Below are 60,948 nucleotides of genomic sequence, written 5' to 3' on the forward strand. Positions count from 1 at the left end.
CGGTAGATGACATTCTTTTCAACTTTACAGGATGAAAATGTGTTCTTAATATTTGTCAACTCTACTTTTTTTTCTGGGATTAAGTATGTTTTTAGTCCTTGAACTTTGAGTGAAAATTGAAATTTGTCCCTATCTGAAACTTCGATACATTTTGGTCCTTAAACTTTAAAAATAAATTAATATAGTTCTTTTAACCCAATTATATTAACTTTTTTTTACAAGTCGAATGCATTTTCCAAAAAATATTGAACCGGGAATGTGTCAAACGATGTAAACAACTCCGATGCTAACATGAAATGCGTTCGACATGTAAAAAAAATAATGTAATTGGGTTAAAAGGACTATATTTATTCATTTTTAAAGTTTAGGGATCAAAATGTATTGAAGTTTCGGACATACGAATTTCAATTTTGAGTCAAAGTTGAAAGACTAAAAATATACTTAATCTTTTTTTCTGAGTGATGATAATAGGAAAAAGTACATTGTAGTCCATTTAGTTTGTGATAGAATAATCATGTACTTTCAATAACTTTTTTTAGGCCTTCACCCTTTCATTTAATTAGGGGCGGATCTTCTGAGGATAGGGAAGGGCCATGGCCCCTCCAAAATTTTGAAAATTTTTAATTATATATATAAATATATTTGAAATTTTTTAAATTGTAGGTATTATATTTTAGAAATTGATGAAAATTAAATTGTGTATCTATTTATTTCTTTTATAAAGCATAACAATTAATAATAGATAACAAAACATAAAATCAAATATAATAAAAAATAAAAATATTTAGGTTTAATTTATCTTTTGGTCCCTGTTTTTGTCCAAAAGCTAACCCTAGGATTATGTTAATTACACCAACAAAACAAATTATTCATACTAAGAGTTTTAATTTTAATGAAAAAGTTATTGATCTGTTTGGAGAAATTTAACAAAATTTATGGTAAAAGACCAAATTGCATCTGTTTCTCAAAAATCGGGACCAAATTAAGACAAATAACTGAAGGACCAACTTAATATTTTTAAACGAAAATATGAATCAAAAGAGTAATTAAACCAAATATTTATTAAGATAATTTTTATTTTTCTTCTCATTGTCTTTTTAGTTTTTCACAAATTATAATCATTTCTCACACTCATATCTTTTCTTGTTTTTGAAGACACAAATTCATTATTTTTGCTCTTGTTTCTCATTTATCTTATTCCTTTTTCTCATTTATCTCATGAGTTTTTTGTATATTCATTTTTAATGAATATAGAAAAAATAAATAATGTATTATGTGTTTTTTCATAATCGATTTTTAATTGTGACTTGACTATAATATTTTTTTTTATAATTACGTGTCTCAATTTTTTATTAGATTATGATAAATTATTTTTTAATATTATTTACAAAGAAGGTATATTGATAAAGAATAAAAGAATAAATTCATTTTTTAAAAGTGATAAAAAAGAAAGTATTGATGAAAACAAGATAAACCCTACTTCTTCACATATTTTGAAACCTTATACTAAAGGTCAAATTGTTAAGTTAGAGAAGCTATTTTTTGAAGCATTATACTAATAATTGAATCTAATAATCTCAAAATTATATTTCAAAATTATATTACTTTGGTCCCTCTAATACTTTTGGTCAAGATCTGCCATTGCATTTAATGGATCAACTATATTGTCTGATTGGAATGTATAACTCTAGAATGCAAGTCTAGGGAATTTATGTCTGTCCTTTTGCTCTATCTTAGCAACCATATTGAACAAATTAATCCTGTCAATAATTCAATTTAGTTATTTAGTTCAATCATTTTTTTCCCACTTGAAACAGTTAGTTGAAAGTATGAGCCTATGTGTTAGGAACAAAATCCATAAATCCTGACTTGAAAACTCTTTCACTGTTTTAACTTTTATGCGATTGCTCCAATTTGTTATAAAACCCAATAGGGTTCATAAAATATCTGGTTGCTAGTTTAGATGGAGTCCACCTATTGTAGTCCGCCTTTTGAGGTCATAGCCATGGTAGTCCGCCTATGAGACCTAATCTTCAAATATACTCAATCCCGTGCTTTTATGAGTGCTATGATATCTTACTGTGCTTATTAGCATAAGCATAATGTGTCATCTGATGTGCTCAATCCAAAGGAAATTTTAATTGCTTTAGAGATTCATCATAATCCATTAAATATTGAGCCACAACATCTACCGAAGTTTCTCCTGGTGCAAACTTAGCCGAAGAAATGCAACATGTACAAAATGAGAACAATGTCACACCCTTGGTGAGCAAGCAACTGGCCTAGGGTTCCTTGTGGCCCAAGCTAGCCCAATGGAAACCCTAATTAGGTCACACACACAAGAAGCCTAACTTCTAAGTCCAAATCTACACTATTGGGCCCAAAGTCCAAAACAAGGCCCAAACATTCTACACTATTTGGCCAAATACAAGGCTCGAAATAATAAACTTATTCTAACTATTTACATTACAATTGGTCCATGAAAATAAAAACTTGGGCCCAAAAAGCTCACATGAGGCTCAATTTTCATGTTTGTGCCTGCCATTGTTTTTGTGATTGGTCCATTGACTAGGAGTTTACCATCAACCTTAGAGACAAAAAACAACAAAAAATGGAAATCCTTACTCGAAAACTCTTTCACTGCTACAGAACAGTGTCATTGAGATGAACTTGTATTTCTTCACACACCTTCAGCAGTCACAACAGGGTAAACAATATTACCCCAAAAGGAGCACTCGCCAAATGGTTTAGTAGATTCACCAAAGTTGGAAAACATAAAGCTAAAGAAACCCCAATTTCATTTGAGGAACTATTTATTAGGTCTTTACTCTCAAACCACATAATCACTACCTGGATATAACTAATTACAATTCACCTTTCTGGAAATGTAAAAGTCATTCCTCTTCTCCGTCTTGTCCCCATTCCTAACAATGTGCATGTGTGGCACTATAAGATAATGCCAAAGCTTTCTTTCGATGCTTGAATATTCAAAGTGGAAAAATCTTTGGTAGAAATATCAGTTCATTCTTAGATTAAACTAGGATTGCAACATTTTATTTTCAGTAAATTACACATATTTATCCTGGGTTTCATTAAGTTTTCTCTGGTACTCCTCTTTTCACGCCTGCGCAACCCGTTTGTTTGAAATATATATGCTTACACACCATGTCTTCCAAGAAACACGTTATACTGTCGATACTGAATTATGAGCTCTGTTAAGAAACTTCATTGGATATTCACTGAATCACTGTAATTTTTTGCTATTTTATTTTTTTAATTTTTTGGCTATTAATGTAAGACCACAGTTACTCATGATTCATGAAATGGACCTCCTAACGAACCAAAATATGTATATGTTTTATATGAAATTGTTTTCATTTGTTTACTGTATAATGTTTTTCAGGTTCTTAAAACTACTGGCTATGTAGATGTGGAGCAAAACGAAGCTTATGGGGATATTGGAATCACTAAACTTCCAAAATTAGACCAAACTTTTTGATTCGATGATCTATTAACATATAGATATCAAAGGAGCTACAGAAATAGAAAATTGATAGGATTCTGGTGGATTTATATGTTGTAGTTTTTTTTGTAATTTATATCATTGTGTTTAATTGTACAGCTTTACTTGCCATTTTATTTTAGTCACTTTTCGAAATGGATTTCTGTCACTAGTTACACTGTACAGTGATGTCAAAGCTAGAAACTTCAATATGGCAGTGATAAGCCCGAACTTTGAATTTATCACATTTAGGCAAATGTTACTGATTATTTAAAGAAATATGATCTGTTGACACCACTTTTTAATTCACTTTTGACACCAACTGAGATGGATTTAGGGAAAACAATTTATAAGTTGTTTTAATTGGAAGATGCGTATACACAAATTTGACACGCTCCGGAATTCGGAATTGGAAGATGTGTAGTTGCATTTTGTCACTCTTGTTCTCTTTTTTCCATTCCTCACAATCATCCTTTATGTTTTCTTCTGCCATTTTTCATTTCTCTCATTTTTGTTCCTCTCACCATCATCTTTTACTTTCATACACACATAAACGCAAGGCAGAGCAGGGGATCTATTCTTAGCGCCCTATGTTGGTTTGTTATGAGTGAGTTTGTTTCCTTCATTTTTCTTTCGCATGAAACGATGCCGCTTGAAGTAGTTGGTGTTTTGCAAATCAAAATAATCCTCCAAAATGTTGTGAAGGAAGAACTCCAAAAACGGTATCAATTCAGGGATTGGTCCATTTGTGCTTTTTTCCAAAATGGTGTTTTTCTCTGCCCTTTTTGAATAGTTGCAAGAACCCACCTCAGATCTAGAATCTGGAGAAAAAAAAAAGGTTATGAGTAGCTTTCTTTCCCCTCTAATCTACCAAAATGTGATTTTTATTATTTGGTTGTTGTTGTGGTGTAATTCATAGCGTTGAATTTGCTTTTGGGGCTCACTAGTATCCATCAACGAGGATATTTGAGGAGAACTAAGGAGGTGTGGAGGTTTAACTCTTAAAAAACAACCCTTGTTGCTTGCATTATGTAACATTCTAGGTGCATATTACTTAATAAATATAATTTATTGAAATCCAATATAGTAAATAAAAGCGGGAAAGTTTAAATCTTATATCGTTGCAGTTTTATTATGTTGTGACATCTTTTCTACAAGCTCATAGTAGAGAAAAGTCTCATAAAGTTTATAACAAAATGTCTGAAATTGAAACATAGAATAAATCATTCCATAGTCTGCCCCGCTCAGTCCCTACGCATCAGCATGCTCACCTGGATTCACTTATGCTCCCACATGACAAGTCACACGATCATCGCCAAACACAAACAGAAAGGGTGAGCTGAGAAAGATAATATAATATACTTAATGAATAATAACAATCACCCCTCTCCTAATCTATCTTAGCCAATTTTTTAATTTATTGACTTCTCTATATTTGTTCCCATCACAATCTCAACCTATACGAGAAAGATCCATATACAACCATGGTCTTCAAGGATTATCATGCTCCCACGAACCTACCCACTCGTGGTCCAACCCTATGGACCTCCCCGCCCATAGTCCAACTCTACGAACTTGCCCGCTTGTAGTCCAACATGCGTGAACACCTATTATGAACCTCTCCGCTCATAGAACCCCCAAGTGTGAGCACGAAACATAAGAACCTCCCCGCTCGTATAGTACAAAAGATACGGACCTCCCTGCCCGCATCAATCACGCATCTCACATCTTCGTTACGAACCTCCCCGCTCGTAACTAATCCAACATATCCCTTACCATGCCATCAAGATCATCCATGCAAATCCATCTGCAATAGACCCTTGCCCCTGCACTATCGTCTGGTGCTGCCTAAGCGCCGCTAGGCGAAAACATGCTCTAGACCGCCTTGCAGTAACTCCCTGCCACCAAGCGCCACGCACCCAGGGACCCCTCTGATTGTGGCTTATCGCATGGCAGAGCAATCCTTACCGCTAGGTGCCACACCAGTAAGTCAAATTTCTACTGGTTTAAACAATTCAACAGGTTTCCAAGCACATCCAAATAATTGCAGTCATACACCCAGAACACCATTTCCAAATAATTACAATTCTCAAGTCACAAAATTCATCATAATAGTTTCCTAAACATCAATCATAGTAAGCACTCGTGCCTTTGAACTTGGAGGTAAATCATCCTTTAAAGTAGTCAAGTACATACTTGCAACATGTGACCCTAACAACTAGTGTTTCAATAATAAGTCCGAACATACCAACATCACAAATCATAATTATATTTTCACCATAAAGTACCACATACCAATTTAAATCTTCTTTCAACCTTGTTACAACTAATTTGTACCCAAGTGCATCATATCTACTCATGCATCAATAATACTAGTCGAACCTCTATGACTTACACATTTCATGAAAGACCTCGAATCAAACCATATTCAAAAATCCCTAACTTTCATTTTCCCACTGAGCCAACCACAAAATAGTGAGCTGGCCAACCTTCATCACCTGGCGGCATGCCAACGTTGCCAGAGGTGCATCGGGATACTGAAAATTTTCTAGAATTCCTTGAACCTGTAGAAAAACCCAAAATCCAAAAAAAAAAACTACAATTTGACTTCCCAATGCTTATGACTTGTGCACATCCCTACTAGATATTACTTATTTAAAATAAATAATTAAGAGAAAAAAAAAACATCAAACTTTTATTATTCCCAAACGCGGGAAAATTCATAAATTATTTGAGCGCTAAAACATCAATTATGGCTATATAAAAGAAATAGTCTTATTACAATTTCCAAAATTAAATAAAAATAACAGAAATCACAAATAGATTCCTAGCTCGAATCCTAAGCTAGCCCCTCTATCCATCCAAGTGTTACCAGCATTACCTGTATTATCAACTGCTCCCGTGTAAAGAATTACACGATCATCGCCAAACACAAACAGAAAAGGTGAGCTTAACAATAAAAGAATACACATCAATTAAATAATATATAAACACCCAATAATATTATTATAGTTAGACCTTGGCTAAGACCTTTAACCCCAAGGCCTTTCAACCTTCCCACACACAACATAATTAGCCATGGACTCAAGATTCATGATGCTCACACGAACCTGTCCGCTCGTGATCTTGCCTCTACAAACCTCCCCGCTCGTAGTCCTACTCTACGGACCTACCCGTCCAACCCATGTGATCCACCAGCCACGTACCTCCCCGCACGCAGCATCTCTCAAATATGAGCACTGAACATACGAACCTACCTCGCTCGTATACTCACATGAGAGTAACTAGGTATGAACCTCCCCGCTCATACCATCACATGTTAACCACCATCCATGAACCTACCCGCTCATGGCACAACATCTCCTGGTCCACGTTCGCATCAATGCATACAAACAACACACACAATCTACACTAAACTCGCTTGGGCTAGAAGCCTTAGCTTAAGCGACCAGGCCTGTCTCGCTTTGGCTAAGCTTTCTCGCCTGAGTGAGTGTGCTACCATGGCTTACTTGTGAAGTCTCACTTAGGCGAGCTCATCTCGTTTGGGCGAGATCTCCCTTAGCTCAACAGAAACATCTTTAGCCTAGGAGGCGAGACAACAAAACACACACTCATTAGTCGCGATTCCTCGCTTAGGCGAGTATCTCTCGCATGAGCGAGGTACTCTGTCGCTCAAACCATGGGCCATTCGCCTGAGCGAGTCCCTCGAGCCCAACCTCCAAACTTATCGATTTCTCGCCTAGGCAAGATACTCTCGCCTGAGTGAGCTACTCGAACAAAACCAGATTTTGAGTCTCTGCTATTTTCGCCTAGGCGACCCTCACTCGCCTGAGCGAGAATATCAGACGTCTCCTCTGTTTATGCAAAAAAACACCAGAAAACCATACCCAAACCACAATCAATCATTACCAAACAACCCAAAACAATGCACAATTCATATGGACCTTATTTAGACTCAATTTGACCACAAATTTTGAGATTGAACATAACATATTCATAAACCCAAATAATACCTCTATCATATTCATCCAGGGTATAAGGTATTGTTCAATAAACATCCAAATAACAATATTTCCAATTCATAACACATAGGCACGAGAATTCATGGCAAGCAAGCATAAAATTTTGAGAATAGAACTCCTAATCATCTACATAACCTAATACACGAAAATAACTCCCCTTACCTGGAAATCCTTGCTTCAAATGGTTGTCTAACCTTGGCTTTGTGATATCTAAGAATCTTCATTTGCTTTCCTAATCGAACTACAACTTTTCTCTCAATCCCAAATTCACCTTTCCACTCAGAATTCGTGCTCCCTTCCCACTCTAGGTTTCAAACTTCAAAAACCCTCCTAATTGCCTAAATCTCCCCTTTTATATGGCTCCTAATTGTGGTAAAAAGAAATAAAACGAAAAATGGCCTTTTTACTGTCTATTATTACCTTTCAGGCCATTATGGGCTGTTTTTCCCATCTCCCTTGGTTGCCCGCCTCTAGGGTTTTCCCACCCTTTCACATTCAGGCCACAATTATATTAGCAAAAAAATAAAGAATTCAATTTCATTTTCAACAAGGTTTGAACACACAACCATGAAATCACAAATCAACTGCACAACCAACTCAACCAATCATGTTTTATGATAATTCCTATAATTCTATAATTATGTCCTCACTAAACATAATCATTCATATTATAAAAATTAATAATAAATCAAACAACACATAAATGGCATACATAGGACTCGAACCTAAGTCCTCTCACAAAAACTAAGTACTTTCAACCAATTGAGCTAGTACTTTTCCACGTCACAACAATTAACATTAAATGTCATAAAGGCTTCTACTACCCACATTTATTAAATAATTATTTATTTAATTATTTAATTTTCTCGGGTCTTACAACTTGCATCCAAGCACATATCCCCCAAACACTTATATTCAGTCAATGCATATAAACCATTCATACTCAATTTCCATAGTAACATATTCCTATCTCACATTCATTTCACAAACCCTAAAAGACTCATGATCATCTCAAAATTCCAAGTCATAAAATTAGATACAAGGTAGTTATTATCAACCAATCGCAGAGTCTCCAGAATTTAAGAATCCAAACACATAATGAAAAATACTAGACAACGAATGCAACTGCATCATTGCAGTGCCTATTGTCTGGCAGAAGTCTATCCATCGCCAAGCGGTTCATCACCGAACCCAAAAAACCATGAGAAATGGTTGTGTCGCCTGGCAGGACCTTCTTAGCCGTCAGGCGGTTTCTGGGTAAAATTCTAGGATTACGAAAAACCACGCAAATTGGAAAAAGAATCAAACATTCAAACCAATTATCATCCAGAACAAAATTAAAGGAAGATAAAACACGTAAGGACAATTTTTAAAATGACACACATGCCACACTCTTCCCTAACTTAATAAAACCAATTTTTAAATAAAAAATAAAATGACACGTAAGCTATGTCAAAATTGAGTTTAAAAAATATGTTCAAATATCATTTTCGTTCTTTTATTTTTTTAGGGGCTACGTTTTCTTTCTATCTTTCTCCCTTTAATTTTTCTATTTTTGCTTTCTCCTTCTTTCTCGTTGCTGCCACACATAAAACAGGAAACAAGAGTTTTTATTTTATGAATCTTAGTAACAAAAAAAAAAGGAGGGATATATTCTAGTTTGAAGGCTAGGGTTAGGAGAGGAGTGTGTGATGGCTGGTTAGGGAATACACTCTAAGTTATTTAGCGTTTTGAGAGTATACAAAGGAAGGAAAGAAAGTGGCGATGCAAGGAACCGTGAGAAGCCATAGAGAAGTGAAGTGAGGCAATGAAGGAGACACTTTGGGAACGACCACTAAACCAGGTAGGGGAAGCTTGACCTTGTGTATTTAATTTTTTTTTTTTTGTAAACAATGGATGTTTTGAACTGCGATATTTAATAATCAAAATATATACTTTTACTTAAGTATGGTTTCAACGATAATATTTTTTGCTAAATGTGTATGTTTTATAACTTTCCATGACATCCCAAATTAGGGTGTTACACCACCCCTAAAATGCCCAACTGTTTTAAGACAATGACTTCACTATCATAGTAATATTCAACACTTGATACCCACGCCTAGTGGTTCCTAGGTAGTGAGTTCATGATCTCAGTAACGATTTCATGTCAAGGCTTAATGGTCACGAGTATCACAAAAATTAAAACACCACGTAATTTGCATACCAAAACTTTGATCAAGATAGTTTTTCTCAAATTAGATCCAAAACTAAATAAAAATATATTTATATCATCCATCTCCATGTTTTATACCAATTTATGTGCAATTTTATGAGATTAAATTCCTAATTGTACTCCTTAACCTAAAACATATAAAACTTCGTCTAATTCCTCAATTAAAAAAAAATCAACTAAAAAATCACATACTAAACATATTTTCATTTGACCTCATAAATTCATTTCATCTCTTCATGACAAAAATCCATCAATATCATCTAAAAACAAATATCTAAAATTAAATTCTTTTTAAAAAAGTTCTAACAATTTTTATATTTGTACTACACACATTCAATCATTCAAGCTATGCAATCCTCAATTATATATCATTCAACGAATCATCATAAATCTTTAAAAACATATTTTTGCCTTACAACATTATAACAACCTCATAATATACATAGCTTTCATTTTAGCTCCTTTAGTCCAACATTAGCAACCCAATACAATTATTGTTTAACAAAAAATGTACTTCTCACCAATTTCATCATGGTTTTATCTTTCAAAACTTAATATAGTGATGGCTTCTTCTTGTCTCCATTGAAGCTTGCATAAAGAATGGAGGCTCCATGGATGGTGTTGGATGCGGAGCATGAAGGAAAGAAGCTTAAGGTGTTTGGTTTGGTGTAGGTGAAAGGATTCTTAAGAGAGGTGAGGCCAACTCCTAAGGAAGAAGACTAGAGTAAACTAGAGAAGAGTTTACTCTAAGGTGAGCTCAAAAGAGATTTGTGCACAAATTTGGGCAGCAATTCATTACTCAATTTCAAGCTGAAAAATACATCTCCTAAGCCTTCTATTTTTAGGCTAAAATGAGACCAAGGAGTCTCCAAAAAGTGGAGGGAAAAAAGAGTCTAGAAAGTTGAATTTTGTTGCCAAAAAGGAGCACGTGGGAGGTGTGACTAGCCACCTAAGCAAGTCACACTTGTCTTGCCATGGAAAGCTAACTCTCATCCTTGGAGAGCAAGTTTGAGAAGCTTCTAGGCTTTTCTAGAGTAGACACACTACTTTTGGCCCATTTGGCCCAATTCCCCTTTTTGGTCCAAAATTACTTCTAAAGTCCAATTTCCTCTAAGGCCCAATACATGGCCCAAAGAAAACCCTATTCTACTGAGCCCAAAATACAAAGCCCAAAATAAAATCCTAATCTAGTATTTACAAGCAAAATGTCCTAGGCTAGGTCTTCACATCTTCCTTGGCCCAAGTGAAGTTCATCTTGGGCCTTGCATGCGCATTTAAGGCCCATTCCTCTTGTATTCTCCTAGCCATGGCTCTTGTTGTAGGTCTCTTGGCTCGAGGCATTTCATCATCCCCTCCCTCTTGAGAAGGATTTGTCCTCAAATCTGTAGTCTCTGCCTCATCATTTGTACCACCTGCAAAAGGTATTAAGTCAGCAACATTAAATGTGGCATGCACATCATAGCCTTCAGGCAACTCTAGCCTATACGCATTATCATTTACTCTTTTCAGCACTTTAAAGGGACCATTTCCTCGAGGGCTAAGTTTAGACTTCCTTTGCTTAGGAAATCTATCTTTTCTAAGGTGTAGCCACACTCAATCCCCTTCTTCAAAAATCATTTCCCTCTTCCCCTTATTGTTGTACTTAGCATACCTCTCTATTTGTTGTTGGATTTGGCTTTTAATCTTTTCATGCATTTTCTTAACAAAATCAGATTTTGCCACCCCTTCTTTATGAATAAAATCAAAAGATGTAGGAAATGGTAGCAAGTCCATAGGAGTGAGAGGATTAAAGCCATAAACAACTTCAAATGGAGAGATTTTAGTAGTCCTATGAACTACTCTATTGTAGGCAAACTCAATATGGGGAAGGCATTCATCCCAAGATTTGTGGTTCCCTTTCAAAATTGCCCTTAACATAGTAGACAAAGACCTATTAACAACTTCAGTTTGCCCATCAGTTTGTGGGTGACATGAAGTAGGGAAATTAAGCTTAGTTTCTAACCTTGACCAAAGTGTTTTCCAAAAGTGGCTAAGGAACTTGGTGTCTCTATCAGAAACTATGGTGCGGGGTATACCATGAAGCTTGACCACATCTCCAAAGAAAAGCCTAGCAATTTTGCTAGCATCGTCCACTTTGTGCAGGGTATAAAGTGTGTCATTTTGCTAAAACGATCTACCACCACAAAAATAAAATCAAAACCCCTTTGTGTTCTTGAGAGTCCTAAGACAAAATCCATACTTATATCTTCCCAAGGGGCTGAAGCAACAAGCAAGGGGGTGTATAATCCATGAGGCATTGTTCTAGACTTAGATTGTAAGCATGAAATACATTTATTACAATGCCTTTGGACATCCTTCCTCATATGGGGCCAAAAGAATTTCTCTTTTAAAAGACCTAGGGTTTTTTCTACCCCAAAATGACCCATTAATCCCTCTTCATGTGTTTCTTGAACAAGGAGTTTTCTTTGTGAACCTTGGGGAATACAAATTTTTCCTTCTTTAAACAAATACCCCTCATTCACATAGAAACCTCCTTGAGGTCTTTCCATACATTCAGCATAAGTAGAGGAAAACTCATAATCTTGATTATACATTTTTGGAATGTGATCAAATCCAAGAATTTGGGCTCCCAATTTTGAAAACAAGGTGTGCCTTCTAGACAAGGCATCAACCACCACATTACTTTTGCCCTTCTTGTACTTTATCACATAAGGAAATTGTTCCAAGAATTCCATCCACTTAGCATGTCTCTTATTCAGCTTGTGTTGGCCCTTCAAATATTTTAGCGACTCATGGTCACTATGAATGACAAACTCTTTGGACACAAGGTAGTGTTCCCAAGTTTGAAGGGCCCTAAGTAAGGCATACAATTCCTTATCATAGGTGGGATAGTTGAGGGAGGCACCATGAAGTTTTTCACTGAAATAAGCAATTAGGTGCCCTCCTTGCAACAACACAGCACCTATTCCTACACCGGATGCATCACACTCTAGCTCAAAGGTTTTTGAAAAGTTTGGTAAAGCTAGAATGGGTGCATTGGTGAGCTTTTCCTTGAGTTGCTGAAAAGCAGACTCTTGTTTTTCACCCTAATTAAAAGATACATCTTTCTTGACAAGTTCATTGAGGGGTGAAGCCAAAGTAGAGAAGTTAGGAACAAACCTCCTATAAAAGCTTGTCAAACCATGGAAGCTCCTAACCTCTCCAACATTTTTAGGAGTAGGCCATTCTTGGATGGCCTTTATTTTTGTAGGGTCAACATGGACCCCATTTTTATTTACTATAAAACCTAAGAAAATAACACTATCTACACAAAAAGTGCATTTCTCTTTATTTGCAAACAAACTATTTACCCTAAGGATGGTAAGGACAAACCTCAGATGGTCTATGTGCTCATGCAAGCTCTAGCTATAGATCAAAATGTCATCAAAGTAGACAACCACAAACTTTCCTATGCACTCTCTATGAACGTGATTCATTAGCCTCATGATTGTGCTAGGTGCATTAGTAAGCCCAAAGGGCATCACCAACCACTCATATAGTCCAAATTTGGTCTTAAAAGCGATTTTTCACTCATCACCTTCTTTGATTCTTATTTGGTGATAACCACTCTTTAGATCAATTTTAGAAAACATGAGGGACCCATGCAACTCATCAAGCATGTCATCAAGCCTAGGGATTGGATGCCTATATTTGATGGTGATGTTATTTATAGCCCTACAATCACAACACATTCTTCACTTTCCATCCTTTTTAGGCACTAACAAAATAGGCACAACACAAGGACTAAGGCTCTTTTGAACCCAACCCTTCTCCAACAATTCTTGCACTTGAGACTCTATCTCCTTTGTTTCTTGAGGATTTGTCCTATAGGCTGGTCTATTTGGAAGACTTGCCCCAGGCACTAAATTTATTTGATGCTCAATTCCTCTAAAAGAGGAAGCCCAATTGGCCCTTCCTTGGGGAATATATCCTCAAACTCTTTCAAAAGATTTTCAATTTTAGGAGGTAGACTCTTAAGTTCAAGAAATGTGGCAGTGTATGTGAGTGTTCCTTTACACAACAAGAGGCATGAAGGTTGTTCATCATTAAGAACTTGGTTCAAAGATTTTATAGTCAAAATGTTCTCATGTTGAATGACCTTGGGAGAAGGAACACCAATCTCTCCCACCTCAGATTCATCTTTAGTTACTTTTTTGGGAGAGAGGGAGGACTTTTTTTTTTATCCTCTTTTCTCTCCTTTTCCAACTTCTTTCTCATTTGGATTTGATCCTCTACCACTTGGGATGGTGAGATGCAAGACAAATTTTCTATCCTTGTGAGTGAAGGTGATTTCATTGGTAAGACCATTATATATGGTTTTCTTGTCAAATTGCCAAGGTCTTCCCAATAAAACATGGCAAGCTTCCATAAGTACTACATCACATAACACACTATCTTCATATTTCCCTATGGATAACTTGACCCTCACTTGATGTTGGACTGTCAAATCCCCACTTTCATTAAGCCAATGCAGTTTGTAAGGTTTTGGATAGGGAATGATAGTCAAAGCCAACTTATCAACCAATCTTGTACTACAATAGTTGCAACATGAACCACTATCAACAATGAGCGAACAAGTGTTTTCTAAAATTTCACATCTTGTATGAAAGATGTTCTCTCTTTGTGTTGGCTCTTTTGGAATGGGTTGGTTGCTAAGAAGTCTTCTAATCATTAGAAGGTCTCCTTCACAAGGATAGGCAATTTCCTTAGACTCATCATTAGACTCCTCACTAGAAGTCTCACTCTCACTTTCTTGCTCATCTTGGCTACTATAGTGGTCAACACCCCTTAAGATCATGGTCTTTTTGGTGGGGCATTGAGATGCAACATGACCTTTACTAAGACACTTGAAACATTTGATTTCACTAGTGCGAGTGTGTGAAGATGTGCCTTCCCTTGGTTTCTCCTTTTCCTTGAAACTTTTGGAGGGTTCCTCTTTGACTTGCTTACCCTCCCTCTTGAATTCTTTCTTGGTATAAGAGTTAGAGTAGTCATTTCGAAAAATTTTCCTCAGAATTTGTTGCTCTACCTTTATGCAAAGTTGAACCAAGTCATTTAAGTCTTGGTAGGGCAACAATTCTACTCTATCTCTTATCTCAAGACTTAAGCCACTAAGAAACCTTGCAATGGTGGTATCCTCGGACTCCCTAATCCCAGCTCTCATCATATATAACTCTATCTTTTGTCTATATTCTTCCACTTTCATTTTATTTTGATGGAGTCTTTGGAGCTTATCCATTAGCTCTCTATGATAGTAGGAGGGAATATGTCTTCTCCTAAGGGCTCCTTTGAGGTCATTCCAATATTTGACCTTGGGACTTTGATTGATTCTCCTATCTCTTTCGAGGGCAGTCCACCAATACATAGCATTGCCCTGGAAGCTAAGGGTAGCTAAAGGTACTTTCCTTTCCTCACTTATTTGATGGCAAACAAAGAGTTGCTCAACCTTCATTTCCCAATCAAGATAAGCTTCAACATCATTTTTCCCATAAAAGTGAGGGAGGTCTATTCTAATGGCTCTTGGTTCCCTAGGCTCTCTTCTTTCTCTTCTTAGAGGAGGAGGAGTTTGATAGAAGTTGTCAACAGTGTACTATCTTCTTCTTCATAGTGTGTGACTAGTGTTGGAGTGTGGGAGTACAAATATTGACTCCTATTACTAATCCTCTCATGCAACCTTTCCATATTTTTTGTTCCCCTCCTCTCTTCATCTAAAAGTTGATGAAACCTATCTCTTTCTTGTTTTTCCCTTTCCCTTGCAATTATTTCATCTTCCTTCCAACGTAGTAGTGCTCTCAAATCAAAGGCAATTTGTTTCAAACTTATTTCTTCTTCATTTGAAGCACCCATACATCGAGAAGGAGGTTGAGACATTTTTTTTTTAGAAAACTTTGGTCTTTAAAAGAAAATTTCAAAGAAGAAGTAGATAGCAAAAGCTTTTAGTTCTCCTCCAGGAAAGAGAGGTGAATCACTTGGATTGCTTACATACCCAGTCTTTCCTAGCCAAGGGAACTTGAGACTTTTGTACAAAACTTCTTAAATGAAATTAATTCAAAGACTAAGTTGACACACACTAAATTATCAACCAAGAAAATTAAAAACAAGAAAGATTATAAGCTATATGCGGCCTAAGTTTTGCTAGAAGTGGAAGGCACTTGGAACCTTCAAACTTCACCACTAAAAGCGTTTCACTAATGATGAAGGATTGACCCCAACCAAGGATGGAGGCAAATGCTTAAGAAGACTAAGCATGTTTAGAAAGGAAGTTCACTAATCCTTCATCCCTTTCCTTTGTGTTTGCTATTTTTGATTCCCTAAGTTGACTTAGTTGAATCAACTTTAGTTGACTTGTTGACCTTTGACTAGGTTTGACTTGTTGACTATAGTTGACTTGACTTAAGCCAACATGCTAATCTATGTTTATTTGCTCTGTAGGTTAATTAGGAGTAAGAAAGCAATGCTAGGTGGCGCATGGTGATTGGGGAGCATAAATGATGTGGAGGAGAGAGTAAAGCAAAGGCATAAAGCATAAAGTAAAAGGCATGAAGCAAGTGTACCTATGTACCTTTGGTCTCCTTTGTTTTTAGCACACTTTAGCCACTTTTGGAGACATATGAGACACATTCTTTGTCTCCTTTTGTACTAGAACGAAATTAACCTTGCACACACCATAGTTAGCTCTTTTGTCTCTCATTTTTGTAACCTTATTTGACCTAGTTTCTAGAAGCTAGGGTTAGGTTTTTGTAGAGACATCCTTAGGTATCTTTTATTTGCTTAGAGGCCCCTAAACTCTTCTATATAAGGGGTGCTCCTAGACATGTAAAAGGGTTAAACATTTTAAAGTAAAAACACTCTTGTGTCTCAACCATTTGTGAGAGTTTCCTCCCTTGGGAGTGAATACTTTTAAGCCTTATCTTGCATAGCAAGTGGCGACACACATCCACTCATCTTCAAGGTTGTCATGGCTTCTAGCCTAGCCTTGTAGTGGCGTGCTTCTCACATTTTTACCATTTCTTTCCTTTCCATTTTATGTTTTCTTCTTCCTTTAATTGTTCTTGGTTTTCTATGGTTTATGTGCTTTACATTTCCTTTTTGTTTTGAATCAATCCATCATCTTCTTCTCTTGAGCTTTGTGAAAGGAACCTTCACATCTAGATAGCTTGCTATCTTAATGTCCAGTGGGGATTTCACTTAGCTTTCTTAATCAACTCACACCATATTCAACAATCTTAAAAAGGAACAAGATAATCCTTCATCACTTGGTATCTATAGCCTAGGTTATCTTGAATATGGTGTTTTTCATGTGCTAACCTTGTCTTGTTGTATCTATCTTTGTATGGTTCAAATCCATTTCCATTGCACACAAAAATAATGCTGGCAGAAACTGTTCACGATTTTAAAAGATTAAACTGCACCTGCTCAGTGATCCAAAAATTACGTTCTTGATGTCAAAAGAAAGCTCTGTTAGTCTAGTGTCTAACAAAAAAAGAACCAATGCATTTGGAGTTTTGTGGAGAGAGTTATGATTAAAATAGTGAGCAAAGGTCAGAGCTGCCGAGATCACCGCGAATCAACGTTTTTCAGGTTATGTTGGGCAGTTTTGGCTACTGTTTTTGTTACTCTTCTTACTCCTAAATGTGGTTGGATAACATGTCTTTGGATGCTTAGTCTTTGAGCCTCAAATCCATGAGTTTAAATGCATGATAGCTACATGTTTGTGTCTTTGTGTATGTCATGTTGAGTCTTTAAATGTGTCTAACTTTTGCTTGAGTCATATGTCATATGCTTCTTTGAGTTTTCTTAATCTTGTTTCTAAGTATTTGAGCTATTGCATGAGATCTATGCCTTTTGTTGTAGCATGCTCCTTGAAATTGATTTTGACCTAATTTTTAAGGAACTAAGTGTTCAAGACACCCTAAAATATCCTTCTCATCATCTTAAGTACCTAGTTTTGAAAAGTAAAATTATTTTCATGACCAAAAACAGTTTGGCCGAGAGCTAATGTGTTACTTGGTGAATTCATTTGGCCATTTTTACTAGGTGTTATGCTACCAAATTTTATACTTGGATTTTGGGTGATATTGGCAAATTAGTTCCATACTTTAACTTGGTTATGATCTTTCTTGGTGTATGCATAATTTGAGGTATAATCTTGGCTTGTTCAAATGCTTTCCACAGAGTCTTTAAACTTTCTTGTTTTTGTGCTTTTCTTGCTTGTCACTAGGTGTTCTTTGTTGTGTCTTAGTAGTTTTCTTTTTTTGAAACTCTTGGGATGTTGTGGCCGAATCACTTGTCTTGCATTTGAAAGGTTTTGAAAAAGTTTTTAAAAGTGTTTGCTTCACTCCTTTGGTGGATTTTGAGTGCTAGCCTTGCCTTGTTACTTTGGGAGAGTGATCTAACCTCTAATCCGTTTATTTTGTCTCGGATTTGAGTGTTTTTGTTGTAGGAATCATGACAAGTTCATCAAATGCACCTACACCAAACAAAAACAATACATTGATGAGATTGCTTCGGGATTTGGAGTTGTCTAGGAAGGAGGCCTTTGAACAATTGAGAAAAGACAAGGAGCAAAGTGACCTAAGAATCCAATAGCACATTTAAAGGCTTGAAGCTAAAGAGCAAGAAAGAGAGGCAAGGAAAAGAGGGCATTCTAGGCGCAACCCATCACAAGAGAAGCAAACTCCAAAGATTCCTAAGTTCTATGGAGGAAGTGATCCCAAAATCTTCCCTGATTGGCAAGCTAAAGTTGATCAAATTTTCAATGAAAATCATGTAAAGGATCAAGCACAAGTTGATCTAGTAGTTTTAGGATTTTTGGAGTATGCCAATACTTGGTGGCATAAAGTTTGTAAGAATTATGACCAAGGGCCACCCGCAGCTTCTTGGATGGACATTAAAACTCTTATGCGCGCTAGATTTGTTCCTCCCTCCTATAGGAAGGAACTTATTATGAAGCTCCAAAGGCTTCACCAAGGTCCTATGAGTGTGAGTGAATACTTTAAAGAATTAGAGTCTCAAATGTGTAGGGTTGAAATAAAAGAAACTAATAAAGAGAAAATAAAAAGATTTGTGAGTGGTCTTAGGAGAGACATAAAAGACCAAGTAGAGTTGTATGAGTACTCCACTCTTGAAAATGTTTTCACACTTGCCCTTGGGATTGAAATTCAATTGAAAAGAAAAAGAAGGGCAAAGAAGAGTTACTCACCCAACCACTACTTTAGTCACTCATGGAAGGGAAAGGATAAAAAGAAACATGATAAGTTCCCTTCTAATTCTCATCAAGAACCACCAAGTAAAAGTAAGTCTCCAAGTGATCACATTCATCATTCCACTTCTTCAAGATCAAGTTCCATTAAATGTTTTAAATGTTTGGGTTATAATCACATTGCTTTAAATTGCCCAACCAAGAGGACCATCATCTTAAAGAAGAGTAATGATGTTGAAAGTGAACACTCATCTCCCCATTCTCTTTCAAAAGAATCTTCTTCCTCTAGTAAAACTAAAAATTTTTAGAAAGACCTTATGTTATTAAGGCGCATGATAGGTCAAGATCAAAGTGAGCTTGAGCCAACTCAAAGAGAAAACACTTTCCAATCTAGATGCAAAATTAACAAATGGGTTTGCTCTCTAATTAATGATGGAGGAAGTAGTACCAATGTAGCTAGCACAAGGTTGGTGGAAAAGCTTAGCTTAGAGACCATTCCTCATGCTAAGCCCTACAATCTTGCTTGGATAAGTAAAGAGGGAGAAATAGATGTCAATAAACAAGTCCTAATTAACTTCTCTATAGGAAGCTACAAAGATGAGGTGTTATGTGATGTTGTTCCCATGGAAGTCACACATATCTTACTAGGTAGGCCATGGCAATTTGATAAACAAACTTTACATGATGGCCATACCAACCAATACATTTTCTTCATAAATGGGAAAAAGACCACTTTACTACCTCTATCACCTCAAGAAGTTAATAAGGATAGAAATATAATAAGAAAAGATAAAGAAGAAAAAGAAAAGGGGCAAGCTTTCACCAAGGTGTTACTTGCCTACAAAAGAATTCTTCCAAAGCTAGATGTACATCACCCTTCCTTCTCTTCCCAAGCAAAAAAGGAAGGCCCAAAGCACATGCAAGAGAGGAAGAATAGTCTAGAAAATAAAGATGGCCTAACCAAAGCTAGGGGTAATACCCTTAGAAAGGATGGAACAAGAGCTCATAAAAGGGAGGCGCAAATCCTCCCCCAAATCAAGTCAAGCTCCATCTACAAAGGCTTTGTGGTTAAATTCTCTCCAAGGAGGGGAGGATGATGAAGGATTGACCCCAACCAAGGATGGAGGCAAATGCTTAAGAAGACTAAGCATGTTTAGAAAGGAAGTTCACTAATCCTTCATCCCTTTCATTTGTATTTGCTATTTTTGATTCCCTAAGTTGACTTAGTTGAATCAACTTTAGTTGACTTGTTGACCTTTGACTAGGTTTGACTTGTTGATTATAGTTGACTTGACTTAAGCCAACATGCTAATCTATGTTTATTTGCTTTGTAGGTTAATTAGGAGTAAAAAAGCAATGCTAGGTGGCGCATGGTGATTGGGGAGCATAAATGATGTGGAGGAGAGAGTAAAGCAAAGGCATAAAGCATAAAGTAAAAGGCATGAAGCAAGTGTACCTATGTACCTTTGGTCTCCTTTGTTTTTAGCACACTTTAGCCACTTTTTGGAGACATATGAGACACATTTTTTGTCTCCTTTTGTGCTAGAACGAAATTAGCCTTGCACACACCATAGTTAGCTCTTTTGTCTCTCATTTTTGTAACCTTATTTGACCTAGTTTCTAGATGTTAGGGTTAGGTTTTTGTAGAGACATCCTTAGGTATCTTTTATTTGCTTAGAGGCCCCTAAACTCTTCTATATAAGGGGTGCTCCTAGACATGAAAAGGGTTGAACATTTTGAAGTAAAAACACTCTTGTGTCTCAACCATTTGTGAGAGTTTCCTCCCTTGGGAGTGAATACTTTTAAGCCTTATCTTGCATAGCAAGTGGCGACACACATCCACTCATCTTCAAGGTTGTCATGGCTTCTAGCCTAGCCTTGTAGTGGCGTGCTTCTCACATTTTTACCATTTCTTTCCTTTCCATTTTATGTTTTCTTCTTCCTTTAATTGTTCTTGGTTTTCTATGGTTTATGTGCTTTCCATTTCCTTTTTGTTTTGAATCAATCCATCATCTTCTTCTCTTGAGCTTTGTGAAAGGAACCTTCACATCTAGATAGCTTGCTATCTTAATGTCCAGTGGAGATTTCACTTAGCTTTCTTAATCAACTCACACCATATTCAACAATTTTAAAAAGGAACAAGATAATCCTTCATCAACTAATGTATAGAAGAGGTTCTAGTTAGGAGATGGGATTGAGTACCTAAGACTCCCCCAAGACACCTAACTAGGCCATGAACACAAGAAGGAAAGCATTACAATTTTACAACTCAATTTGAATACAATCAAAGTGCACAAAATGTAAAAGGTCTTCTTGGCTTTGTCTTCTTGGCTTGGTCCTCACAAGTGTTTCACTCTTGCACTTCCTCTTGATCTCACCAAAGAGGATTCTCTTTCGGGACTAGGTATTCCACCTCCTAGGATGCTACCTTAGGAAAATTAGATCACCTCCAAAAAGAAGTATGCACCAAATATAGAAACCAAACCAAAAGGGGTCAAGAAATAAAGCAAGAAAAGCACGAAATTATAATTGCTAAACCAAAAGTGAATAATGCCATGACAAACTCAAAGTATTACCAAAGAAATGACAAACTAGAAATAAGGTAAAGAAACAAGATAAGCACTCAAATGAATTACCTAATGAATGACACTAGAATGGATGAAAAACAACCAAAATAAGCTAGAAAACTGCACTTAAATTTGATTTTTCACTCACTGCCAGTCCAAAAACGTGAATTCAGGCCTCTGCTTAAGCTATTTTTCATTTTTTCATTTCTCAACATTTTGCAATGATTCTTTTTTTAACTTTTTCGTCTATGTCTTATCTAAAAGAGGCAAAAATTAGATTTGGATTTGCACCGGCCAATGTTTTATGATAAATCAAATACAAATAGTGTGCAGTCAGACAGAAACTGGAACAGCAGTAAAATGCATCAAAATAATGCTCTCAAACTCAAGTGATGGTAGTGATTCTAGTGTACTTCTTTTGCCACTTTCTTTTGATCTTTTCTTTTGATTCTTTTTGGCACTTGCTTGTATTCTTTTTGTGCTCTTTTTCTTTCTTTTTATAGCTCTTACAGCAGCTAGTTTCCACCATAAAACAGAATCACCACCACACTATGCTTGATCATTTGCATTTTAATGGAAACAAAAAGCACAAAGGAGAAGGAAACTTAAAGGAATCAAAAGAAGATCATGAAACACAATGAAACACAATGGAAATTGACTCTAAGACATTGCTAAGATCTAAATAGCAATCTGAACTCAAAAGCAGAAATGAAAAAGCACCAAAGCACAATTAATTGAAAGGAAATTTAGTGTGATTTATGGTGATGTTAAGTAAGCACAAGGAAAATTCCCACTGGACATTAAGATAACTAAGGTTATCTAGATGTGAAGGTTCATTTCCAAGGCTCAAAGAGAGAAGAGAGTGTTAATTTTTTAAGGATTAAAAACTGCACTCAAATCTGAAACAAAATTCAGCAGCACATCACCAACAAATTCAAAGAAAATTAAAAGCTAAACAAGGAACAAGAGAAAACATGACTAAACATGACACATATGGACTAAACATGACTCTAGACAAAACATGTGGATCTTAAAATCAAAATAAACTCAAGAACAAGAGAATGAACTGAACAAAAACAACAAATACTCAATTAAAATGAAAAGTAAACGGTAGAAACCAAATAGAAAACCTAAAGCACACAAGGATGGTTCAAGATGAAGCAAATGAAGATGAACCAAAGTAAAAAGACATTAATACTCAAAATAAAATGAACAAAAACAACAAGACAAGTAGAAGAAGTGATGAACAACACGGAATTGATAGAAAAATGGAGAAGAAGCACTTAACTCACTAAAACCAAGGCTCATGATACCACATGATGGCTTCTTCTTGTCTCCATTGAAGCTTGCATGAAGAATGGAGGCTCAATGGATGGTATTGGATGCGGAAGCATGAAGGAAAGAAGCTTAAGGTGTTTGGTTTGGTGTAGGTGAAAGGATTCTTAAGAGAGGTGAGGCCAACTCCTAAGGAAGAAGACTAGAGTAAACTAGAGAAGAGTTTACTCTAAGGTGAGCTCAAAAGAGATTTGTGCACAAATTTGGGCAGCAATTCATTACTCAATTTCAAGCTGAAAAATATATCTCCTAAGCCTTCTATTTATAGGCTAAAATGAGACCAAGGAGCCTCCAAAAAGTGGAGGGAAAAAGGAGTTTAGAAAGTTGAATTTTGGAGCCAAAAAGGAGCATGTGGGAGGTGTGACTTGCCACCTAAGGAAGTCACACTTGTCTTGCCATGGGAAGCTAACTCTCATCCTTGGAGAGCAAGTTTGAGAAGCTTCTAGGCTTTTCTAGAGTAGACACACTACTCTTGGCCCATTTGGCCCAATTCCCCTTTTTGGTCCAAAATTACTTCTAAAGCCCAATTTCCTCTAATGCCCAATATATGGCCCAAAGAAAACCCTATTCTACTGGGCCCAAAATACAAAGCCCAAAATAAAATCATAATCTAGTATTTACAAGCAAAATGTCCTAGGCTAGGTCTTCACATCATCCTTAGCCCATGTGAAGTTCATCTTGGGTCTTGCATACGCATTTAAGGTTTATTCCTCTTGTATTCTCCTAGCCATGACTCTTGTTGTAGGTCCCTTAGCTCGAGGCATCTCATCATATAGTATCTTCAAAATATATCAAGCCCTGAAATTATCAAAAGAAAAGAAAAAAGGCTGACTAAACCACACTATGTTCAAGACAAAACCATAGTTCAAATACTATTCAATACCTTTAACCTTTTGCTTCAATCTCATAAATATTTTAAATTCTTACATATTATTTAACCTAAATTCAGTAATTGGGTTAATATTGTAATGCCCATTTTTTTCTTCCTAAAATCTAAAATTAACACAAAGTACATGATGCAAAAAAAAAAAAAACTTTATTCCTATATTTTTCTAAATCTCAATAAAAAACAAAATTATTTTACAAACATAGACTTTATTAAAAAGAAAAAATCGAAGACTAAAGATTATCTCAAATATCTCCTGAAATTAACTACTCTATTAAACCCTATGTTACACTAAGATTTATCAAAAATTTCCAAAATCTCCCTAATCCCTAATGTAATATAGGGAAACCCTGAGCATCCGATTCAAGGAGATGATGCATATTATTAAGCTCTAGCTTGTATATTACTCTTGCTAAGATTGATAGGCAATGGGAAAAATAAAATTGTAGAATGAGAGAATGAACTTAATAAAATGCTCTAGATGTATGCTATGGAAATATTAAAATAATGCTATGGAAGATGCATGAGTGCAAGCAATTGTCACAGTTGAAATTTCTATGCTTTTGGGTTGAGTTAGGCGCTACTGTGTGTGTATTGTGCGCTTGGTGCTACTTTGTGTGCGCCCGGTACAAGGGCCAATGCTTTTCAGCTGCGTAACATCGGAAGGTACCAACACAGAGAACATGGTTTCAAAGTACGTTGGGCACTAATAAATGACGTTGAGCGGTGTTTCAACTCTAAACCTCCAAAAAATTGATAAATCAATTAAAAAAAATAAAGATCCTATTTGAGTTTAATATTAAACCTTTAACACGAGAGTATAAAAAATTGAGTTAATATGAGAGTATAGAAATTGACTTATAAGTAATTATAATATAACTATCATTGTTACATACCTCACAAATGATATTCAAAATTATTTTTTTTAATATAACTTTTAATTATCTTTTTAAATACAATACAAAACAATAAATTTTATTTTTCAATTTTTATTAAAATTATTCCCAATACTCTCTCTATAAAATTAAAATAATATATACAAAATAAATTATAAAAATTCTTTATTAATAATATAATGAATATAACTCAAATATTTTTTAACAAAAATTATAAATCTATTTCATGTTTTTTAATTTAATTCAATTAAAATCAAATTCATGCATGTGTTACTAAACAAAGATGGAATTGTACAATATTGTATCTCTGACATGAAGAAATGTCACAATTGTTTATATAAATATGACTTAATATTTGATATTTTACTTTTAAAATCGAAGCAAAAAGTAAATTTATTACTCAAAACAAATATGTAAAATATGACAAATTGGAACTAAATTTATTAATTTTTTTTTATGAAGGATCGTCTCGGATTTGGAGTGGAAAACATCTTGGATAGAAGTGGGTATAAAAACCCTAGAACGAAAATCGACGAAAGGGAAGATGGAGGACGTCGAATCAATGGAGTTGCAGAACAGAAGGAAATCACACCATTTAGAGGAGATTCCAAGATAAGTGAAGAAGATCCGCCACTTTGAATTAGAGATTCAAAGATAAGGATCGGTGGTTCTAAGGAGAACCTCGAAACTTGAGAGAAAGCTCACTATTTCATAAAACTCAAATCTGAATACAAATGTGTCTCACAAGGGCTTATATACTATGGGCCAAAACACCAAAAAGTCCAACACGATTAAAGGCCCGATCAAGTCAAAACATAAACATTACAAAAACTATAAAAAAAATTCATATTCTACAATCTGAAGTTAATCTGAGGTCTCTTTGAAGGTCTTGGGCATGATTCCAGCAACTGCTCCGAAAGCCCTATGTCGGCCCTAACCATGCCTCCATCATTGCCTCCAGATTGGAGAAAATTCGACCTCGAATTTTAGCGCTTTATTACCTACAAACAAACACACAAACATAAGTGTTGAATGCACACAAAACCAAAATACTCTAAAGATAGAAATGAAATGTGATCTAAAAAATGAGATTAGACTCTTGGAAAAGGCCATCTCTTATTATCAAGGTTCTTGGAGATTGTGCTCCAGGGTCAAAGACAAACCTGCAGAACACATAAAAAAGTTTAAACACAACTATACTATTCACAGTGAAACAAAAAGGAAAAACACCCATAGTAATCAGAACAGAAAAAAAATGTCCCTGAAATCCCTTGGGATTTTCATGATAAGACAAACACACAAGTATATGATGAGAGTTAGGTTTATGTTTTCCCCATGTTGTTTCTGCCTTTTCTATCATCTTTTCCTCACCCCCATTGTTTATGCCATTGCTCCTTAATATATAAGTCATCCCTAGGCATTAAGACAAAAGAAGATGGGTGAGTAAGTGTTCCCAATGAAAATGAAAAATCATGATGTGAATGGGAACAATAAATCAGAATATTACAATCCCCCTTTAAAGATTCTATCTCAACCATATATGTAAGGGGTGTTAAGAAAGACTTTTTCTCATGCTTCTCTCTTCGTTTTTCTTCTTCCTTCTTTTGTCGCTCTTTCTTCTTTTTCTTTCTTAGCTCGTTCTTTTTTATTTCTATTAGCGCTTTCTTCCTTTGTTCCCTCTCTAAATTTTCCACTTGTCTTGCTTTTTCCAACATCTAAAATCATTGTAGTCTCATTTGTACTATCGCTTCTTCACGCTCCCTTTTTACTTGTTGCTCTCATTTGACTTCGAGCTTTTGCCTAACACTCCTCTTCACCTCTTTCAAGTATACAATGTAATCCTGGAGTTCCTGAAGAGTCATGTACTTTGAGTTCTAGTTAGGACATTGATAATTTTCGTGTCCATATCCTTCACACTTGGTGCACCTATTTGCACTTGTTTTGTCGCTTGACAATGATCTTCTATCATGTTGGGGCTCCCTTCTAAGTTCCCCAAGTTTGCTATTCACCCTGATAATTCTAGACATAATGGAGTTGATATCCTCTATCAAGGTCGAACGTGTATGGAACATTGTGGAGTGCTCAAAATTGCTAATTCTTGCAATGAAAGAGAGAAAACAAGAATTAACACAAAACACAGTAAGTGGTTAGCACAAGTAATATGGATAAAATTATCAAATGGGTCTCACCACTCCTTACGTGTTTACACTCAATTTCACTTGTGTTTCACTCTTTAAGTGTATTCACTCGCTCTCAAGTTCCTATTCAGTTCTTCAAAGAACCTTCAATCAACTCACCAAGAATTTAACATCAAAGTAAAATATTTAACGAATCTAAGCTCAACTCAAGAGGCCAAGGAAAGGAAAACTCCTAGGAAAAACCAAGGAAATTTAAATACAAACTAAAAAACACCAAAAGCAAGACCCTGACAACGAGAAAAGCACTTTAAAAGACAAGAGTAATCTAAACAAAGTATTTAGAATTACTACTGGAAATGTTAAACAAAATACTCAAGCTAAATTGTGATGAATAATTCAAACTCCCACAAACAATACTTTCAACAATTTAGCCCAAGGTACATTGTCCCACAACACAAGAATCCAAGGAAAAATCAAATTTAAAAAGAAAAGTGATAGACAATGGACTCAAACAAAGCTAGAATTCAAGAAAAAAAGACTTATACTCACAAGAATATTGATCCTGAAATAAACATCATATACACCATGTGTATCAATCAAACAACATCTAAAACAACCTAAAAATGATGTCTAAACAACGGTGATAATCATGAATGAAAATGCAGCAAAATATGACCATAACAACACACTGAAAGAAATTTGGCTACAGCTCCCAAATTGGCCTAGGAAAATTGCGGTCATGAACGTGTGGCTGCAGGGCTACATTTGGTCTGCCAACACTTGGCACCACTTAAACATGAATGAGTTGCTATCACCCTTCAAATCTTGCAGCCGAATTTCAATTGCACTGAATGGACCCAAAATCAGTGGCTGTAATGTGCTAACTGCTGTACATCACACATCCAATTTGCCAAAATTGTTTGCTTAGCAAAACTACACTAATCACACCAAAAATTTAGTCAAATGGTGACCAAGGATTCAATAAAGCATTACATAGAATGGAGCAATAACCAATATTGATTCGATCAAGTGCCTCCAGTTGTTTTGTTGCCACTTGTACCAAGAGATTACGTGTTATGTTTTCAAACCAAACCAATGAAGCCACATACTTGTTTCTGGTCCAACTTCGTGATTAACTTTGCATCAATCGTTTCTAATTGGTACGAATTGGCTGTTGTCGCATCAAAAATTTTCTGCACCAAGGGAGCTAGAAAGGATTGGCACCGCTTGAACAAAAAATTGAATGTGGCCTAGAATTTGTTGGAGGGATGTGGCAATCAAAATTAACGTGCCAAGTAGAGTTGGTTGTGATCCTAATTTTCACTTGTTGTTTTTCCAATGTCACCTTGTGAAGCAACACCTATTACAACTTTGCAATTTGAACACGCAACCTTCAAGACAAGCCAGTTGCTTACTTCATTACTGCATCGCAACAGGTCACAAATTGATTTCTACCACTAATGAAACAGAGGCGGGTTGCAACAACGTTTCCCCAAACAATATTGCACTTGCTTCACGTGGCAAAGAAAATGGTTATTGCCATACACCAAATGACATCGAAAGATGAAAGGCTGCAATTGTTTCAGCTGTTGCACCAATTTTCTGCGCTAAAAAGGGTAATGTTGTTGTCCAAGAATTCAGAAAGGGGTTGCCAATTTACCACCACGTTGCACAACAATTTCCACCACTTGACTTGAATGAGTGCTACCCACCAATTCAAATCATACAACTAGATATTAATCGCATTGAATGGATTAAAGAAAAAAAAAGGTTGCCACTGAACAAGCACCAAGCACATGGACTGCAATGTGCCAAAACTCCATTTGTTCTACACCAATGAAAAATAGATTCCTTCTTAAAGTGTTTCTGCTGCCAAAAATGCATTATTCACTTCATTGAATGCACATTGAACCACAAAGGCACTAGCCGAGTTTAGCGTGTTACATTAGATTACTTCTACCACTCCAATTCTACGCTGGTGCCACGTCCAAAACCAAATTCTGCACCACAAAATTGCAACATCCCACTTTGATCATACCAAATAGATTTAAGAAATTAGTTGCTGCATCCAATTGCAAAAAAAATTGTTGTCTAATGTGTTTCTACTACACAAAGGTTTTCCAAATCACTAGGTACTATCAACTTCAACTTCAGAGGGGAATTTTGGCTTGGTACATTGCTTGAGTGTTTTAATTGGACCAACTACCAAAGGAAATTAGAAATGGTTGGGCATCATTGTGAGCAAAATTGATTGTTGTCATTTGTCAAAAATTCTCAAAACCTGCGACACCACATCTTGCCAAAATGCATGGGCTGATTTCTTTGGATGGACCAGCCTTTAGACACCATTAACCACTTCAAAACCTGCTATCAAAACCTTCCCACCGCTACCTATTCCACCACAGACTACTGCACCAAATTACTTAGAAAGGCTACCACCGAATGCCATATGAATAACACCTCCCGTAAAGAAACTGTTGCAACTTGCGCTACTACACTAATGTATCACTAAAGACAAGGCCAATTACAACCATGCACCGAATGCTACTACTGCATGGCTCCAAAAGCTGAGATTTATTTGCTGCACCGAAATAAGATTCAAGGTTGCTGCCACTACACTAAAACAATATTAGACTCAACTTTTCACGTTCATAGCACCACACGAACCATGCTGGAAATATGACTTTCCAATTTGCACTAATTTTGCACACCACTAAGCCAAATGAGTGAACCAACTTTTTCTTCATCCACCATTTGCTAATAATTTACTACATCACATTATATCCCTTCTAAAGCCAATTACTGAAAAACAAATAATGTTACTCCAAGAGCTAAGAAATTTAGCCACGGTCCCACTACTGTTGTGACCGCTCCAATTCACAAAAGGAAGGTGGTTGCTGTTATAGCTATTGGACTCTGCCAGATATATACAAGTTAATGCTCATGAGCCAGTTGGAATTCAGTTTTCGTGATCCAAAATCCACTAGAATTTAATCACTTCCAAAGACAACTGCTGCACCAAAGGCAAAATTTAGCTTGGCACCAATGCACCAAAATTGGAATGGTTGCCACGTTGAGACAAAATTGCTTTGCACTTGAGCCAATTTTCTGCACCGTTTGAAACAACAAGGTGTTATTATACTATATCAAGCATCAAGCATCACGCATCAAGCATTCATCAAGGTCCATGTTTCACTACAACCACCACCAACTCAACATGAAACTCCAATTTCACACTACTCTACTACCACAACAAACTAGAAACCGCATCAGATTTTTTTTCACGCATCAAGCCTGACAATTTCTTTATTCCACCGTTTGAAACCAAAAAATAGAGGACTGAACCAATTACTGCCGTACGCTATATATGACCACACCACAAGCTTCTAATTTTTCTACATCAAATTCTGCAGTCTAGTTGGCACCGCTGGACCCCAAAATCTGCTGGCTTAATTCTACAGCACCAAGCTACTACAATAACACATAAGCTGCTCCCACACGATAATCTTGCACCAACCCACTTCTCGTGCGAGCTGAAACAAAATGAAACTTGAACACATAATTTTTTTTTCCATTGAGACAATTTTGCAAACACCTGGTACTCATGAATTTCAAAAACACAAGCTACCTATGAATCGCTACTGAGCGTGCCAACCAAAAGCTTCCAACAAGAGAATCAAATGTTTTTAGCAACCTGCTTGCAACAGGAGCCCATTAATGGGTTTAGATTACCACAACGGAACCAAGAAAAACCACACCTGGCAATTCACTTCCATCAAAAACCACGAAATGGCCGCTTGAACAAAGCCATTTGCAAATCTAGAAATGAAAGAGTACGACGCACATGAACCATGACAGAGATAAAAACACGAGAAACTTCAAAGGAAAAACAAGAAAAAATCTGAAACGGAAACTCAAAATACTACGAACTGAGCTCTGATTACCAGATGATGAAGGATCCTCTCGGATTTGGATTGGAAAATGTCTTGGACATAAATGGGTATAAAAACCATAGAACGAAAATCGACGAAGGGGAAGATGGAGGACCTCGAATCAATGTAGTTACGGAACGGGAGAAAATCACTCCACTTGGAGGAGATTCAAAGATAAGTGAGGAAGATCCGCCACTTTAAATCAGAGATTCAAAGATAAGGATCGGTGGTTCCAAGTTCTAAGGAAAACCTTGAGACTTGAGAGAAAACTCACTATTTCATAAAACTTAAATCTGAATACAAATGTGTCTCACAAGACTTATATACTATGGGCCAAAACACCAAAAAACCCAACACGACTAAAGGCCCGATCAAGTCAAAACATAAACATTACAAAAGCTATAAAAAAATAGTTCCTATTCTATGATCTGAAACTAATATGAGGTCTTGGACATGATTCCAGCAAATACTCCGAAAGCCCTATGTCGACCCTAACCATGCCTCCATATTTTTTCTAACAAATATTTTAATATTTTAAATATTTATATTTATTTATTCAAAATATTAATTAAGTTAAATTTGTAAACAATAATACATATTAGTATAAAGTAATTTATTGTTATTAAATTATACATAAAAACCTATATGATAAATATATTATAATGAAAGGGCATAACAAATTACATTATCAACTTCACATAATTTTAACCAAGATGTTAATATATTTTCAGAAAATGTTACTCCACTTCTAAAAAATACATCACATATAACTATATAAAAAACGTCATTATATTATTATGATATTCTAAAACACATCACCTATAATTATACAAAAAATGTCAATATATTATATACAAACAATAATAATAGCAGTGTATTAAAAAATATTAGAATATTGAAATTTATTAGAATTTTTTAAAAGATTTATAAGACAACTATCCTTTTCAGATACATCAAAAGTAATATATAAATTGATTTTTCTAATTAAACTTTTAATTATCTTTCTAAATTTCAATATAAATTTTTTTGAATTTTTATTAAAATTATTTCTTATACTATGTACATCATCATTAAAATACATTATTACTAAAATAAAAATAATATAAATAATAATATATAAAATATTTATTAATAATATCATTTAAATATGTTTTAATTTAATAAATTAATACGAAAAACACAAAGAGAAACAAGTGCTTAAGTGCAGTTTCAAACTATTTTATTGTAAAGCGAGACTACCAGAACCCGCATTACTGCTACAGCAAATAATCAAAGTAATAGTAATAATAATAAGGATAAAAGAAAAGAAAACATGAAACAAAGGGATGAAATCGTTTTGATCATATTTTCTCAGCTCTCACAATCTCACACCCACCAAACCCCAAGCTCCGCCCGCACATTGTGAAAGAGAGTATGAGTTCCTCTGCAACAGACGATAACCCAAGTAAGCTATCTTATTTCTCTTATTTATCTCCGTTTTGGTTATAATCATAATTACCATTGCGGGAAATTTAAGTTTAAATATTTGTCTATAGTTTCGTATTCAGTTGAGTTGCCAATTCTTAAACCAGACAAAAATCAGAGAATGTGTACTAATTTAGTGTAAAATGTGTTTTAGGTTCCTTAGATTTTTCAAAACCTTGACTTGGTACTTTTGGGTCTGCAGGGTCCGTAAAAAGAGTTGCTGTTATTGGTGCTGGGGTAAGGTGAGGTCACTTCTTGATGTTATCAATTCAGTTCTTCTTACATATTTTTCAGAAATGCCAGTGATACATTTTTTATATTTATTATTATATGAAATTCACCTTAAAATAGCGTGTTGAAGAGACTGTGTCCAAATGTGTATTTAAAAGTGTGTTGCTAGCTAGACTTTGTCCTTGTTTGTATTTTCTTTTTCTCTATATATTATTTGGTTGCTGCCGAATGCTGATACTTGAATTTATTTATTTAATTTCGTCTGATTGGAAGTATGAATTGTTATTGTTGTCTTGGCTGGATTTAAGTTTACCTTGCCTATCATGTGCTGGGAAATTTTTGAATTCCATCAACGATGGTTTTATGTTGAATTGAAGCAGTGTGTGAGGAAAAGAATTTTAATGGAATAATGAAATGATGTTATTTCTTGTTGTTTCATTGTGCTATATGGCTGAAATAGGATGATTGATTGTATTTTATGGTCTATTGTATTTGACGATGGCATGAGGTGCCTGCATCCTCCATGATAAAGTTTTTAATCACTGGTGTATTTGACATTTTAAATATTCATGACGATAAAGTCTCGCTAACTTTTGTATGGTGGTATCAAGTGGGCTTGCTGCCGCTTACAAACTGAAATCACATGGTCTGGATGTCACTGTATTTGAAGCTGAAGGAAGAGCTGGAGGGAGGTTGAGAAGTGTTTCTCGGGATGGTCTTATTTGGGATGAGGGAGCAAATACAATGGTAAGTTTATCATGGATGTGCTATTTTAAAGAGATCTTCAAATTGGAGGAGGAGAATTTGTAATTTAGTCTTGGAAAATTTTCTAATCACCCTTCTGGTGTTTTTTCTATTTTCAACGTTGTTACAAGAATACCATTTTGTTACACAACCTACCCGAGGTTTGGTTAGAGTGAAAAATAAATTCTGTAAGTTTTAGCATCCTTGTTGAGATATTTTAAGAAGTTTTAGAATTGAATCATGTTGCTTTTAATTCTGTATATTGGTTGTATCTTGATTATATTATTAGCATATCAATCTCAATCTTAGGGATTTGTTTCCTCGAATAGGCAATTCTTATTCCAAATTTATCTAATCAATGTATGTATATATATCAAATGTATGTAATGAGAGTGAATGATAGAGAAATTATTTTCTTTGAAACTTGAGAATCCTAAAAGTGACTTGACCAAGTTTACAAGTTACTCATCCACATGGTTTTAAGGCACTTGCTTCTCACATGAACTTTGAGAAGTTGAGGCTAACCATATTTAATGTTTTCAATATAACAAACATTTTGCAGTGTTATGTGTTACACATAAATTTCATATATAAAAGTTGAAAATGACTTAAGTATCATGGGCTTATATTTAAATTTCCCTTTATTCAATATATGCTTATAGTAAAAGTTCTTATTATTGATGTTGAGGTTTTGTTCATCTAGTGCAGACTGAAAGTGAAATTGAGGTTAAAGGTCTTATTGATGCTCTTGGACTTCAAGAAAAGCAGCAATTTGTAAGGATTTTTAGCTTAGAAAACGGAATGTCTAAGAATATCTTTTCCCGATTTTGTAAAGCAATTTTCTTTCATTTATCTTCCACAGTTAACCACTTTATAATATTTTTGAGTCGCCAGAGCTTTAGTTTGTTGAACTGTAATCTCCATTTTATTGTTTTACTTGGAAATTTAAGACTATTGGTGATAGGTCTATTCACAGTTTAAATATTTGTTATAGTTGTGATTAAGATTGAGATTTATTTACTGTCACAGCCATTATCCCAGCATAAGCGCTATATTGTGAAAAATGGGGCACCAGTGCTGGTATATACTATAACTTTTGTCTTTTTCTAAAATATTGGTTTTTGTTTTTCTATTTCAAATTATTTGAACTTTTTGATTGGGTTTTCATGTTTTGCAGCTCTATTTGTCTCATAATAATTATAGAATATGGTAACTTTTGATATCAGGTACCAACAAATCCTGCTGCACTACTGAAGAGTAAACTACTTTCTGCACAATCAAAGGTTTCTTTCTCTCATGTCCAAGGATCTTCCAGCTTATTGATATTTCAAATTTTTTCATTCCATTAAATGCTTTTCTATTTCATTAATGATACTTACAACTGCTTACCCTCAAAATCATAGATTTATGGTATTAGAGATATGAGTTAATTATGCTAGAGATATGAGCAAAAGAGCTTAAGAGATTGATTATCTCTCAACTGATCTTTATTATTTATAAAAGAAAATTATATTAGGAATATCTTACTAAGTAATGCCAACAACTCATAGGTACAACATATAATAGTTTTCCAATAATACATATTCTAACACTCTCTCTCAAGCTGGAGCATACAAATTGTATGTATCAAGCTTGGAAAAAAAAATTCAATCCAAGGTCATTTCTTTGAGAAACTACAATGCCTTCCTTCGATTGAGCCACTTGAATGAGTAGAAAGTATTTGAGACTTCTAAGATCTTTGGTCTGAAAATGATTACATAAGCGTTCCTTTAGTTGCGAGATTCTAGTATCATCATTTTTTGTAATAACTATGTCATCAACACACAATTAAGTAATCTCATTTTCCAGGCAAGGTATTATAGTAAAAAATTGAAAGGTATGCTTCATTGCGTTTCATTCCAAAAGTTTGAAAAATATGACTGAATTTTCCAAACTAAGAACGAGGAGATTTTTTGAGACCATAGCAAGACCGATGTAACTTGCAAACCAAGCCATACTCCCCTTGAGCAACAAAACAAGGAGGTTTCTCCATATAAATCTCCACTTCTAGGTCACCATGAAGGAAATCATTTTTTATATCTAATTGATGGAGAGACCAATGACATATTCCATGACAAAGAAGAGATGCACAATAGTCATTTTGGCTACGATAGAAAACGTATCACCATAATCATGGCCATAAGTCTAAGGATATCCTTTGGCCACCAATCTAGCTTTAAGGCCTCAACTTCACCATATCACCCAACTTTAATGGTGTAAACCCAATGACAACCAACAACTTTCTGTCCAGGTGGAAGAGGAACTAAGTCTCATGTATCATTATGTTCAAGAGCTTGCATCCAGGATGATCAAAAGCCTCTTTCACATTTTTAGGAATGGTAATGAAAGCAAGGTTGTCAAACTCGAGAGTTTACGTAAACTTGTGAGAGTCCAGTAAACTCGAACAGTAAACTTGTAAGAGTTTATTTCAACATAAAAAAAAAATTAATTTATATAAATAATATTCTAATTAAAATAAGTCCACAAAATGATATAACTTAAATGTACTTTAAATAAATAAGCTTATACAAATATTATAAAACATAAAACTTAAATGTTTAAAGTGTCTATATAATATTCTAATAATATATAATGGTCTAGTTTATTTTTTCACAACAAAATTAAAAAATAAACATATAAACATAAAAACAAAAAAACTATGCAGGGTCTAGAGTGAAAGCCTCTTTTTAAAAAATAAATAAGCAAATAGGACTGCTACAATGTGTAGAGTGAACAATTCTAAAAATAAAAAGTAAATAAGCAAACAGTGGTGTTACAGTGGCTTTAACAGGAGAAGTGAAATAATTTTCACTTATACAAACACAATATAGAGGGCGACGAGAAAGTGAGAGTACCCAATGAGCAAGGGAGACGTGACTGACGATAACGACGAAATAGTGGTCGACAACGAGTGTGATGGCCACAGAAAACAATGCGACAGTGACACGACCAAGAACGACGGTGAGATGATGGTCGATGGCGAGCGGAATGGCCACAAAGAGTGACGCAAGGGCACATGTTTATCCTCTAACCGACTTTGTTTTGGCTTCAAATTCGTTCCCTTTCGAACTCGCGAAATCTCTACAAACTCGCGGTTTAGAACAATTCTAGCGGTTTCACATTTGATTCTACCGATTTTAGTTCGAAAGCGAGTTTGCTTCCGAGTTGACTCGGAAGCCATGTCTAGGAATGTAAACTCGTTCGAGTTAACTCGTGAGTTTGATAACCATGAATGGAAGATTTACAGAAGATAAAATAACAAGAGGAAGGGGATAAGCGATGATTACTTAGAAAATTGTAATTGTAAATTGGATGAGGATTGCATGTAGAACGAGTACCTTTTCGAATGACAATAGGCCAATTGTAATCTCTGTTAGCAGGACAGATTGATGGTGAAGGACTTGATGAATAGAACTCACTGTTTGACATTTGACCAGTCATTGGAGTCGGTATTTGGGAAGTGAAAAGAGGAAGAGGAGATGGTTTGGGTGAATTGGGCTAATGAGAAGAATTTGAATTATTCGAAGACACTGGAATATTGTTAAGAGTAGGGTACACAAATGGCTCAACTAAAGGCTTCGAGAAGATTTGTTGGACATAATTAACATCTTATGAGGAGGAAGAGAATAAATGAGTTTCTTCAAGAAAGTTGACACTTGTAAACATGTAATCTTTTAGTGTTAAGTGAATAATATTGATACCTAGACTCAACATTGATTGTAACTGTTAGAAAAGTGGGCTTTAAGCCTAACTCAACCCCACAAAACCGGCTTGTAAGGTGAGGATTGCACCCACTTATATATTATGAATTGGCCTTATCTCTAGTCGATGTGAGACTTCCAATACATCCCTTCTCGCCGAGGATATTCATCTCGTGCGTGAGACTAAAAATTAGTGGGTGGTTCGTTAGTGGCTTGATAGTGGGTGGAATAGAATGTCTAAGAAATCTTGTTAGGATAGGGGGTGTGTTGGAAGTCTCACATCGACTAGAGATACGACCAATTCACAATATATAAGTGGGTGCAATCCTCACTCTACAATTCGGCTTTGTGGGGTTGATTTTTTCTTAAAACTCCACTTTTAGAAGACCATGCGAGACAAGTAGATCAATTTGTTGACCAACCTTTGATAAGATTGCCATCCATAACTACATCCTGAGTTGATTCACCAAGTTTTTGATTTTGTTCAATAGGTGTCTCTATTGGTTTGCATCCTAATTTAACAATTTTAGCAAATAAATCACTTGAGATTGAAAACAGAGAAATATATTTCTAGAGGGCCTAAAGGACCCTTCTCATGTTCATGTGTTTATATAGATTAAGAGCTGATACAATACGGAGATGGAAGGTTAAGGGACTGCCCTAGATTGCTAGCTACACAACTACAAGCAATAATTAGAGATAACCTAACACACTATTGCCTACTTTAGTCCCACTGACTACACTAACAAGTAGACTTAATAATTATTCCAACAAAATCCAACGCATACTTTTGTTGGGAGATGAAAATACTTTATGTATGGGAATGAGCAACTTCAATGGCCAAGAAATATTTCAATCTGCCTATCATCTACATAGACAATTAGTGCAATAACACCCCCTGTCCCCCTCATACTTAATAAACAATGTATGGTCACCTTGGCTTTCCTTGTGTTAGATATAGTTTGATATTATTAAGATATTGTTAGATATTGATAACCACAATATCAAACAATATCTTCTATTTAATCTTTTTATTTTCAGTTACTCTTTTTACTTGTACCTCTCTCTATTATAAATAGATTACCCTATGTGTGGTTTATACACAAGGGAGATTAATCTCAATCCCTATCTTCTTTATTCTCAACATAGTATCTAGAGCTTAAGGTTTTTTTTTTTCCGCTATCGCTGCCTCCGCCTCTGCCGCCACCGCCGCTGCTGCCACCGGAGCCGTTGGCGCCATTGTCGGCGCCGCCGCTGGAGTCGTCGCCGGAGCCGCCGCCGGAGCCGCTGCCGGGGCCGCCGCCGGAGCCGCCGCCGAAGTCGCCACCACCGTTGTCGTCGCCGGAGTGTTAGTTCCGACCGGCGACCATACAGTTTTGATCATCCCTCACGCGCCATTCGAAGCCGCATTCGAAGCCGCGTGTCTTCCAGTTCCTCTATGGCGTCTTCCGCTGCCTCTTTCAGTTCTGAACTCTCTTCTGTTTCATCCGATGTACTTGTTATGTACAACAAATTTCTCAAATGGTATAAGGATCAACAGTTTTCTAGTTCCACTGCATCTGTTGCTCACACAGGTACATCTTTTGTTGGTCTGACTCATTCTTCTTCTCCTGGTCCTTGGGTTTTTGATTCAGGAGCCACTGATCATATTACTGGTAACAAATCTTTGTTCTCTTCTTTATCCTCTACTAATCCTTTACCTTCTGTTACACTGGCTGATGGTTCTAGAGTCTCATCTCATGGTGTTGGCACTGTTAAACTTTTTCCTTCTTTAACCATTGATAATGTTCTTTATGTCCCTGGGTCTTCTTTTAACCTGTTGTCCATCAGTCGCCTAACTCGTTCTCTTGATTGTGTTGTTTCTTTTACCAACAATTCTGTCTGTTTACAGGATCGGAGTTCGAAACAGGTGATTGGCACAGGATATGAGTCTCATGGTCTTTATCATCTCCGTCCCTCTACACACATTGGTGCAGTTATGGAGTCTCCCTCTCTTATTCATGCTCAGTTTGGTCATCCAAGCCTTGCCAAGTTACAACAGCTTGTCCCTGCCTTGTCCAAGTTGTCTCGTTTGGATTGTGAGTCGTGTCAATTAGGCAAGCATACTCGTACTTCTTTTCCTCGTAGTGTCACACGTGATGCTTCGTCCCTTTTTGCCTTGGTTCACTCTGACATTTGGGGTCCTAGCCGCGTTAAGTCTACTTTAGGTTTTCAATACTTTGTTACTTTCATTGATGATTACTCCAGATGCACTTGGTTATTTCTAATGAAACATCGTTCGAAATTATTTCATATCTTTCAATCTTTTTTTAATGAAATTAAAACTCAATTCGGTGTTTCTATTAGAGTTTTGCGTAGTGATAATGGCCGTGAATATCTTTCTCATTCTTTCAAACAATTTATGGCTTCTCACGGCATTCTGCATCAAACTTCTTGTGCTTATACCCCTCAACAAAATGGTGTAGCTGAACGTAAAAATAGACATCTTATAGAAACCACTCGCACTCTTTTAATTCATGGCGAGGTTCCTGAACATTTCTGGGGTGATGCCATTCTTACTGCCTGTTATCTCATTAATCGTATGCCTTCTTCGGTTTTAAAGAATAACATACCTCACTCCATTTTATTCCCTCATGAACCTCTTCATCCCTTACCTTTAAGAGTTTTCGGGTCTACATGTTTTGTTCATAATTTTAGTCCTGGTCTTGACAAGCTTTCTCCTAGATCACATAAGTGTGTTTTCTTAGGGTTTACAAGATCACAAAGAGGATACAAATGTTTTTCTCCTTTTCTTAACTGTTATTTTGTGTCTGCAGATGTCACCTTTAATGAGTTCTCCCTTTATTTTAAGAGTCAATCTTCACCTCTGACTCCATCCAATCCTGACAACTCTTCTAATACCTTTAATGTTCCTATTGTTTGTGACCCTCTTACTGTGTCTTCTTCACCCTCGGTTCCTATCTTCTTTATTCTCAAAACCTTGTAACCCATGGTCTTCATTACAGTCGCAAACTTGCCAAATCACACTCTAGGAGAATGCTTCAATCCATAGAGTGCCTTCCTTAGTTTACCCACCTTTCCCTCCTCGGCTTTAAGCCTCGATGGGACCTCCATGTATATTTCTTCATCAAGACTGCTATGCAAAAAGGCATTTGTGACATTAAATTGGCTCAAACTCCTTCCATAGATAGTTGCTAGAGGCAATAAAATTCTAACAATGTTCACTTTTGCAATAGGTGCAAAAGTTTCAAGATACTCAATCCCATTTGTTTGAGTATACCCCTTAGCTACTAACCTTGTCTTATGCCTTTCTAATGTCCCATCTGCCTTGTATTTAACAGTAAATACCCACCTATATCCAACAAGATTTTTTCCTTTAAGTAGATCCAGCAACTCCCAAGTTTTGTTCATTTCTAAAGCAACCATTTCAAGCTTCATAGCATTTTTCTAGTCCTTACTATTCATTGTCTTATTCACTATTTTTGGAATAATGATAGTATTTAGATAACCCAGAAAGCTTTAGTGATTACTGGATAGTTTGTCATAAGATACAAAGTGTGACAATGGGTACATTTACTTTTGAGTACATGCTCTAACACCTCTCGCTATTGCTATTGGACGTTCCTAAACTTCAATGGTTCCCATATTCCATTCTCCCTAAATGACAGGTATTTCGGGTATTGGTTTAAATTCATGGACTTCAGACAATTGAATAATAGACCTTTGTGACTATAATTGTAGTGGATGGATAACACTCTGAGTTTGTTTTCCAATAATCTTTGGGCTTTTCAAAAGAGGAGAGTGAATAGGAGAAGGAATAGTATTGGACTTAGTAGATGGTGAAGTATTAGACTCAAGAGATGGTGGAGTATTAATGGTACTTAATTTCTTAAAAGTGACGATTTCTATCACGAATGAATTATCCTTATCTTCAATGCATGAGCTTTAAGGTTGAAAATATTGTGCATTTTCATCAAAGGTGACATCATGAGACACAAGGAATCGTGTTGTTGGAGGGTGGTAACATTTGTATCCCTTTTGAGTAGGTGAGTAACCAATAAATATGCACTTAATAGCTCGAGGATTAAGTTTCCCCCTATGATTAGGATGAACATGCACAAAGGACACATAGCCAAAGAATCGAGGTGCAAGATGATTTGTTGTCTAAGTCTAGGAAAAATTTGGAAGGCAGATGACTGACCAATTTTTATGGAGAAGAGAGATTTGAGTTACATTTATTAGATGCTCAATTTTTCATTCTGCAAACCCTATATTATTGTCGGGTGTTTGTACAAGAAGATTCATGAATTATCCCTTGTTCATTGAAGAAAGAGGACAATGTTTGGTTGAAAAAATCTTTGACATTATCTAAACAGACTCTTTTAATGTTTGATTATTAACCATTTAGATAAAGATTTTGAAAACAAGGCTCACTTCACTTTTTTTATTCAAAAGAAATACCCATGAAATTCTAGTGTAATCGTCAATGAATATGACAAGCCAATGAGCCCGAGATAGATTAGGAATACTAGAGGGTCCTCACACATTACTATGTATTAATGCAAAGGGAACAATCATTCTATTATTACTAGAGGGAAAATCAACATGCTTGTGCTTCGCAAATTGTTAGTATACTTTAGTTACCTATAGTTGGCTTGTATGCGTCATTTTGTGTTGTACAACTTCTAGTGCATCTCTTTTATTTTCTTTTACAACTGTCAAGTGTATAGCAGCTACATCTGTCAATGTATGACAGTTGTCAGTTACAGACATGTATAATAAACCAACTCTCATATGATTCAATGTGTGATGTAATAAAATACATTCAGTTCATTCTCTCTGTTTTCTCTGTTCACGTTATTCAAGACAAATTCACAAGTATCACCATGAGACATTTGTTTATCAACTTTTTGAAATAAATTAGGAAACATAATTTCTAGGGTACTGAATGATGGATGATGTAAACGAAGGTGGTATAACCAGATTTTTTCTATGTTGGAAAGATTTGTTTCTGACATAAAAGGCAAAGGAATTTGACTCTTAGTGGTATGCATCCTTTTAACATTCTCTATAAGGTAGAGCCAATTGTCGTCCTTAGCAAGTTGAATCACCCTCCCATTCCCTAATACATATGCTAGAAATACAAGTTTTCAATTGTTTCTTATTGTTGTATCTCTTCACTATAAATAAAAAATACTCATTTGTAACTGACATGAAATTCATTATATTCCTTCGTGCTCTCTTCACAACATGGTACAAGAGGGGTGCTATCCTCCTTCCTTTTTCACTAATCCTTTCAACATGTGTGCTTTTCAAAGCAAAGTATATTTTCAAAGTATTAAATAGTGTTGTCCTCCTTGACCTATATTACCACTAATCCTTTCAAAATGTGTGTTTTTCAAAACGAAGTATATTAAATTATTAAATTCCAAATATTCCATGATGTATGAAATGGTGTACGGAGTCTGTGATGGATTTTTGACATTATTAGCATACAATGTCAACAGCCAAATCTCATTGCTTTTGAAATAACAATTAGCTGAGAATTATGACTAGTTTTGTCTCAGCATATGTATATGTTTTTTCTTTTCTAGTTCTGTTTCACTTTTGTATTAGAGTGGGATCTTGAATGGTCCAATCTCCAAGCCAAAATGACATATTATGAGAGTTCTTATCACATTTCGGTGAGTCATTTTGTGTTGACACCAATTTGTTGTGGGGAAAAAAAGGCTTACAAGGCAACAGCCTACTCTTTTTTGCGCAAGAGTTAACTTGTATGAGTTATTGCTAAAATACTGAACAATTGTCCATGAGGAACTTCTAACCTTGCAGTTTTGCATATCCTACTAAATTTAGTAAGAGGTTGTTCACTCTAATTTGCACAAATTTGTATGAGTTTTTAATTCATGTCAAGGTTTCTACTAGTTTTTCTACTAAGAATATGGAAAATGAGAATTTCTTGAACTATTTGTACGTTAAAAATGTACTTTTCCTTGTTTTACTATGCTAAAACTTACTTGTTCATGAAATAGATCTTCTGCTAAGAATATCAAACATGGGAATCTGCCATTAGATGTACTCAACGAAGTTGATGGTCAAACTCTGAAACTAGAAAAAAAGTATTTTGGAATTTGGATTAATTTAATCATAAGGGAAAATGAGAGATTTTTTTTCATGCTGTTTGTTCCTTATCTTTTTCCTTTTTTTCTGGTACTGGTAGTGGTATTCATTACCCCTTCAAAATGTAGCCAACCAAACCTACTCGTTCATCCAGATTCAAGAGGATAACTTGTCCACTTAAATTTCTAAATTTGCAGATCCAGGTCATTTTTGAACCATTTTTGTGGAAAAGAAGTGTCTCCTCTAATGTGCGTGATGAAAATTCTGAGGAAAGGTTCAATAAACCTCAATTGATGGCATCCAAGTTCAAGAAAACTATACTCTGTTATGTTTTATGATATCGTAAGAAGTAATATCTGTAGCTTTTGTTCTGCTTTCTTTCTTGCAGTGTTAGAGGGTTCTTTCAACGTCATTTTGGGAAAGAGGTATAATCCACACTGCAATAGCCATCATTGATTGGCTGTTTTTCTTCTTGTGACTAACATGATATATACTTGCAAATTTCATACATCTTCAAGCATGATATTTTGGTCAAACTACAACTTGAAAAAGATTAAAATGAATGAGATAAGATTTTATTGAATTAATTTTTGAAACAGGATATCAACCTTTATACATAGAGAACTCTTGTCTTAAAGTAATGATTACTTTAAATTGAATGAAATTTAAAGTTATTGCTAAAATACCAACTTGAAAAAAATAAATTGAATGCGAAGATTTTATTAAATTAATTTTTGAAACATTACATCAGCTTATACTCTAACCTTAATGGAGCAATTACAAAAAGATCTCTAGAATCTTCAAACACCTTCTAACAGCACACTTGTAATTAATTACAATGTCCTATTTTAGCTTGTCAACTATATTTTCTCGTGCATCGGCAATACACTCACAGTCCCTCTATTTTTTTTTTTAGTTTGTTCAACTTCGTCTCTCTATTTTAAAAATGTTCATTGAGGTCCTCTAGTTGTCCAAATATATGTAATATAGTCCATTCTGCCTTTGTTTTCCACGCATTACTGTCGTATAAGACTAGGCTAATGTTGTTCGAAAGACAATCAAACAAAAAGAGGCACATTGAATTGGAGGATCACATTAAACATTTAAACACTAGTGATCAAGTTGAACAAATTAAAAGAAAGAGGGACCAAAAGAGTAATCTAACCTAATATTTATTGTGTGGATTGGAGTGTTATATGCCTTATTCTAACAAAACTATTTGAAGGTTGTGGACTATCTGATTGATCCTTTTGTTGGAGGCACCAGTGCAACAGATCCTGAATCACTTTCTGTGAGTTATTTCTCATAAATGAATTCATTTCTACATTATTTCATATTTCATGCCTTCAAGTTTGAATTTTGGTACAAAAAAGAAGTTTAATTTGATTGGATGATCATATAGGATAGTTAACTTTGGTTTTCGAAATGTAGTAACTACAGACTTGAAAGAACAGTAAGTCGCCTAGCTCTTCAAGGCCAACCATCTTCAATCCTATACCAAATTCTTCTTTCACATTCCCTGTCTTCCCCTTATATCTTACCGTGTTCCCTTTATTCCTCCCTTGCTTTCTTACTAACCACCTGCCTCTCCTACAAATTTGTTTTAGCCCAACTCCCCTTTCTGTCGGCTATTCAAATCATGCTTGATGTATTGGGTTTAACACTATGACCTATTAAGAGGATATGGGGAATATAGGCTGCTCAAACTAAGAGAAAGAGAAATCATACTGTTGTCCTACTGGCGATCAAACGCATGAACTGTATGATAGCATGTGTGCTATTGGTGTTGGGGTCAAAGACCCTAGTCATACCAAAATTTTAGATTGTTCTTATCTTGTAATTTTAACTAGTTTTCAAGGTAGGTAAATTCCCCCTGAAATCTTTTACAAGTCAGATAGCGTCAACAAATACTTTTAGTTGTCCTAACTTTTGTCTTTAAATTACCTGTTTTAATCTCTCTCCAACAGATGCGCCATTTTTTCCCAGAGCTGTGGAATTTGGAAAAGAGGTATTGCCTGTAACTTTCTTTTAGCACTCTTAGATTATTTTGTCTAATGCTCTCTGTTATAATTGTTGTGAATAGCATATTATTAGGATAAAGATTTTCTCAATATTTTTATTATAATTAGAAAAAAAAATTCAGAATCTTTCTATTCATTTCAGCATATTTTTATTTCCTTATTTTCAAGTATTTGATTATTACAAATGGAGACAATAAGAATGTAATTGGTGAGACTCTTATCAACAAAATAATTTTTTATTTCCTTACATAGTTCAAGTATTATAGAAATAAAGAACATATCCTATTCGATTAAGAATATCTAGACTATATATGTACTATTGGAACATATTTTTATTTGTTTCCGAATTATATCTTTATTATTATAGGATATCAAATCTTCTCTATTTATTTTGTTAATTCTTCTTTGTTACAACAAAAATAAAGTTTCCATATGTCTCAAAAACACGCTTTTTAAGCTTACTGACTCTTTCTTTCCTATAGTTTAACACAGTTTCATAGTCTTTTTCAAAACTCTGTTGCCCTAGTAGATTCATTATCTTTGTAGCATATGTTTTTTGGTGAACCTTTCTTCCATGTTTGCGTTCATTTTTTCCAGCATAGCCTCTGTAGAGTTTTCTAGTGAAGTTTCTGGTGCCCAATATTTTCTCTGCCACACATAGGGTTAGGATCACGCCACGCCAACTATCCAAATACCAATGCAAACCACCATCCATGGGCCCTCATGCATGACTGTTCTCTGGCTCTCCTTAAGTTATTTTATTATTAGTACTTTTTTCCAAATTTCAAGAAAAAAATGTCTTTAAATGTCTCATAAACCTCTAGAATAGATTCTCTCTCATTTTCTCACCATATTATTAGTATTGAGAGGATGGGCGGGTTTAACTACCACTTGGGTTTCTGAATTCGGGTTGTGGTGAAGTGGGTTGTGCTACAAATCCCATCTCTCTCCATTTACTGAATTTGTTCCTATAGAACGTGAATAGTAGATAAAGATTGATGCTCTCAACTATTTCATAAGAAAAATCATGGGGTCTAGAGACATCACAACTAAATTTGTAAATTCTACTAATTTGCTAACATATTCACCAAGCTAGGCACATGAGTTATATGCTCCAGCTTGAGGAGGAATATTATAATTACTAGGATATTTTTGTTTATTTTTGTATCATATCTTCATTATTAGAGGATATCAAGTCTCCTCTATTTATTGCATTGATTCATTTTTCTCAACATAAATAAAATATTCATGTTGTTTCAAAAACACACAATTTTAGTTCAATGTCTCTCTCTTTATTATAGTTTAACAGTTTGTATTTTTTTTAATTTATAATTTCAATCTGGTTGATATTTTACGTGATATATATGTTTAATATTCAGTGTGGAGGTCCATTTACTTCTCTCTGTTTGCAAATTAATTGATGTCTGATCTCTTATAGAATACAACTTGTAGTTATGATAATTTATTATAGATAAAAGAATTGTCTAAATATTTCCCACTACATGCTGATGAACATGGCACATCTATGTCAAAATTGACTTTGCTACAACGTTGCTATTTCAAGTAGATACCATTCCTTTTATATGTTGTAAAATTAAACTGACACTTGGGCTTATGCACTTGGGTAAGGGACTCTGCCATGACTAGTAGGTACAACATTTAGTCTAGTGATAAGCATTGGATTCAAAAGTTGTTTCTAAGGAAGTGTAGTTTAACCTCGCAATATGGGTTTGTAATTATAGATTATAATTTGGTCATATCTCTAATCAATGTTGGATATCCAAATATTTGTAGGTAGTCTGATAGTGTCCTAATAGTGAGTGATGTGATAGGCCCAACAAACATCACTAAGATAGACTCTAATACTATCTTAGGAAATGGATTTTAAGACTAACTTAACCTCACAAAATAGGCTAGCTTACAGGTTGTGGTTTGCATCCACTTATATACTATAACTTGACCATATTCTTAGTTGATATAGGATCTTCAACATTGTTGAACCATCACTCTTTAGACAACTGAGCATTCTGCTCTTTTCAAGTAAATTGGTGTAGGAGTTGTGGGGTAGTCTCCTTAGAAATGTAAGGTATAATATTTTTATAGTTCATGGTGGATATTCTATATTTTCAGGTTTGGTTCCGTTATTGCCGGGGCATTGCAATCTAAGTTTTTTGACAAAAAGGAAAGAACTGGAGAAAATAAGACTACACTAAAAAAGAACAAACACAAGCGTGGTTCATTTTCTTTCCAGGGTGGGATGCAGGTACTGAATTGTTGTACAAATATATCTCGTCTGAAGAATCTGGTGCTGTGTTTGATCTCCTTTGGCTGTTATCTTTATGATGTTATCCAGCACAGACACTAACAGATACACTGTGCCAAGAGCTTGGGAAAGAGAACCTCAAACTAAATTCAAAGGTTTTGACATTAGCTTATGGTCATGATGAAAGTTCCTCATCACCAAACTGGTCTATTACTTGTGTTTCTAACCAAAGCACTCAAGATATTGATGCAGTAATCATGACGGTTAGTGTGGCTGTCTTCCTTTATCCCTTTCCATTCTTTCACTAGATCTTAAGATGTAGCCACTGAAAGTTTTGCCTGAATATGTGAACATGAGTATATGACTAAAATTGAACCTAAGTAAGGCAAAGATTTGCATAATATGTGAGCTGGTGTTCATGTGAATGAAAGTTTGAAATCAGATAAAAAGTAGGATAAACTAAACAAAAGAACGTTTCGTAAAAAAGAGAAAAGGCAATATCGTTTCATTGCTATTCGTCTTGTCACAGCCATGAAAAGGTTGAACCAAATAAACAATTTTGTTCAATGGAAACTGTTAGATATAGTTTGATATTATTAAGATATTGTTAGATATTGATAACCACAATATCAAACAATATCTTCTATTTAATCTTTTTATTTTCAGTTACTCTTTTTACTTGTACCTCTCTCTATTATAAATAGATTACCCTATGTGTGGTTTATACACAAGGGAGATTAATCTCAATCCCTATTTTCTTTATTCTCAACATGGTATCTAGAGCTTAAGGTTATTTTCTTTTTTCCACTGTCGCTGCCTCCGTCTCTGCCGCCACCGCCGCTGCTGCCACCGGAGCCGCCAGCGTCGCCGCCGGAGCCGTCGCCGGAGCCGTCGCCGGAGTCGCCACCACCGTCGCTGCCGAGTCGTCGTCGCCGGAGTGTTAGTTCCGACCGGCGACCATACAGTTTTGATCGTCCCTCACACGCCATTCAAAGCCGCGTCTCTTCCAGTTCCTCCATGGCGTCTTCCGCTGCCTTTTTCAGTTCTGAAATCTCTTCTGTTTCATCCGATATACTTGTTATGTACAACAAATTTCTCAAATGGTATAAGTATCAACAGTTTTCTAGTTCCACTGCATCTGTTGCTCACACAGGTACATCTTTTGTTGGTCTAACTCAATCTTCTTCTCCTGGTCCTTGGGTTTTTGATTCAGGAGCCACTGATCATATTATTGGTAACAAATCTTTGTTTTCTTCTTTATCCTCTACTAATCCTTTACCTTCTGTTACACTGGCTGATGGTTCTAGAGTCTCATCTCATGATGTTGGCACTGTTAAACTTTTTCCTTCTTTAACCATTGATAATGTTCTTTATGTCCCTGGGTCTCCTTTTAACCTGTTGTCCATCAGTCGCCTAACTCGTTCTCTTGATTGTGTTGTTTCTTTTACCAACAATTCTGTCTGTTTACAGGACCGGAGTTCGAAACAGGTGATTGGCACAGGATATGAGTCTCATGGTCTTTATCATCTCCGTCCTCTACACACATTGGTGCAGTTATGGAGTCTCCCTCTCTTATTCATGCTCAGTTAGGTCATCCAAGCCTTGCCAAGTTACAACAGCTTGTCCCTGCCTTGTCCAAGTTGTCTCATTTGGATTGTGAGTCTTGTCAATTAGGCAAGCATACTCGTACTTCTTTTCCTCGTAGTGTCACACGTGATGCTTCATCCCCTTTTGCCCTGGTTCATTCTGACATTTGGGGTCCTAGCCGCGTTAAGTCTACTTTAGGTTTTCAATACTTTGTTACTTTCATTGATGATTACTCCAGATGCACTTGGTTATTTCTAATGAAACATCGTTCGGAATTATTTCATATCTTTTAACCTTTTTTTAATGAAATTAAAACTCAGTTCGGTGTTTCTATTAGAGTTTTGCGTAGTGATAATGGCCGTGAATATCTTTCTCATTCTTTCAAACAATTTATGGCTTCTCACGGCATTCTGCATCAAACTTCTTGTGCTTATACCCCTCAACAAAATGGTATAGTTGAACGTAAAAATAGACATCTTATGGAAACCACTCGCACTCTTTTAATTCATGGCGAGGTTCCTGAACATTTCTGGGGTGATGCCATTCTTACTGCCTGTTATCTCATTAATCGTATGCCTTCTTCGGTTTTAAAGAATAACATACCTCACTCCATTTTATTCCCTCATGAACCTCTTCATCCCTTACCTTTAAGAGTTTTCGGATCTACATGTTTTGTTCATAATTTTAGTCCTGGTCTTGACAAGCTTTCTCTTCTAGATCACATAAGTGTGTTTTCTTAGGGTTTACAAGATCACAAAGAGGATACAAATGTTTTTCTCCTTTTCTTAACCGTTATTTTGTGTCTGCAGATGTCACCTTTAATGAGTTCTCCCTTTATTTTAAGAGTCAATCTTCACCTCTGAATCCATCCAATCCTGACAACTCTTGTAATACCTTTAATGTTCCTATTGTTTGTGACCATGGTTATCGAATTGAGATTCGTATCGTGAATCGTTTTGTGAATTTTTTTGAATCGTGAATCGAATCTTACTTTGAATCGTAAGATACATGATAAATAAAAAACATTAAAAATATCATATATTATAACTAAATCAAGATCTCCAATTTAAATGTTACATCTAAATTTTATTCTTTCATTCATCATCTCCAAGATCAATGTCACTTAGATCATCTTCTTCATCTAATATAACATTCTGTGGCAACTCATCTTCATCTTCTTCATCCTCTTCCTCAACTTCTTCAACCATCCCTTCAATTCCATTATCATTTGCTGGTGTAGTAGATTTTCCCTTTATGTTTAAGTTTCTTGGACCCCTCTTCCTTTTTTTGCTTGGAGCTCCCTCTTCAAGAGTAAAAGATTCATGTATATCCATCCATGAAACATCGTTTGGTAGACAAGGATCCTCTTTTTCAGTAATCCACTCATCATCTGATTCAATATCAGATAGACATATAGGATCATAAGTATCTCCTTTCTCTTCTCTAACCTTTTGTCTCATTTCAAGTTGAAGATTATATTTAACAAAGACAAGAGCATTTAATCTTTGTTGTTCCAAGCGGTTTCTTCTTTTGGTATGGACTTGATCAAATATGCTCCAGTTTCTTTCACAACCAGTAGCACTACAAGTGAGACTTAAAATTCTCATTGCTAGATTTTGCAACTCTTTACCTTTAACACCATAACTTTCCCACCAAAGAGCTGCAATGTCAAAACTAACATTTTTAATTGTGAAATTATGCTTTTAATAAAATCTTGAAAAAAAAAAAAATTATACCAGGTTGCTTCTTATCCCTAGTGTCAATTGCCATGCTTCTTCCAAATAATCCTTGGGCTTTCTTAAATCTATCAAGTTGTTGATCAAGTTGAAATCTAATCCTTCTATCAAGGATCATTTTTTCTATGGTCTCATACAAACCATATGAAACCTCTTCATCCGGATTGAAGTTTTTGTCATAATGAAATCTAATATAAAAAAGAAGTATAGTGTTATAGTTATGAAATTGTAATCTAAGAAAGTATAGTGTTAGTTACTTACTTAGGATTAAGGTAGTAAGCAGCAGCATGAAGAGGTCTATGTAACTGCAAATTCCAACGAGTATCAATTATTTTCCACACCTTTTTATAACGAGATTCTTCATTCTTGAAATTTGCAGCTATTTGCTCTTTAGCTCTATCCATAGCTTCATAAATATATGGCATTGCTGGTTTTGAGTCTCCATCCACAAGCCTTAGTATTTTTACAAGTGGAGTGACACACTTCAGGCAATATTGGATAGATTTCCAAAATCTAACATCAGATAAAACAATGCTCACTACTTGTTTACCTTCAGTCTTACTAGCATGTTTACTAGTTGTCCATGCTTCTGAAACAAACATACCTCGAAGAGCATTTTTCTGTTGTGCTATACACTGAAGGGTTAGAAAAGCAGTTGCAAATCTTGTGACTGCTGGTCGAGCTAATTCTTTTCCTTTAGAATATTTTCTATATAAATTTAGGACCCATGTGTGTCTATAAATGAAAGTTGTGACTTTTTTTGCATTTGCAATCGTATTGTAAAATACTGGAAGTTCACCAATGTCTTCAAGAATTAAGTCAAGACAATGAGCTGCACACGGAGACCAAAATAGTTTAGTTCTCTTCTCTTCTAACATCTTTCCTGCTGCCACAAAATTAGAAGCACCATCTGTCACAACTTGCACGACATTATCCTCCCCAATTTCTTCAATCACAGAATCTAACAATTCAAACATTTGTTTAGCATCCTTGATCACATTACTGGTATCAATAGATTTTAAGAACATTGTTCCGCTTGGACTATTAACTAAAAAGTTGGTAAGAGACCTCCCTTTTCCATCTGTCCAACCATCACACATCAAAGTACATCCCCATTTTTGCCATTCAACCTTATATTTCTCCAAACTAGCTTGGATATTGTCAACCGCTTTTTTCAGATAAGATACTCTAACTTCATGATAAGTTGGAGGCTTTAAACCCTTTCCATATTCCCCAACAGATTTCAACATTTGGGTAAATAAGGAGCTTCTTACCAAATTAAATGGCAAAGCATTCCCATATATGCAGTTGCAAATATCTTGAATCACCAACTCTCTATCTTTAAACATTTCATTTATGGTTGTCTGTTTTGCAACTCCTTGTTTCCCCTTCTTACTACATTGAATATTTGTTTCTTCAAAACAGTCTACCCGATTTGCTTCTTTTATTTTTTCTTTATCTTCTAATAACTTCAAAAACATTTCTCTAACATCATCAGGAACAGATGTACAAGCAATGACATTCTCCTTTGTTCCAGCAAGATGATGTTTCATTCTTGCTACACCACCCCAACAAGTATGTGAACAATATTTGCACTTAACTAAAAGTCTATGAGGAGGAACACTCTCACAATGATTCCATGTAATATCTATTTCTTTCTTTCTCTTTGTTTGAGACATACTCTTTCTAATTCTACATTCAGAATAAAAAAATATAAATTAACATTCAGAATAAAAAAAATATAAATTAACATTCAGAATAAAAAAAATATAAATTAACATTCAGAATAAAAAAAAATTAAATTAACATTCAGAATAAAAAAATTTAAATTAACATTCAGAATAAAAAAAATTAAATTAACATTCAGAATAAAAAAATTTAAATTAACATTCAGAATAAAAAAAATATAAAAGGAACTATCAAAATATAAAGTATAAAACGTATACTTTATTTTAAAGATTAATTATGTTTTAGTAAACTATGAAAAAGAAACGTAAATTATGCTAAATTATTTTAAAGTATAAAACATATTTTATTTGAAAAAGAAAAAGAAACGTAGATTCTGATCTTTATGCTAAAAAGATGGAATTTAAACAAAAAAATAAAAACGTAAAGCAAGAGGTCACGTGTGAAGGTTTCCGAAAGTGAAATAAAAGGTTGATTTGATGTATATTAAATTAAATATTATTAAAATTAAAAATCTAGAAACTTCATAAAAAGCAGTATATGAAAAGCTAGCGGCAGAAAACATTTGGGCAAAAGACGTTTACGCGAAAAGCATTTGAGCAGAAAAAATTTTAGCAGAAAGCAAACCTGTTCAAAATGCTTTCGGGCTTTCTTCTTCACGCGGTGCTTTCTTCTTCACGGGCAGTCAGGTTTTTTATACTTTTTCTTTTCTCTTTCACTGCTTCTTCTTTTCTCTTTCACTGCTTCTTCTCCACCTTATGCATCTCATATTTCTTTCCCCTCTTAATTTATAACCAAATATCCTTCCAAATGTGACTCTTCAGTTTGGGTTTTTTCATTTTCGATGTGTATTGCATGTTGCGTGATGCTCATCCGGTGTGAGTAGCAGGTCTGACTAGCGTGTAGGTAGTGTGTCGTGAGATGTGTATTTTGAGAAATATTTTGGGGAAGTGTAAACGTGTCAGAATCGGCTGAAATGAAACTGAATCGGGAATCATACGATTCCTACACGATTCATCCGATTCAGAATACGATTCAAGTCAAAAAACGATTCATCTACTGATACGTTTCGTTGGACCAAAATTTTGAACCGTATCGCGATACGAATCGTACGATTCTAACTACCATGTTTGTGACCCTCTTACTGTGTCTTCTTCACCCTCGGTTCCTGCTCCACAGTCACCTGCTCCTCCACCACCTCTTCAGGTTTATAGTCGCCGTAATCAATCACAACCACCACCATGTGACTCCACTCCAGTGCCAACTACTCTGTCTCCTCCGGCTCTGACACCTGAGTCTGACCTTCCCATTGCCCTCCGAAAAGGTATGCGTTCTACCCGTAATCCCTCTCCCCATTATATTGCTTTGAGTTATCATCGCTTGTCATTACCTTTTTATACATGTCTTTCCTCTCTTTCTTCTGTGACCATTCCAAAAACTGTCCGTGACGCTTTAGCCCATCCTGGTTGGCGTCAGGCCATGGCAGATGAATTAAGTGCTCTTCATAATAGTGGAACTTGGGAACTGGTCCCGTTGCTGTCTGGGAAATCTGTTGTTGGTTGCAGGTGGGTGTTTGCTATCAAAGTTGGACCTGATGGTACTATTGATCGCCTCAAAGCTCGTCTTGTAGCCAAAGGTTATACTCAAATTTTTGGGTTGGATTATGGAGATACTTTTTCCCCCGTGGCAAAGATGGCTTCTGTTCGTTTATTTATCGCCATGGCTGCTCTTAAACAATGGCCTCTTTATCAACTGGATGTTAAGAATGCTTTCCTCAATGGTGATTTGCAAGAGGAAATCTATATGGAGCAACCTCCTGGGTTTGTTGCTCAGGGGGAGTCTTCTGGGATGGTATGTCGTCTTCGCAAATCACTATATGGCCTAAAACAATCTCCTAGGGCCTGGTTTGGAAAGTTTAGCAATGTTGTTCAACAATTTGGTATGACTCGGTGTGAAACAGATCATTCTGTTTTTTATCAACACTTGAGTGCTGGATGTGTTTACTTGATAGTATATGTTGATGACATCGTTCTTACAGGGAGTAACAACCATGGCATCTCTCAGTTGAAACAACATATCTGTCACCATTTTCAGACCAAAGATCTTGGCAAACTCAGATATTTCTTGGGTATTGAGGTGGCACAGTCCAATGATGGTATTGTTATATCTCAAAGAAAGTATGCCATGGATATTCTGGAGGAAACTGGATTGATGAGTTCAAAGTCTGTTGATACACCCATGGATCCCAATACTAAACTTCTACCAAATCAGGGGGAGCCTATATCTGATCCTGAGCAGTATAGAGGATTGGTTGGGAAATTGAATTATCTTACCGTTACTCGTCCTGACATTTCCTTTGCAGTCAGTGTGGTAAGCCAATTTCTTAATTCTCCATGTGAAGATCATTGGAATGCAGTCATTCACATCTTGAAGTATATTAAAAAATCTCCTGGAAAAGGATTGTTATATGGTTCTAATAACCATACAAGAGTTGTTTGCTATTCAGATGCTGATTGGGCAGGATCTCCTTCTGATAGAAGATCTACATCTGGGTATTGTGTCTCCATTGGTGGTAACTTGATCTCGTGGAAAAGTAAGAAACAGAGTGTTGTAGCAAGATCCAGTGCAGAAGCAGAATATAGAGCTATGGCCTCAGCTGCCTGTGAACTTGTTTGGCTCAAGCAATTGCTTCAAGAGTTACAATTTGGAGATATTACTCAAATGACACTTGTGTGTGACAATCAGGCTGCCCTTCATATTAGCTCTAATCTTGTCTTTCATGAGAGGACCAAACACATTGAGATTGATTGTCATTTTGTTCGGGAAAAGGTTATGTCTGGAGACATCAAGACTGAGTTTGTTAACTCAAGTGGTCAGTTAGCAGATATTTTTACGAAGTCTTTATGGGGGCCTAGAATTGATTATATTTGTAACAAGTTTGGCACATACGATTTGTATGCTCCAGCTTGAGGGGGAGTGTTAGATATAGTTTGATATTATTAAGATATTGTTAGATATTGATAACCACAATATCAAACAATATCTTCTATTTAATCTTTTTATTTTCAGTTACTCTTTTTACTTGTACCTCTCTCTATTATAAATAGATTACCCTATGTGTGGTTTATACACAAGGGAGATTAATTTCAATCCCTATTTTCTTTATTCTCAACAGAAACCTTCAAGTTCTTGCAATTAATTATTAAGTGGTATCGCTATTTATCTGAATGCATCTTTGTTTGTAATGTACTAATTTCTGTAGATCAATGCTAATGTCACCTGGTATTTCTTGTTGCTCAAAATTAATTATAAATATAATTTAAGTGAACTCTGACTTATAATATGTTACAATTGTGCTACAATCTCTGTTGATGGAAAGCAGGGTCGTAGATTTATTCTTACAAATTTGCTATTTGTAATCTACTAATTTATTCAGAAGTTGGGGTATTTTGCAACATTATTTTCCTTTTCTAAAGGTGTGATATGATTCTTTTGTTGTGTTAATTTCTGAAGTTTTATTTCGAAGCTTACACTTTTCTTCAGTGAAACATATATCACGATGTTAGTTACTAATACCAACAACTTCTGATTGTTTTGTGTGATAATAATATAGGCTCCTCTATGTAATATCAAGGATATCAAGATTACAAAAAGGAGCAGTCCCTTTCCACTTAGTTTTCTTCCCGAGGTATTACCATTTCAACTTGACTTGGAGTTTGATTATTTACTTCAAAATTTATTTGTTTGCAAATATAAGGCCCATGCTAAGGCCTAAGTGCACCATTAATAAGGATGTAAAAGGGGTTGTCAAAGCAAAGCTATAGCCACGTAAAATTAGTTTGTTTGTGAATCTTAAAGGTTATCTTGCTTATCTTTTACGGGACATCAAATAAATAAACCGAATTAATAGTTTTACATTCTATTAGTTATTGTTTTTAAAACAGCATCTCACAACCCCTGTTGCAGATAAGCTATGTGCCAATCTCTGTCATGATTACTGCCTTCAGAAAGGAGAATGTAAAGAGACCTTTGGAGGGTTTTGGAGTTCTTGTTCCTTCTAAAGAGAGACAAAATGGTTTAAAAACACTTGGTAACGTTTCCATGTGTCTATGGTTGAAAATATCTAAATTAGGTCATAACTATTTTTTGATGTAACTGCTAAAGTATCTTTGTCAACAGGTACGCTTTTTTCCTCTATGATGTTTCCAGATCGTGCACCTAGTGATTTTTATCTCTATACCACTTTCGTTGGCGGAACCCAAAACAGGGAACTGGCTCAAGCTTCAACGTACTTTTACTGTAGTTGTAATCATATATTTTACTGACCAGAATCATGAGTATACCTTGTCAATCCTTTTCGACCAATTTTTATCTTCAACTCCTATTCAATAAATTATATTAACTTAGCAGTGACAATAGATATATTGGTATAGTAATACATGTCAAAAACCGTATATAGTCTCCTGTTGACTTGTCTTTTTTTTATATCTTTCTAATTGTTAGTTTGCTTGTTTACTGTAGTGATGAACTTCAAAAAATTGTTACTTCTGACCTGAGAAAGTTGTTGGGAGCAGAGGGGGAACCAACATTTGTTAAGTATGTCTTCAGTTTATTTTCATTAATTTTCTTTTATATTATATTTTATCCTTGTAAGTTCTAAATAATGCTCAATGACAGTCATTTTTACTGGAGTAAAGGCTTTCCTTTGTATGGACGTAACTATGGGTCAGTTCTTGAAGCAATTGATAAGATAGAAAAAGATCTTCCTGGATTTTTCTTTGCAGGTAACTGATTGGATCTTTTCCTTCTAAAATTCCATTTGAAGTCTGGTGAAGCCACTTGTGCATTCGTGTTAAGTCGCAAATGCTAATGTTATGTGCCAACCTTTTTATGCATTCATGTAGATATAATATTATACGGAATAGGTTAAGAACATACACATAGCATTAGTTTTTAATGCCCATCTGAGTAAAACAACAGCTTAATTAAGTGCTTATTGAATGAGTATTTGTCATGTAAAATGGAAGTTGTTCTGAAGAACTTAGCAATAATTGTAAGTTCTTGCAAACATTTACCCAAGATCTTGTCATAACAGTAGACAAATAAACTGCAATAAGCTCTTTCAAATGCACCCTAAATTCTTAAGCCAACAATGATGAACTTCGTAGGTAACTTCAAAGGAGGACTCTCAGTTGGCAAATCAATTGCCTCAGGTTGGCAAGCAGCTGATCTTGTGATATCCTATCTCAACTCTGCTTCAGACAAGAGTGCCTGACCAATGATATACAGTGGATGTGGGAGATGGGAAGGTTGTACTTTCTATTTATCAAATTTGTTTAATTAACATATTATTTCGGCATTTGTAAACAATGTAAAAATTATTACCTGTTGCACAATGCTACAGTCCCCATTTCATTTGGTAAAAGGAAGTTCATTAAATGTTTAAAATGCAGATATTATAGCAGAACCAATCTTTCTTCTAACATCCAACTGTACAAACTAAGCCTCTAGGTGATCGTAGATATATTCGTTCTATCCAAAATGTAGTTAAAGTTTCTCTTATTCGAGATTATTCGCTTATCTTCAATATTTGAAATTGCCCTTGTCCACTTGTGACGGAAAAAGATGAAATATATACATTCATTCTTATATATTTTATGGCATATATCTATATTGTTTAAAAATATTATTCTTTTAAGTTTTCGCTATTTTGAAAAATATTTGTATATTAAAAGTAACATTCTTTTATTAAAATGCTCAATAATTCGAAATTGTTTTGTATATAGCTAACTGTTACATAGTACGTTTGTTTCAGGTGTATGCAAATTTATTCTTGAGAATATGAATTTAAACAAGCAAGGAGTATTCTTACGCTTGGCAGGAGGAAATGAAATCGTTTGGGTTGCTCATCTGTTTTTATTAAGAAGCTAAAAGTGAAATTGTTGTTTTCAACATTTTCAAAGAAACGAAATAGAAGGATAAATTAAAATATATTGGTTTCTAATCATAATAATCATAGGATTAAATATGTTTTCCCGTTTTCCAACTATTTATAAAATTTGTGTTTTATCTTAAAATTAAATAATATATAATTTATAAAAGTTAAGTAAAATGTCTTTCTAGCAAATGGTATATGGAGATTACGTTATAGATCACGGTGAAATTGTTTGTTACATGGAAACCACTTATTGGACATGACTTTCACAAAATGTATGGATAAAATATGTTTGTTGTTTAATTTAGAAAAGGAAAATGATACGGTAATACCTATTTTTTGACCATTTACGTGACGTGACATCCGTTTTTCAATTTTTTTTTTTGATTTTTTTTTTTATTTTTAAGTTGCTTCTCTTTGGAAGAAAGTGGGAAGAGAAAAGCAAAAGGTACGAATGCAAATTGGAAGAGAAAAAATAGAAAGTGTGAGTGCAAATTGTTGAACTAAAGAGCATATTGTTTATCTTCTTCAACCATACTAATCTTTGTTTCAATCGTTGTTCTTCATCTTCAAATCCTATTTTTCTAAAAACCTCTCTTCTTCGTTCAAATGGTGTGAGTTTTCTAAAAAACCTATTTTTCTATAAATCCCTTCTTCTTCTTCATCCCAACAGTGTGGGTTTTCTAAAATTCCCATTTTTCTAAAAACATCTCTTCTTCGTCCTAACAGTGTGGGTTTTGATATTGGATAAAAGCTTCAACGGTTCGGCGTCCATACCCATTGGGGTGGAAAGGAGGGATTTTTGTTGTTGTTTGTAGTGGTGTCGTCATTGTAGTGACGTAAGTTTGTGGCTTTCGTCTTTTCGATGGAATCTAATTGGGATCGCTTCTTTGAATGTGGATTGTTGAGCACGTTGACCACGTGTGATTTGGAGAAGTTGGGATGAGGAGCAAAGTCTACAACTTCATTTTGCAAGTGTTTAAACTAATACTAACTTCATAGTTTTAGTTCTTCAAATCAAATGATAAGAATTACTTTACAAATCCACTGTTAATAGTAGTTGTTAACTGATATATAAATAAGTGTTAACCCATGCTATTCGTTTTGCACTTTCACGAAACTTCTTACCAAACCTCAGTAAGTGTTGACTGTGATGATTTTAATTAGGAAAAGGAAAATGATATTGTGACATCCACTTTTTGATGATATTACCTTCATTTATGAACATATTAAATTAACACGGAGAGTAAATGAATATATTCTGCTAAGTACTTGCTTACTTCTAAGTAAATAAGTGCAAACCCAAGTTAAAAGATTTGCACATTAACTTTCTTAGGAAAGACAAGTTGACCACGTATCATTTTGAGAAGTTAGGTTGATGAGTAAAGTCTACAACTTCATTTTGGAAGCGTTTAAACTGATACTAACTTTATAGTTTTAGTCCTTCAATTCAAATGAGAGGAATGACTTTAGAAATGCATTGTCAATAGTAGTTGCTAAGTGATATATAAATAAGTGTTAACCCATGCTATTCGTTTTGCATTTTCATGTAACCGCTTACTAAACCTCAGTAACTGTTGACTGTGATGATTTTAATTATTAAAGATATTAATTTCATTTACGAACACATCAAATTAAGTTAGCATGAAGGAGTAAATGAATCCATTCCCTAACTACTTGGTTACTCTTGAGATCAAATATTTTAGTAATCCACATTGCATAGTTGTTGTTAAGTTTTGTATAAGTTAGTGCTAGCCCTTGTTATGCGTTTTGTACACTCATAAAAATAGGTACCATATTTGAATTTTATAGTAAGTTTACATTTTATAGTATACATGTATCATAAGGTCAAACAACACCTCCTACTAATTCAAAATATCAAATTTCACCATCACTTAAAACCATAACATCCAAAAAATTAAATACGGTTGTCCTTAGTTATGAAGGGCCTATGGTCGTGATTTAAAGGACTCTCCTACTTGAAAACGTGGCAACTTCTTCAATGGTTGTGGATCTCATTGTTGTCCTCAACGGTTTGCACAATGATCTCGTCGTTGTTATGGACATTTGGGTCCACATTGTTGTCCACATTCGTCATGATTTCTTCTTTTCGTGTTGTCTTCATTAATATGGACATCATCACGAAGGATGGGGTAATTTATTTCCTCGGGTGTTAGTCTGCAATTAAAAACAACTTGCGATTAACAATAAAATGTTACAACTTAAGTTTTAGTATCAGTTGTTATCATTGTAAAAATCAAGTGACATGGGTTTGCAATTATTAAGTCCTAAGTAAGCACATATGTGGATTTACAGTTTACTGGATAAGCCAACCAATGAAAATCATCTTTGGACAACTATAACTATCATGGATATCTAATGCGCAAATCATCGAGCATGATTTTACAGATATTGAGTCTTAAGTAAGTACATATGTGGATCTACAATTTAATAGATAAGTCAACCAATCAAAATAATCCATGCTCAACTATAAATAACATGGATATCTAATGTGCAAATCATACACCATGGGTTCGCAATTATTAAATACTTAGTAAGCACATATGTGGATTTATAGTTTTCTCTCAATAAGTCAACCAATGCAAAATCAATACTGCTCAACAATGACTAATATGGTTAACCAATGTTCAAATCATAGAGCATGGGTTTGCAGTTATTAACTACTA

At 35.1% G+C, this 60,948-nt stretch overlaps 3 protein-coding genes across 5 annotated transcripts in view; 2 read left to right on the top strand and 1 right to left on the bottom strand.

Moving 5' to 3' along the window:
- The window catches only part of SYN2 (Rad21/Rec8-like family protein), a 13,695-nt gene extending 9,884 nt beyond the window's left edge, over positions 1 to 3,811 (top strand). Inside the window, exon 14 of the mRNA XM_085670510.1 lies at positions 3,404 to 3,811. Within this exon, the coding sequence (XP_085526636.1) occupies positions 3,404 to 3,499 (96 nt within the window). The 3' untranslated portion in view covers positions 3,500 to 3,811. The remainder of the gene's footprint in view (positions 1 to 3,403) is intronic.
- Positions 3,812 to 32,019: 28,208 nt separating this feature from the next.
- On the top strand, positions 32,020 to 57,778 carry HEMG2 (Flavin containing amine oxidoreductase family). 3 transcript variants are annotated; one of them, XR_014993327.1, is made up of 18 exons: positions 32,020 to 32,178; positions 32,401 to 32,440; positions 33,041 to 33,176; positions 33,882 to 33,947; positions 34,203 to 34,253; positions 34,400 to 34,456; positions 43,231 to 43,307; positions 43,422 to 43,458; positions 44,259 to 44,324; positions 45,001 to 45,041; positions 47,185 to 47,317; positions 47,413 to 47,580; positions 55,940 to 56,014; positions 56,293 to 56,416; positions 56,506 to 56,631; positions 56,848 to 56,922; positions 57,004 to 57,110; positions 57,495 to 57,778. XR_014993327.1 is itself a non-coding variant. In XM_028082552.2 (18 exons), exons 1-18 carry the CDS (start codon positions 32,148 to 32,150, stop codon positions 57,599 to 57,601), a joined length of 1,500 nt encoding a protein of 499 aa, XP_027938353.1. In that variant the 5' UTR covers positions 32,021 to 32,147; the 3' UTR covers positions 57,602 to 57,778. The 3 variants fall into 3 exon arrangements, 2 of the variants coding, with proteins under 2 accessions (XP_085526644.1, XP_027938353.1); XM_028082552.2 differs by having other exon boundaries at positions 32,021 to 32,178; positions 56,506 to 56,614; XM_085670518.1 differs by lacking the exons at positions 57,004 to 57,110; positions 57,495 to 57,778 and having other exon boundaries at positions 56,506 to 56,663; positions 56,848 to 56,920.
- LOC146888772 (uncharacterized) lies at positions 49,903 to 52,444 on the bottom strand. Its single transcript, XM_085670520.1, has 3 exons — positions 50,902 to 52,444; positions 50,641 to 50,828; positions 49,903 to 50,564 (listed from the first exon to the last, which is right to left on the bottom strand). Exons 1-3 carry the CDS (start codon positions 52,317 to 52,319, stop codon positions 49,999 to 50,001), a joined length of 2,172 nt encoding a protein of 723 aa, XP_085526646.1. The 5' UTR covers positions 52,320 to 52,444; the 3' UTR covers positions 49,903 to 49,998.
- Positions 57,779 to 60,948: the final 3,170 nt, after the last annotated feature.

Source organism: Vigna unguiculata, chromosome 1 (genome assembly GCF_037176805.1).
Source record: "Vigna unguiculata cultivar grain cowpea cultivar isolate G323 ecotype 2 chromosome 1, ASM3717680v1, whole genome shotgun sequence".
Classification (NCBI taxonomy): Eukaryota; Viridiplantae; Streptophyta; class Magnoliopsida; order Fabales; family Fabaceae; genus Vigna; species Vigna unguiculata.

Bases quoted from the DNA above. Each gene is read 5' to 3' on its own strand.
- LOC146888772 (XM_085670520.1), bottom strand. From the start codon at position 52,319: ATGTCTCAAACAAAGAGAAAGAAAGAAATAGATATTACATGGAATCAT. The intron at 50,829-50,901 runs GTAAGTAACTAA...TTTTTATATTAG, and splicing joins GCTTACTACCTTAATCCTAA to ATTTCATTATGACAAAAACT. The intron at 50,565-50,640 runs GTATAATTTTTT...TTGACATTGCAG, and splicing joins TAGGGATAAGAAGCAACCTG to CTCTTTGGTGGGAAAGTTAT.
- HEMG2 (XM_028082552.2), top strand. From the start codon at position 32,148: ATGAGTTCCTCTGCAACAGACGATAACCCAA. The intron at 32,179-32,400 runs GTAAGCTATCTT...TTGGGTCTGCAG, and splicing joins TGCAACAGACGATAACCCAA to GGTCCGTAAAAAGAGTTGCT. The intron at 33,948-34,202 runs GTAAGGATTTTT...TTACTGTCACAG, and splicing joins TTCAAGAAAAGCAGCAATTT to CCATTATCCCAGCATAAGCG.